The sequence below is a fragment of the Pinus tabuliformis genome, chromosome 5_2, assembly GCF_031772625.1.
Source record: "Pinus tabuliformis cultivar Carrire ecotype Pingquan chromosome 5_2, CPIR1, whole genome shotgun sequence".
NCBI classification, from domain to species: domain Eukaryota; kingdom Viridiplantae; phylum Streptophyta; class Pinopsida; order Pinales; family Pinaceae; genus Pinus; species Pinus tabuliformis.
The window spans coordinates 267,617,263-267,689,351 of NC_142306.1; the positions used below are offsets into that span (position 1 = coordinate 267,617,263).

The window sequence follows — 72,089 nt, forward strand, 5'->3', positions numbered from 1 at the left end:
AGGGTATAGACGAAGGAGTTGACTCCCTAGCAAAGGAAGAGTTTAACAGGGTTCAACAACTCTTCCTATGGTGCTCACAAAAGAAGAATTCTAGAATAAAAAGAAACCATGATAGCTAGGAAAATAAAGGGATGAAGATTATGGAAGAAACACAGGGATAGTCCTCCAAGAACCCGAGTAGGAAAAGAGGAAGGAAAAATAGAAGGAGCTGCTGACAGAATGTGGAAAACTCATAATCAACTCAAGTAAGATGAAAGATCTCATCAATTACTCTGTTAGGTGCCTATAATACTAGTGATTACACCATTTCTATTGTAGTTATATCCCTTATTAATATTGTTGTGCCCCTATTGTCCTGATATTGTTATTACTATGCCCCATAGAATCCCTCTATTATATTTTTGTGCCTTTATATTATTATTGTTAGGTTGACTGGGTTATATTGTGACTCCTTAGACTCCTATATATAGAAAGGAGTTTTTTTCATTTGAATCATCACAGAATCATTCATTTTTGTAATGTAAGGAGGTTTCCCCCTCGAAGAGGCTAAACTATAAGGCTTTGATCTATCTTTTCTATCTTTTAGTGAGCTGGTTTCATGACATTTGGTATCAGAGCTTTGGATTCTAGGGTTTCGCTACTCCAAATAGGTCATCGTTGAATTTTTAGAATAAATTTTTTTCTGCAACGTTTCAGAAGCAAAAAAAAACCCACTTAAGGCAAAATCGCACTGAATCTTAGGTCCAAATTTCAGAGATTTTCGCACTATATTTGTGGAGATATGATCTGAGGAAGTTGGTCTTTTTGCAAACTCTTGAATGACATTCCAAGCAAGTGACCTAGGGAAAATCGTCATAACTTTCTCTCTGAGCATTGGATTGATGTTTCGTAAGAAGGTACATAAAGAGGACAGATTGTAGTTTCTTGTATATATTTTTCAGAGCCAAAGGTCGAAAGAAGGACACGTGGCATTGTTATTGGGAAAAATAGTGCCCATTCAGAGATGCTAGTCCCACTAAGATGGGAAGCTATCTTAGAAACAAAAAAACTAAAGTTACTTGTGTTTTCCTTTATGAGAGATAGATGAGAGAGAAGCAGAGAGTACCAACCTCAATCTTTCACTAGTCCCCTTCCTTGTTTCCTCTCTCCCTTAATAGAGCTTTTGCCACTCCTTTCTCACTTGTCCTACTTCAAAGAACACCTGTAGAGTCAAGGCATCAAAATACCATCAAATCATAGAGATCTATAACCATAAACAATGTAGGGTTAGATGTACATTAAGTATATAAATGCATATACAAATACAAGATTCAGAGATATACAAGCATATGGAGGAAAACTCAAATAGCTTTATTGATAGAAGTAGTAGAAGAGGATTACAACCAAGCTGTTTAATCCAGCATCATCCTGCCAGCATGAAAGCCTCTTCACCTCATACAAAGCAAGATAACCCAATACTACAATCTCTTCAAAGAGAAACCAACAACACTTCCTTACAAATTACAAAATTCCAACCCCTGGATCTATAGGATGAGGGATCCATATATAGATGTTTGTAGGATAGTGAGTCAGCTTCTGGGATTTTGATTAGTGTCATTTCACTGATAGTTCTTGGTTCCACTTGGAGATTTCTTGATCTCTTACTCATCCCTAGGTGGATTCAGAGAGGCAAGTGTCATATGAGTAGTTTCTAGAAGATTCTTTGAGTTTCAACTTAGCAAACTGCTTCTGCCATTTGTCTGCTCTCACTCATCACACCCTATAGAAGGGATTTTCAGTATGCATAACAACCCCCATGTGCAATAGGTGAGATGCATCGCAGGCTCAGCATGGAGCAGTCTGTATGGTCCAGTTTTGAGTAGTTATCAGTAGTTTTTTAGGGAGAACTTCTTGGAAATGATGTAATCAGCTGACCTTGTTCCTTTAGGGTATGAAACAAAACTTTTAGGGATTTATAAGCCCTTGGTTTATGGACATATGTGATTGTGGTTGCAGTGCCCAAATTTGTCTATAACAGTTGCCCCCTAAAGCATGAGGTCGTAAATCTTCTGATGTGGGGTGAAATGATTTATAATGAGTATTCGAGGTTTTTCAAATATGAAGGTGACCTATAATAAGATAAAATACAATACATTATCTTCATAATCTTTTCATGATATAGCTAAGGCAGGCATTCCCATGCTCAGCTTTATAAATTCATCTTCATGTACATAGGACAAACAATCGTCTGTGTGGCAGACTGAGGATTCTGGTAGAGCCATCATTCCTTAGTTTGGATGATTATATGTGCAGCAACGATGTACAATTGATGTCTTTATTTTCATGAATATATCATAGCCCGGATGGGTGAAACTAGATCTGGGATCTTCAAACTCGTTCAATCTTCACCCTAAATACATGTCGATCCATGTGAAAGCATGTTCTGATGTCGAACATGGAATGACATCGCCTGATTACTAGCCAATGATGTAAGTTGTTAACAAGTGTGAGAGAAATCACTGATAATGATGATGACCCTCAAGGTACTGCAGTACAATTCGCATGGTGTGAATACATGAGTTGATGTCCAACACCACACAAAATATTTTGGTCGAATTCCATTGTTGTAAACCTGTCACCGGAACTGAGAAACTTGCCATTGAGGCATGCAAGCTTGAAAGTACTAAAAGGGTTGTTCCTAAGTCAACTTCTTTGAAAATGAGCTGATGTCGACAAGAAGTGACATGTCGTAGGAGGGCCTTAATGAATCCCACATGTACGACACAGAACGAAGCAAATGATTTTGTGGAGGTGAAAATGATATGATGATACAAGGTTCAGGGTGGCAGTCATGTAAAATGGAGAGTTAAGGTATTGTAGTGGATGAAGCGTTAGCTGGGTTTGTGAATTCTCTGAGTGACTTCTCTTGAACATATCAGCGACACTGTAATGGATTAATAGCGTTAACCCCAAAATGGATGGTACAATGGACCAATGGCTGTATGATCAGTGAACAGAATAACCCAACCCAACTCAATCATGGTGATGGAGTGAAAGTGTCATGTTCAAGAGTGACCTGCTACCAATGAAGTTATTCAAGTTTTCTTCCCTTTTTCCCTAGCCATTGCTACCCAGTACCTCTTTATTTTTGTCAAGCTTGAGGAGGATAACATATGCTTGTTCTATAATTTCCCCTTCAGGTAAACCTATCGCTATGTTTTAACGAGCCTAGTGACAGTGAAACTCGCTCTTGTCTCCATGGACAAGTTTGTCACTATTGTCTTAATGAGTTTAACAACAAAGATAACTCAGTCCTTTTCAATTTTAGATAGTCTAAAAAGGGACGTAAAGGCAACTCCAGTAGTCCTTTTTCGTAATATAATCCCTTAAGTCCAAAAAAGTATAAAATAATATGAAAGGGATGACTTTTTGACAATTTTAAGGAGCTGAACAAGACAAGCGCTCGATCTTTTTGTTTAATGATCCCTCAGGTCCAAAAAGATTAAAATCTAGAGGAGGGATGGCACTTCCGATCACTTTAACGAGTTGGAGAGGCCAATTACTTGGCAATATTCTCATATTTTATGAGTCAGATGAAAAGAGCTTAAAGGAGACTCATTTTTTGAGGAACGAGTGATGTTTTTGGATAGCAAGTAGTTCCAGGTAAGGTTTGGAACTTTTCGATCATGGCAGTGTAAAGAAGGTGGCTAATAGAATCACTCGTCGTAGCTGCTCCTCAAAAGGGTAAAAAATCAAATGGAGGCATATGATTGGCTAGAAAAGAGTGGAGGTGATGGTAAGAACATGACCAAGGCTCAAAAGCTAATAATTATGCAATCACAACGATTATTTATCAAAGGTGGGTTCATTTTCTAATGAGCTCAAACTCTGGGGGAACATTTTCTCATTGCTAGGTTTATTTTTTAACGAGCTTGAACTTCATGTAAAACTGCTCGCGCCAGTCATATAATAAGGATGTCTCATCGATAGGTTCATTTTTTAGGGAGCTTGCCCCATTGAAAACTTTGCTCCGGAGCCTTTCGTATGCAAGCTAGGAACTACCAACCTACAAGTTTAAAGGGTTGAGAGCCTACAAACTAAGAAAATAAAAGGTCATTTTTCACTTGCATGCAAAAAAGTTTGCATTCCCCCAGGTATAACGAAGTAGACTTTCCAGGTTACCATACGGAAGTTCTTGCATTAGCAATGTTGTTCCATCTGCGTGGTAGACAAAAACACTTCCTTGGCATTGTCCATCGAAATGGACAAAGGTGGTTGTTGTCAGTGCCAATCACATAACCTTTGACAAAGAAAAGATATTTCCATATTGATCAATTTTCTTCAACAGACATGATAGTCAGAATAGTCATATATCCTACGTGGAAGCCTACCTTATAACTTAGGTTTTCCTACCGAAGAAAACCAAGGTACATGCCTCATGGGTTTCAGTCACAAGCACCGAATCACTCGTTCTCATCAGGTGGACAGACTAGAGATTGATGAGACATTCCTTGTGCAAAAATACTAGTTAGGGATGGCATTTGACTAATAGATGTGTTTGAACTAGGGAATGAAAGTTGGTCAACTAGGTGGACCACTCTGCCTTCATGCGGAAAATACATCACTCAAAAGAGTGAGGAAACAATAGCTCCCATGCTATAAATGTAGTCACGCCCAAGGAGTAGATTGTAATCTAGAGGCCCTTGGACTACCATCACGTTCATATGAACAATTTTCCTTCTCAAATTTATATGCAAATTTGTAAGGATCCCCAATGGTCGACTGGTTCCTTTGTTGAATCTTGTCATATTTCGAATCTCAGGAAGAAGCAATGGCGAACCAAGCGCTTTCCAAGCAGTTGAGGAAAGGATACTCATAGAAGCCCCTTCATCTATGACAGTACCAACCATGACCATTCTGTAAGCTTGTTCTATGATTCGGAATGGTACATTAGATGGTAGGTGGGGTCTCCCTAGTAGATTCCAATCGAAAGAAATGATTAGATTGCTTGGAGGAGGGACCAAATAAACAACTGGATAAATATCTGACAAACTTCCCTCCTACAGGAAAGGAATGGGTAGATTTCCCCCCTGTTCATTGGATTCTGTGTTAACGAAAAGAATTTGAATGTTGTCGTTCTCATTCTCTTTAGTGACAATATCATCTAAAGGTGGACCTTCTGAAGACATGATTGGGTCGATTGCTGTCTCGACCTATTGACTTTGGTCTGATGTGGACTCAAAGGATTTATCTTCAATGATAGGTGCTTTGACCGACAACAAAGGTGTGTCAGTCGGATTTTCAATTAGCGATGGACTTGGCAAGAGTTTCTTGTATCCAGGAGGAAGTTGATGTGGTGAAGCAGGACGATTATCCAAGACTCTTTTAGCTTCGTCTAGGAAATGAAAATGGTGGAGGGCATGATTGCCTTCACACAACCTACAAGGAAATTTAGATCTTCCATTCTTTACATTGGCTTCATTTTCACTAGTTAATGGTGTGCTCTCAACATGATCGTTAGAGGTTGAAGACATCGGATTATGCAAGTGGAGAGACCAGTCCCTCAAGATCTGTGGGATGTAGGGACAATCTTGATGATAGTGGTCTCCTTTGAAAATGACACATGGAGATTTAGGTTTGGAAGGTGCAGTGTGTGGATTTTTGCCAGATGATGCATGGTTGCCCCCTTTCGTCGTTGGATTCTTCTTCTTCTCCTCCTTCCATTTCTTCTTCTTCTCAGTTACTTGGTTTTTAGCATTACTAGCTTCACCAAGTGAAGAGGAAGAAGGAGAGGGAGAAAAAAAAATGAAGTAGAAGGTGGGGGAGAAACTTCAGTATCATCTGGTTGCTGATTTGATTCCTAAGGAATTGCGGTGTTTTGAATGACAGAGGTCGAGAAAAGCCATCCTAGCAGGCCAATTGTGAGTCCTAGAAGGGACAATGTAGCCATGTGTGGGGCACGAACATCTCCCCAAGAGGAGAAGGGACTAGGATTTCCCCCCAGGGGAAATCCTTGATTGGTAGACTCCATTTTCTCAACCTAAGGCCAACGAGGGAACATGGATGTTATTCCAATTAAAATATATTTTATCATGCTTTGAAACAACTTTCTTTTTCAATTTTTAAGAGTCGAGAAAAAGCTAAAGATGACTCTAGTCGCCTTCGATTTTTAATGAGCCTGAAGTGTCATGTGCTCAGATGGACCTTTTCTTTTAAGGAGTCTGAAAAGGAATGAAAGTGACTACTCTCAAATCTAGACAAAGGAATTATCAAACCAATCGCAAAACTGCAGAATACATTTTACGGTATGGCAGTCAATCTTCTGAATGCTGTGTTCAGTGCATTGAAATCGATAGGGCTGCAGACACAGCTTCCTAAGGATAAAGGATGTAGGCTATTGTGGTCTTCCAATATATACTCGACAGTATGTGGGAGCACAAGTCCGTACTGGCACTTGTCGTCTCAAAGAGGAGGAATCACCCAACCTACGATGAAAGTGATAGTTACCAGGCTTTACGACACTAGAATATGTCTCTAGCCTAGACTTCTAAATGTTGTGCATTAGGTTCCAAAGCATTTTTATGTTCATTGAGGTTTATTTTACAGTTGATCTTTCTTAAGAAGTTTTCCTTTAAGTTTCAACACGTGATGTAGATATACAATTCCTAAATATGCAATCTAAGATGGTAAACATTCATTTACTTTCTTTTTGAAATGAAAATCCTAGCTACTAAGGAAAGAGAAATGAAATTATTTCAACATAGAGCAGAGAGCACAAACTAGATGCACTTTTCCTAAATCAATTTCAGCATGCAATCTAAATGTAAATGCACATGCATGCCTTGTTTTTCAGTTTCCTTAATGTGAGAATGACAAAAGAAAACTAAGTATAGATCTGAACTATCTTCTTTCAAAGCGACAATACTAACATTTTTCTCTTCAAGAAACGAAAGGAAGGCTAAGACGACACTTTGTGATTTCGAATTCAAAAAATGAAAAGAAGACTAAGACGACACTTTGTGATTTCGAATTCAAAAAATGAAAGGAAGACTAAGACGACACTTTGTGATTTCGAATTTAAATTTCTTTTGACACTTGAAATACTATTAATTCAAATCAAATACAATGGCAAAAGTGTAATTGACTATCTAAAAGAGGAATGTTTTATGACACTCTTTTTCTTGACTAAAAACGACACTTGTGACAATTTCAAATCAAAAGATGACAGTTTGATTAAGCTACTCTTTACAAAGGAGAATTGTAAATGATGAAAAATACATAAAAAACATTCACAATTCCTTATCATTGGAGGCTAAATAATACAAAGGAAGATGGTTTCGACAGTGATATATTTATCATAGACAGCAAAACTACTCAATAAAGCTAAAGACAATGAAGAAAAGACCAAAACCTGGAGGCAAAAACAGTCTTACTCAATCATCGCACCTATAACACAAGGAAATAGGGATGCATCTCACCTGCAGCACACGAGAGGTGTGATGCATCAAGGTTCCCAATGAGAGATAGTGCGATGGTCTAGGGATGAGACTGAGGTTGGTTTTCACTCACAGTTTGCAGTTAAGCTCAGGGATTTAGGCTGAGCTAATGATAGTTAGTAAACACAAAGTATAGGGGCTGATCTAATGAGGTTATTTGAGCTACCACCAGGGCACTTAGGATGTTTGCAAGTCATATTTTCAGTTCATAAACCAACCCGGAGATTGATTGAAGCAAAGTTGATATACTTTGCAGTTGCATAGCAAAATCAGTTCGAAGGCTAGCTGGCTTAACTTCAGGCCCTATCTGTGGCTTATAAAGCAAACAATAGTAACAAAACAAAAAAACTATTCATTCCCTAGTGGGGTCGCCATTTTGTTATCGGGAAAACTAGTGTCCATTTAGAGCTGCTAGTCCCACTAAGATGGGTAGCTATCTTAGAAACAAACAAACTAAAGTTACTTTTGTTTTCCTTTATGAGAGATAGATGAGAGAGAAACAGAGAGTACCAACCTTAGTCTTCCACTAATATCCTTGCTTGTTTCCTCTCTCCCTTGATAGAGCTTTCGCCACTCCTTTCTCACTTGTCCCGCTTCGAAGAACACCTGTAGAGTCAAGGCAGAAAAATACCATAAAATCATAGAGATCTATAACCATAAAAAATGTAGGATCAGATCTACATTAACCATATAAATGCATATACAAATACAAGATTCAGAGATATACAAGAATATGGAGGAAAACTCAAAAAGATTTATTGATAGAATTAGTAGAAGAGAGGATTACAACCGATATGTCTAATCTAGCATCATACTCCCAGCATGAAAGCCCTCTTCACCTCATACAAAGCAATATCACCCAACAATACAATGTCTTCAAAGAGAAACCAACAACACTTCCTTACAAATTACAAAATTCTAGCCCCTGGATCTCTAGGCTGAGGTATCCATATATAGATGTTTGCAGGAGAGTGATTCAGCTTCTAAGATTTTGATTAGTGTCATTTCATTGATATTTCTTGGTTCCACATGGATATTTCATGATCTCTTACTCATCCCTGGGTGAATTCAGAGAGGCAAGTGTCATATGAGCAGTTTTTGGAAAATTCTTTGAGTTTCCAGTTAGAAAACTGCTTCTACCATTTGTCTGCTCTCACTCATTACAGAAGAGCTTTTCAGTATGCATCACACCCCCCATTTCTAATAGGTGAGATGCATCGCACCCTCAGCATGGAGCAGTTTGTATGGTCCAGTTTTGACTAGTTCTGAGTAGTTTTTCAGGGAGAACTTCTGGGAAATGATGTAATCAACTGACCTTGTTCCTTTAGGCTATGAAAAAACACTTTTAGGGGTTTAGAAGCCCTTGGTTTATGGACATATGTGATTGGGGTTGTAGTGCCCAAATATGTCTATAACAGGCATGTCATACATGATCGTTCTACTGAACTAGTGTATAATCAGGCCACTGTGAGAGATTTGGCATAACTCTTCCTTGGAGAATCCAATTTCTATCAGAATGGTGGCACTGGAAGGAGGACACAGAGGCTAATACAGGTCACAATTTCAGAACTGGATGATCTGAAATTATAGAGATACATCAGAGGCAATATCCAGCTCCTACAAAGTGAAAAAATGTGTGTAGATTTTTTTAAATTTTTTCTTAATCTTGGTTTGAAAAGTTATTTTGAAAGAATTCAAAGGGCATAGTAGAACATTATTATCAGTATCTGATGGCCCCAAGAAAGAAAATGCAAACACCTAGTAAGCAACCTGAAAGCTCTAACATGACTCATGAAGAAGAGGAAGAAATGCTACATGATATATCAAAATTACAAGACCAAGTGCAACAAATGTCACTCTCACAAAAGCTAACATAAGCTAAGATAAATGGTGTGGAATCTAAGATAAAGGGCATGGAAGCTAAGATTAATAGTGTGGAAGATAATATGGATGATTTGAAGATAGATTTGAAGACAAACATGGCAGATTTGAAGACAGATTTGACAAATTTTCTACAAGAAATACTTACAAATGGTGAAAGGGTAGTAAAGGAAACTCATGATGCAAACAAAAAAAATGTTATTCATGGTTTCATAGACTCTAATGTTGGATCAAAGACCCACAATATTCCAAAAATCGATATGAGGAAGTTAGATGACAAGGATCCCGCATCATGGATATTACAGATGGAGCAATTTTTCGATCTCAATAATGTGAAAAACACAAAAAAGATACGTATTGCAACTTTATATTTGGAACCAAATCAGTTTGTATGGTATCAATGGCTTTGCTCTCGTAAACAAATTATCACTTGGGAAATTTTCATAGAAGAATTGATAGCACATTATGAGGATACAAAAAGCAACACTTTTTTTAGGCAATTGATAAGTCTCAAACAAAAGGGTTCAATAATGGAGCACATTGGAGAGCTCCAAAAATTGAACATAAGGGTAAAAAATATTCCAGAGGAGCATAGGATTGATGTGTTCATAGGGACTTTAAAGGATAATATCCAAAATGATGTTTGCCTTTGGGAACCTGATTCATTAGAGAAGGCATTCAGGTTAGCAAGAAAAATGGAAAGCAAAATTATGGCAACCAGGAAGCATACCACTCACAACTATAAATATAGAAGTGTTATTGCCCCTAGTCTTCCACAACCTATAAGATTGATGCCACAAAAATTGGAAGAGAAAAGAGCAAAAGGGCTTTGTTACAATTGTGATAGCAAATACACTAAAGGTCATAAGTGTGCTAAGAAGACATTATTCTACATAGATTATGAAGAGGAAGAAGAAAAGGAGCAAGAAAGGTCAAAAGAAGAGGATATATTCCAGGAATAAATCCTAGATAAAGAGGAAATGAATCTGACCATATATTGTAATGCATTGGCGAGAATTACCACTCAAACCATCAAGATAGAAGGACAAATGAAGAAGAAAAAGGTAATAGTGTTGACTGATTCAGGAAGTACCCACAATTTTATTCATTGTAATGTAGAAAAATAATTGAATTGCTTCCTATATCTAGCACCAGAGTGTCAAGTGATGGTTGCAAATGGAGGAACAATAAATTTCTCTGAAAAGTGCCATAATATCAAGCTATCCATGGGATAATATGTATTGACTAGCCCAATGATTTCCATTCCAATGGGAGGTGCTGATGTTGTACTAGGAGTTCAATGGCTACAATCCTCGGGTACAATAGCTTTTAACTTTCAAGAACTTTTCATGAAATTTTCTGCGGAATGAAAGGAAGTTGAATTAAGGGGTATTTTAGGGAAATTGGGAAAGATAATCAGCTCTAACGGTATGACAAAGCTTCTAAAAAAGGAACAAAGAGGTGTAATTGCATAATTCTGTTCACTAGATTTTTCCACATCGAAATCATCTATTTCTCCAAATCTCCAAAAAGTCTTGGACAATCATTCCAAGGTATTTGAAACTCCCAAAGGTATCCCACCTATTTGTGATCATGATCATGCTATTCATCTGATTCCATGAATTGTTCCTCCAAACATGAGGCCGTATAGATATCCCTATGCCCAAAAGAGTGAAATTGAATGTATGGTTGTAGAAATGCTAGAGGCTGGTATAATTCAACCTAGTCAAAGTTCTTTCTTTACTCCAGTAGTATTGGTTCACAAGAAGGATGGAACATGGTGCATGTGTCTGAATTATAGGGAGCTCAACAAGCTCACTATTAAAGATAAGTTTCCCATTCCTGTCATTGATGAATTACTCTATGAATTGCATGGATCAATTTACTTCACCAAGTTGGATGTTCGATCAAGATATCATCAAATCAGAATGAAGAATAAAGACATTCCAAAAATAGAATTTAGAGCTCATGAGGGTCATTATGAAATTTTGGTCATGCCTTTTGGCCTTACTAATGCACCTTCTACATTTCAAGGTTTGACTAATTCCATTTTCAAACCCTTCCTTAGAAAATTTATGTTAGTATTTTTTGATGATATACTAATCTACAACAAGTCTTGGAAGGACCATGTTGAACAAGTTGATAGGGTGCTACAACTATTGGAGGAGAAACAATTATATGCAAAAAGATCTAAATGCATCTTCAGAGTACAAGAGGTGGAATATCTAGGTCATATTATATCTCATGAAGGAGTTAAGGTAGACCCTAGCAAAATTAAAGCCATTAAGGAATGGAAAATCCCCACATCCATAAAGTATTTGCGAGGATTTCTCTGGTGGGTATTATCACAATTTTGTTAAAAATTATGGGAGAATAACAACACCTCTAACAACATTATTGAAGAAAGATGAATTTTCATGGACTCCAGAAGCAACAAAGGCCTTTGAACATCTTAAAAAGGCAATGTGCCAAGCACCGGTCTTAGCTACATCGGACTTCACAAAAACCTTTATTGTGGAATGTGATGCTTCAGGAAATGGATTTGGTGTTGTTTTAATGCAAGATAAAAGAACCATTGCTTTTGAAAGTCATCCAATCAAGGGAAAGTTTTTACACAAAGCCATTTCTGAGAAGAAAATGTTGGCAATACTACATGGACTTAAGAAATGATGACCCTACATAATGGGAAGACACTTCAAGGGAAAAATAGATCATGATAGCCTTAAATACTTTTTGGGACAAATATTATCCTCTGAAGAGAAACAAAAGTGGGTCACAAAGATGTTCTGTTACGACTTTGAAATCATCTACTAAAAAGAGAAGAAAAATGTGGTGGCAGATGCACTCTCAAGAAAGGATGAGGATGTGGAAACATTGCTGTGTGCCATTTCTATTATCCAACTAGATTGGATAAACAAAGAAAGGGAGGAATGGAAGAATGATGAAGAGGTGTGGGCACTTCTTTGAAAGTTACAACAAGATTCCAGTACATCTAATACATTTAGCTGGAAAAATGATTCGTTATGGTACAAAGATCACATATACCTCTGTAAGAATTTCCAACTCAAACAAAAGATTCTTATGGAATTGCACACTTCTCCCTTAGGAGGGCACTTAGGATTTTTAAAAACTTACCACATGGTTAAGAAGGAATTTTTTTCGGATGGCCTTAAATCGGATATTCAAAAGTTTGTGGTAGAATGTTTGGTTTGCCAACAAAATAAAGTTGAAACAATTAAGACCCCAGGTTTATTACAACTTTTATCCATTCCAAGCCAATGTTGGGAGGAGGTTTCAATGGATTTTATCACAGGTTTACCCAAGTTTGAGGGAAAGAGTGTCATCATGGTGGTAGTTGACAGACTTACCAAGTATGCACACTTTTGTGCATTATCACATCAATTTAAAGCCAGTATAGTTTCTACTGCATTTATGGAAACAATTCAAAAGATACATGGAAACTCAAAGATTATTATAAGTGACAGAGATCCCATTTTCACTAGAAATTTTTGCATAGAATTATTTTCTTGTCGCGGTACTCAATTAGCTCATAGCTCATCTTATCATCCTCAATCTGATGGGCAAGCCAAGATAGTAAACAAATGTTTGGAAGGATATATTCGTTGCTTTGTATCTGATAAATAGACACAATGGGTCAAATGGTTGCCTCTGGTTGAATGGTGGTATAACACTTCCTTCCATATAGCAACAAAAATGACCCCATTTATGGCACTTTATGGATATTAACCACCATCCATCACATCATATTTAAGAGAAAATTCTAAAGTTCAAGTAGTGGAACATCACTTCGAGCATCAACAACAAGTCCTCCAACTCTTAAGGGATAACCTCGTGTTGGCACAGAATAGAATGAAACAATAGGAAAATTAATATCGCAGTGAAAGAAGTTTTGATGTAGGTGATTGGGTATTCCTACGGCTACAACCATATAAAAAAATATCCCTCAAGCAAGCTAGGAAGGATAATAAATTATCACCAAAGTATTATGATCTGTACAAGGTGTTGCAAAAGATTGGTACTATGGCATACAAATTAGAGCTTCCTCCAACTTCTCGAGTGCACCCAATTTTGCATGTTTCATGTTTAAAGAAGGTTATAGGTAGCAAGCTCCCAGTTCAAATAATATTGCCAAAACTTGACGAGGAAGGAAAAATTATATTGGAACCAGAAGCAGTCACAAAAGCAAGAACCCGACAGCTACGAAATCAATCAATTTCAGAGTATCTCATCAAGTGGAAGAACTTATCCGCTGAAGATTCCACATGGGAGGATGAGAATTTTATACAGAAGCATCCAGAACTACTCAAGTGTTGAGGACAACACTTTTTTGAAGGATAGGGGCATGTTAGGTCCTTGTAATACTATTGATTACCCCATTACTATTGTAGTTATATCCTTATTAATATTGTTGTGCCCCTATTGTCCCCATATTGTTATTATTGTGCCCCATAGAATCCCTCTATTGTTATTTTTGTGCCTTTATATTATTATTGTTAGGTTGGTTGGGTTATATTGTGACTCCTTAGACTCCTATATATAGAAAGGAGGTTTTGTCATTTGAATCATCAAAGAATCATTCATTTGTGTGATTTAAAGGAGGTTTCCACCTCAAAGAGGCTGAATTCTAAGGCGTTGATCTATATTTTCTATCTTTTTGTGAGCTGGTTTCATAACATACTCTTTTACAAACCTATCTTAATGATGTTTACAACATGGAATATAAGGGGTCTAGGAAGTAAAAGGAAGCAAAGAAATATTAGCAGTAGAATAAAAGAAGAAAAACTAGACATGGTGTTCATTCAGGAAACCAAGTGCTCGATGGAAAAAATCAAAGGTGTCCATAGTAATTCGTTAAGTAGGTTTGAATATCTAGAAGTTAAAGCAAAGAACTCGGTGGGCGGGATTCTAACGCTTTGGAACCCCCAAAAACTTAGCATCGTGGATGCAGAAGCATCCAGGAACTATCTTTCAATGGTTATCTAGCCAATGGGTTATAAGGAACATTACATGATGACAAATGTCTACAAACCTCAAATACCAGAAGACAAACTCAGGTTTCTCACCTCCCTGGAGGAGCTAAGAGGAAGACATCCCGATCTACCCTGGATTTTGGCAGGTGATCTCAATATGATCAAATCTCTTACAGAGAAGAAAGGTGGAACTAGAACACTAGGAAGAGACTCTACAACCTTCAAAACTTCATAGATAACATGAGATTAGTGGATGTTGAAACAATAAATGGAAACTTCACCTGGAACAACAAGAGACGGGGAGCTTCTCAAGTTGCCTCCAAACTGGATAGATTCTTAATCTTAGAAGACCTTTTTCTCACAGGCCCTGACATGTCAACTATTATATTTCCATATGGAGGATCAGACCACTGGTCGGTCCAGCTTGAAGCCATATTTATTGGCTCGCCAAGGAATAGACCTTTCAGATTTGAAAATGTTTAGCTCTCTCACCCTGAATTCACTAGCCACATTGAGAAATGGTGGAGGGAAAATTTTCCTTGTCAAGGCACTAAAATGTACATGCTACAACAAAGAATCAAATAGATCAAATTCAAACTCAAAGAGTGGAATAAAAATAAGTTTGGTAACATTTTCAAGGTAGAAAAAGAACTTGAACGACAAATCCAAGGGATCAGTCAGATTATGATCACAGGTGGCTTCACAGAGGAGAGGAATTCACAATCTACTGTTCTTCAGAAGGAATGGGATGATAGATGCAGGCAAGAGGATATTTTCTGGAGACAAAAATCAAGAGTTCAATGGATCAAAGAAGGGGAAAGAAACACAAAATTATTTCACAAATCAACTCTAAGTCACAGGTCACATAACCAAATTTTGAAACTCAAAGATTCACAAGGAAAAGAACTGCTTACTCACAAAGAAATGGAGTCTACACTAGTGCAACACTTCCTTAGCATAGCTACAGATCCAATCTTAGACAGGTCACAGTTTATTAAAAAAATTACAAAGTACATTGCCAAGCTTGTAATGAGGGAAGACAATCACAATGTCAATCGACTAATATTAGAAGATGAGGTTAGGGAAGCTATCAATGAGATGCAAAATGGGAAAGCCCCTGGCCCAGATGGATTTAATGCATATTTTTTTTAAACTTGTTGGGAAATAGTCAAACAATACATCATGGATGTAGTCAAAGACTCAAGCAGATCAAAATTCGTCTTGAAGGCTATCAATGCCTCCTTCATTGCTTTAATTCCAAAGCAAGAAAAGGCCACCACACCAGACAAATTCAGACCCATAGCTCTATGTAATGTGGTGTACAAGATCATTTCCAAATTGATCGCTAATAGACTCAAGCTACTCCTCCCAGCTCTCATTTCTAAGGAGAAAACTGGTTACGTGGAAGGAAGAAAAATTCTCAACAATATCATGCAAGCACATAACATGGTCCACTCCTTGAAAAGCAACAAGCAAGCTAGAATGATCATACAACTTGACTTAGGAAAAGCTTATGATAAGCTAAGTTGGTCTTATATCAAAGAAATGCTGAAAGCCTATGGCTTTGACCACAATTGGATCAGATGGGTCATGGCCCTAGTATCATCAGCTAGTTTCTCAATATTTCTTAACGGTTCGTCCTCAAGTACTTTCATACCTTCCAGGAGACTAACACAAGGTGATCCTCTCTCCCCCTTCCTCTTTGTGCTCATGATGGAAGGACTAGGAAGAGGGATAAAAATGGAAAATGGTGAGGGAAGAATCTAGGGTTTAAAATTCACCACTAATGGCGAGGTGTCAACTCACCAATAGTTTGTGGATGACACTATGCTACATGGCCTTCCCATAGTCAAGGAAGCCAAATCTTTTAAACAAATCCTGAATGACTTTGCCATGGCTGTTGGTACAGAGGTAAGCCTGGACAAATCTAAAGTTTTATTTTTAACACTGACATTGCTATTCAAAGAAACCTCACTAGAATTCTAGGGTTTCAAAGGGATCAGTTACCCTCTAAATATCTTGGTATCCCCCACACTGACAAACCCCTGAGCGGGGAAGTGTCGGAGCCAGTTGTTAACAAACTTTAGGATATAATGTGGAAGTTGACATGCAGATCTCTGAATTTAGTAGGGCGCCTTCTACTTACAAAATGTGTCCTACAGGCCATACCTATCTCCATGATGTCAGTGATGCCTGCCCCAAAAGGAGTTATGAAGAAGATCAGGAACATATAAAGAGATTTTCTTTAGGAAAAAGGGGAGGAGAAAATGAAGTGGGCATTGGTAGCTTGTGATAAGATTTGTAAACCCAAAACCCATGGTGGTTTTGGGGTTCATGACCGTGAAAGGCTTAGCAAAGTCTCAGGTGAAAAACTTTGGTGGAGATGGCTAAAGGAATCGACATCCCCTTGGGAAAAGGTTTGGAAACAAAAATATAAAAAAAATTGGCTAGATAAAGATGATATTCGAATGTCTGGGGTTGTCAAGGGCTCCCACATCTGGAATCATGCTTGGGAAAATAGAAGCATTATCCAGAAGCATAGTTTCTGGGAGATCTGAGATGGCAGCTTGGCAAGATTCTGGGAGGATAACTAGTAGCAAGAACCAAACCTATTTATGGAAGAGCTAATCAGTCTCAAGAATGACACTGACAAAAAAGGTTTATATTTGGTCAATGATTTCTGGGATCAGGAAAGGAGCAATGAAAAATGGAGAACCTGGAAGGATCTAGGCTATGAAGAAGAGATTCCTTTGAAATATCAAGCAAAATCTTTGGCTATGGAGTTGGAAATAAGGAGGATTTTGGTGTCCAATTTGCTTGATCAACTTAGATGGGGAAGGAACACATAAGGTAACTTTAACCTCAAAGAATCCAAGCAGATAGACACAGGGTGTTCTTATCAGCACCTGAATGAGACCTAGAGGAACCTTTGGCAAAACCCGCATTGGATGAAAATTAAGATATTCATATGGCTGGTTCAACAAAAGAAAATTCTCACATGGGACCATATTTAAAAGAAAGGTTTTGTCGGTCCATCGAAATGCTATTTGTATGGTACACAGGAGGAGACTTTGGAACACCTACTCAACCTTTTCCCTTTCACCTCTACATTGTGGGACTGGATGGCCTCAGTTTTCAGACAAACTCACAGGCATGGCCTCAACATTGCAAACACTCTGAGTGGGTGGAGAAGAAACTTCTCTAGCAATGAGCTCATAAATAGTGCCTGGACTCTGGCTCCAGGTTTCCTAATCTGGAATGTCTGGAAAGAACGAAATAGTAGGATTTTCAAAAGCAAATATGAATCAACCCAAAACATTATTGCACAGATTTTAAGACAAATCAAAGAAACTGTTGGGGCCATTTTAGGGGGACCTACTAAGTGGCAAACTCGGGCCCATGAGCATAGTATAATGTTGCATTTCGGTCTCCAGTCACTTGTTCCCAAGAGCACACACAAGGATGTTAGACAAATAAATGTTAGTAAGGTTTGTTGGCAACCTCCACCTCAGGGTTTCTTGAAAATCAACATAGATGGAGCCTCTAAAGGTAACCCAGGGATGGCTAGTTTTGGCGGGGCTATCAGAGATGAGAAAGGGTGTATAAAGGACATATTTCATAGTCATTTGGGCATAGCCACAAACAACATGGCGGAGCTTATGGCCTTAGAATAGTGCCTGGAAATACTGATAAAGGAAAATTCTCATAATGCCACTGTTGAAGCTGACTCAGATTTGGTCATTAAAGTGGCCAAACAGCTCTGTAATGGAAAAGCACCTGAAAAAGTTTCCACACAGTGGTGGCTTTTGTAGGTTTTTCAGCAAATACATGCCCACCTACAAACCCTGAGACCAGCCAAACTCATTCATGTGCGCAGAAAAGAAAATAAGCTCGTTGATCATCTGGTGAATGAATGAGTGGTATGCAAAGATAGTTACAAAAGATATAAGCGAGATTCAATAACCTTGGGAAAATTGCGGGAAGATTGTCGAAGACAGGGGGATAAAGACATGGAAGAACTCCACACCACGAGGCCTGAACATGAAGGAAGACTAGAGGAAACTGGAGAAAGTGGAAGAATAAGCCTTTGGTAGGCGGAGAAAGAAGAATTTGGCACGAAAACGAGCTCATTATAGGAGAAAAGCTATGGTTAAACAGCGGGCACCTTAATCGCACGTTGACCAATTATTTGGATTCTGGGTGGAAAATAAATATAGAATAACTACCTTTTTGGACCCGAAACTTTATAGACTGATGGGCCCTATTCCTTTTTGGGTCCATTTTGAAATTAAAGAAATGTCCATATTTTTGCTCTGAAATGAAGGAGAAGCATCAGATCTTAAGGGGCTAGATTGGACGGGTTTTGGGTGCACTAGATAAATAGCAGGAACCTTCGTCGGGAGTTTACTGTGGATCACCTTTGCCTACACAATCACATGGATTTCGGGTGGGAAAGTAAGCAGAGGATAATCACCATTTCGGACCCGAAACTTTATAGACTGCTGGGCTTTTCTCTTTTTTGGGTCTGATTGGATTTTTAAAGGACGTGCAACTTTCCGCTCCGAAACGTTGGAGATGTGTCAGATATTTAGGGGTCGGATCAGACGAGTTTTGAGTGCACTGACTAAACTAAAGGCACCTTAGCTAGGTGCTAACTGTGGATCTCAATGGCCTGCACTTTCGTTTGGTTTTCGGGTGGAAAAGGAAGCGGAGGATAACTGCCTTTTCGGACCTGAAATTTTTGTTTGATGGTCTTTTTTCTTCTTTGGGTCCATTTAGAAACCTAAAGGACTTGCATCTGTTTGCCCTATTTTGTTGGTGGTGCATCAGTTCTTAAAGGGTTGGTTTTTGCAAAAGTGCTATAAACTTTAGTGTAATCTCTCTGATAGTTTATGAACATTGGATTTCATTATTTTTTGATGGGTTTTTGTAAGCCTCCTGTTGAGTGCTTTGAGTCATCTTCGTTTGCTTTAGCTGGTTAACTCCTTAAAATTGTGTTAGACTATTCTGGTCCTTACCGTGTAAGGCCTTGTATATTATGTAATCTATCTTGCGGTTAATAGAAGGTTCCACTCTTATTTGACCAGAAAAAGAGATTATTCGTTGATGAACTTTCTTTGTATCATGAATGGAATTGATTTTATACATTTTTACTTAAATTCCATGATTTGACTCTTGAAACCATTACATGGTGGTGTAATAGGGAGGTTGGTATTGTAAAGGAGGGAAACACCCTTCCTATTGATTATATCTTCTATAGTGAGTTTTCTTTTGTTGAGTTAACAAGTATTACTCTGTATGTGTTAATTCATTGTGAAATAAATCTTATGAGAATGATGTTTCTTTGTAAAATCCCTAGAGAGATGAAGCACACCAAACAAGTAAAAAACTCAAGCTGTTATTTTTAATAAGAGGAGAAAGATAAACTTCAAGGATGGAAATGATGGCGTTGAGGGTGGAATTAGGTAATGTGTGACCAATGAAAGCCATTTTGTATATAGGTAATCATATATCATACTTACATGTTTGGTCATGAGATTTCATTTGTATAGTAGATCCATTTTCTATATAGGCTACCATATTCCACACTTCCATGTTTGGCCATGACATGCCATTTTGTATATTGGACATTCTATGGCATTTTAATGAAAATATAAGTTCTTGAGACAATTTGAGTGTGTGTGTGTGGCACGTATTCTATGAATTGAAGTGATTGTTTGTTTGATCTTGAAGTGCTACACGCTAGGTTTAATTTACGTAAATGTGGTGATGGTGCAATATGGTGTATGGTGAAGTGAGCACTCTGACATGTTGCATGGTTAAAGATGCTTGGCTTGAGTTTTCAAGACATCTCAGTTAGGTATAGTCTTGGTGATACATGTAGTTTATGTTCATTCAAAACTAGCAAGATCACACTAGTGTTGCACTATGACCAGGCTTCTTTAGTAGTATGAGACTATTAAGTGAAATGAAATGTATAACCTTGTGGAAATTCCTTTCCAATCTCATTATGATCCAAAAAAATGAGTATTTCATTTAACTTGGGATATTTATTCTCAATGGAATATGAATTAAATTTTTGTAGCATTCATCATATAAATCAATTTTTCTATCATTAATAGAATATTATTGTGAATCATTAATGCAATGAGCCTAAAATCCTTTACAAAACCAGCTATACAAACTCCATAGAATGAAAAACTACTTTTATGCTATCACTAACCGAATTTAAAGACTAACAAAAACAATGAGGAATTGAGAGTTATATGAAACAAGACAAGATATAATAACATTTTCTCCATTTTTTATTCATATTCACGTCAATTTATTCTTACAATCTATGTACATTCCTACTATGCACTATGAATATACATACATATTGTTTGGTCACCACCAAATAAATCAGTTTTTTTGTCTTCTCTTTGTTCCTCTATTCCTTTCTAGCTTCACAATCTCCTCTATCCTTTGATTCTCCTCCTCCATTTTTTTTTTCTATTGATCCTCTATCCATCCTCACTCTTAAATGTTAGTTTGGAAGTTGGAAAATTGTAGTGGTTAAACTTCATAATTTGTTTCCAAATCCCATTATTATTTCCTCAGATAGGTGGCCCACCGATTTTCCACAAAGTTATGTAAGACACATGGAATCATATAAAGATATGATCCATAGTGTTTTAGCCATGTTACTACACTATACTAGCAATGTAAAAGCTGAAAAATTATAATAGTGATGACAATGTCACAACATGTAACAAAAATGATGGAGTCATAACATTATAACAACAAGGAAGAGTCATATAAACATTGCAATGGAAATGGAAAATTCATAGCATTGTAACAACAATGATAGATTCAAAACACTATAAAAATAATGACATAGTCACGACAATGGTGGACTTGCAACAATGTAGCAGCAATGGCAAAGTGGCAACATTGTAACAACAATGGTGGAGTTGTAGCAATATAAAATTAATGACAAAGTTGCAACACTATATTAGCAAGACAAAGTCATGAAACTATAACAAAACTCTTATTTCATCCTCTATATTAACTAAAATATGTCAATGTAGATAGATTTAGGCCAAATATGATCCTAAATCAATCATTATCACTAATTTTTACAGCTAAGAATATGGATTTTAAAAAAATGAGGTAAAAAGAAAGTGTATAAAATAAGACTAAATCATAATCATAAATTACTATTTAAAAGTGACATATATGTTTTATCATAGAAATTCTAAAACATACATTACCACAACTCTTTGTTGATCGAGTAATAATAATTTGTTAAATATTTTCATGTATATTTGATCATTAATTGTTTCCACACTTGAAATTAAAAATAAGGGTCTACATTTCATGGTATAAAAAAAAATCTACATTAAACATATGATGAAAGCACTATATCTACTAATGATCTATAAAAGTCAACTATGTGCTTCATAAAGTGTTGGGTCATTTATTCTATAAATGCATTTTCTTTCATAGGAAAATTGAACTCTTTACAAATTGGAATACTATAAAGCGGTAGATTTAAATCTTGGCATGCCATCTTCATACATTTTAGTGACATTACCTCCTTTCAATGGAATTCTTCCACACTTTATAATACAAAACCTCATGAAAAGATAACTTAAATAATTTATGTAAATAACAATGATTGACTATTTTGTTACATCTTTATTACTCTTTATGCAATGTTAATAATGTTTACTTAGCCATATATTCTATATACACATTAACTAATAAATTGGAAATGTGACATTTCAAATTATAGCTACAAAAACAAGTATATTGAAGAGATTAATCTATTCATTTAGTAACATATTTTTTCCCCAATGGGGGTACTTTCACACAAATTAGTTCTCAATAGGAGGTATAACCAAAAGATCGACTTCCACCAGGTGGTTTAATGGGAATGAGGTTTTTTGGCGCAATTTTTTGGTTGAAATTATAATTGACATGCGAACATCATGTATGGTTTATAAGAAGGTGGCCCTGAATGTTAGAGACTTTCCCTACACCTCTCGTTGCATGCCCCTCACATGGTGATCTCATGGGGTCCAAACCATGCCAGACCTTCCTAGGTCTGATTGACTAAAATCTAAGAAGGTGGGAGGATGTAGTTTTGTGTACGAAGGTTTTATTCAGAATGAAATTTATTTTTTTATTATTTTAGATGGTTTTCTACTCTCATGGTGGATTGGTTACAGATGGAGAAATCCTTGACAGTTGGGTAACTCCATTTATGAGCTTATCATGCTTAAGTGTTTGGGAAGAAAGAGTAGTAGTTTGCACTATACACTTGGCTCACCATGATGAGCGTTGTTGCTTCTCAACTTAATCAACAAGCTTGACCTCTCACATCCTCAATATGTTATGTCTGCATGGGTCTCGACCCAGGGTGACAAAAAATATTGTGTTTTGGTTGTTGCTAGTATATATCAACAATCATTAATTTCTTTATGGTAGATAAGAGAGGTTTATACTAGGCTATGTGAAGGTTTGCTTTCATTGTATTCTCCTCATGATGTCATTATATGGTTTATTTTTAGCCTCCCATAGATTTGATCTTTACTTGGTCGTATTGTCTCTAATTATAAGATAGTCACCTCTTCTCCATTTTGTTGGTTCTTTCTCCATAGGTGGCAATTATTTTTGTGCTCTTTATACACAATTCAAAGTCTAGTATGTCATTCGAATTGGTGGTAGTATGACCCTCAGCGACACGTTAGAACTTTGACCTTGTCGGTACTTCGTTTAGTTGCCTTGTGTTAGCTTGTAGAGTGTGGTACCTAGGTACTTTATCCATTTACTTTTGAAAGGGAATAAAGCTTAATTAGAATCCCAGTCTTTCAAGTATTTCTAACTCTTTCATTTCTTGGTGCTAAAAAATATTTGGTTTATGGGAAACTTGGGCAGGTTTCAGTATTGAAGAGTCATGGGCTTCTAATTGTTTTCTTTCATCCACATACTTTTCTCTCTTGTTTCACTTCTTGGTTTAGGTTTTGTATTATTCTAGGCTCCTACCCTCCCCTTGTCTTGTTCGTCTATGTCGTTCATTTTTCTAATGTCTCTCCTTTCTCTGTTTACAGGACATTTGCATATATGGCTCCTCGGGAAAAGCTTTCTAGTCACAGAGGTGGCACACCTAGGTCATCCTCTTTGTAATGTCGGTGTTTGCTTGGATGGGAATCAGTGACCAATTTTTCGATGCATCTCCTCTAGAGACCCGAAAGGGAATTCTTTAATTGGAGGCCAAGGCGTTTGGTGATCGTGTTTACTTTTCCGATTCAAAGATTGGAGGCAGTAGTCTAAAGTGGGTTCCAGATCCACGGAAGTTTCATAAGAGAAGGCTTAATTTGTTTTATTCTATTAGTTTACATCATTAATTGAAAACTCTACTAAGCATGGTAATTCGAGATAAGAAAGTAGAAACTATAAGGTATTTGCAGGCTAGGAGGAGATCAAGAGAATATTGAGGTATATTAGGTATAACTTGGATGCCATTGTCGTCATATTGACTGGAGTGGAGTGTTATGTGGTATTTTATTTTGAAACTGAATCCAATGAGAAACCATAGGTTCCTGTGGTCATCAATGCTCTAGCTCATAACTCTTCTTACACTATCTCTTCTTCCATTTCACCAGTTATGATTTTGGACAAATAAGTCCACCATGCACTCTATTTTAATGTCCGTTGTGGGGTAAAACTAGTTTTTTGTAAGAAATATTATCATGTTTTGTCATTTTTTCCATTGGGTTGATATATGCATTAATGTAGTTCACTTTGGGTACTTTGCATGGCTCAGTACTAGAGCCTTAGTGAAACTGGATGATTGAAATTGTCTATGTTATAGTTTCAAGTTCTTAGGCATTAGAGTAGGGTACTCTCCTCTTTCTAATTTTGTATATTATTGGTCAAGTTGTGTCTGTAGTTATCCCTGGTGGTCCATACAATCTCCAAAGACACCCTTTTGGATATATGTTGAACAAATTTCATTGTAAAATCTTTTCATATTAATAGAAATCTATCGAAGAAATTTACAAAAAAAGCTAACATAGTTTTTTTGTTATTATTACTATTAATAAAGTGTTATAATTAAATTTATTATAATACTTATATTTTATAAATATTGATCAACTATTTAATTGATATAATCACATAAAACTATTAAAAAACTATAAATAAATTCAAAATACTTAGTTTCTATATAAATGTTCATCAACCATTAACTGATATGATGCTATAAAACTATCAAATTTCCAATTTGTTGATCACTATATCTATCTATCTATATATATATATATATATATATATATATAGATATATATATATATATATATATATATATATCTATATATATATATATATATATATATATATATATATATATATATATATATATATATATATATATATATATATATATAGTTTGTAGTGTTGTTCACCTTATCAAGAGGAATTACCTATTTTAAACCATCACTTCTTTCCACCTAATAAGATGGTTGACACTTTAAAGTCTTATTAGCCTAAGGATTGTAACCTAGCCACACCTTGTTTCCCTGTGTAAATTAATGATTCCAAAATTCGATTCCATTTTACGGCTTCCATCATTTCTCTATAAAACTATTCAATTTATAAAAGGAATGACACTTTTTTCTATTTCAACGTTGTGAGGACTCATTTTCCAATTTTATTGAATTAAACCTTGAATGGTATTGAAATGTTTGAACATTATATAAATTAGTATTGAAAACATGTTAATTATATAAAAGTTGTAAATAAATATTGATATATTTACACTAAAGGTGTTCCTATGATGGATTTGGCTTAGAAGCTTCAACCAATAGAAGAGGCTCAATTTCTTCCTCCTCCATCCAACAATTTTTCACCACGTGGTAAAGCATTCACTAAGCACGATTATGTTTTTTTTATGCTTTGATAGGCATGGTGAATATGTAGCAAGGTTTCTGTGTTTTTTCATTTGACTTTGCAGTCATTTTGTGAAAGGGGGCAAAACCAAGGAAAGAGGTGCGATCAAACATGAAATAAAAACCCTTGACCCTTCAGTAAGCATAGCTCTACATTCAGTTCACATCATATCACAAGTCTGGGCATTCATGGGATGCTTGAATTTCTTACTTCCAGTATTTTGATTTCATCCAACAAACGAAGAGTTGGTCTGCTATTATCTCAGAAGGAAGCTTTCTAACTCGAAATCAAAGTTGAAGTCGGAGTCAAAACATGTTTAATTGAATGCAATTATAGATATTGATCTTTACAAGTATGATCCATCTGATTTAGCAGTGAGGGCATGCTTCCAGGGTAGGGATCAACACTCGTTTTTCTTTATAGAGGGTAATAGGAGGAAATACCCTAATGGATCGTAGAAGAACCGGGATACCGAAGGTGAGTACTGGAAAGCCACCGGTAAAGACCACTAGGATCTGTCGAGAGGGGTGATTGGTAGGATGAAGAAGACTTTGTTGTTCCACAGAGGCTACTCACCTGCTGCAAATTGTGTCGACTGTGAGTAGCAATGATGTGATGGTCTTCTTGTCGGACTAGTTCGAGATACCCTGTTTGACCCTTAGAAGCACAATTTCAAATATGAAGGGGAAGGAAGAGTACAAAGAAGGTAGGGATGAAACTGCCAAATTTGTAGGGACAATGGAGGAGTTGGCCCGATAAGTTGGAGTATTAACTATGAATGAATATATCATATATTTAGAGGGTGCAATACTGGTTAGAGTTAGATCCAAGGATAAGAAACCCAAATGTGGGTTATATATATCCTTTCATGTTGACACTCTTATGTCATGCTTTGTATGTGTAACACCCCTAACTTGTGTGCTAAATTATTGTAAACCTAAGTTGAGTTAAAGCTAGGTGTGATATCCTCCCTTGTGTGTTAAATTATTGTAAACCTAAGATGAGGAAAGCTAGGTGTGATACCCTCCTTTGTGGGTTAAACTATTCGAAACCTAAGCTGAGGAAAACTAGGTGATATGTAATATGAAAAGAAATTGTGCTATTAAATAAATTAATAAAATAAATCACTTGGAGGGTGGAGCACCAAGGGAGAAGAGATTGTTGCCAAATCCTATTAAGGAATGGGATAGAGATGAATATTTCATGATAAATATTCTTGATGTGATTCTAGATAAGCTTGTATGGATTGGTGATCCATCAGATAGATGGGAGATAAAGATCCATCAGACATAAAAACTTTGCAGGAGATAAAGGCAAGCGTTTATGAGGAAAAGCCTTATGGGAGATAAAGACGAGATTTTCTGACAAAGGCCTAGGAAAATGGAAAAATCCATAAAATAAAGATGCCTCTAATGGAAACTAAATCATGAAATAGGGTATTAAATACCCAGTGCATCGATCAATTGAGGACAGTTTATCCTTGGCAAGATCTTCGGCTTGGGGGTAATCATAGGTGATTCATGGTTGGGTGGTGGTGCTCCTCCATCCAAGTGAGGTTTTTGTTGGCTTAAGATGTGTGGAATGCTTTGTATGATTCTCTCTCTCTCTCTCTCTCTCTCTCTCTCTCTCTCTCTCTCTCTCTCTCTCTCTCTGTGTGTTATAGTTCTTATTTGTTTATGAGAAGAGTTTTTAAGTTTCTTCACCATGAGAATGTTTGTGTTATGAAACCAGCTCAAGAAAAGATAGAAAAGATAGATCAATGCCTTAGAATTCAGCCTCTTCGAGGGGGAAACCTCCTTTACATTACATAAATGAACAATTCTTTGATGATTCAAATGAAAAAACCTCCTTTCTATATATAGGAGTCTAAGGAGTCACAATATAATCCATCCGACCTAACAATAATAATATAAAGCCACAAAAATAACAATAGAGGGATTCTATGGGGCACAATAATAACAATATGGGGGAAATAGGGGCACAACAATATTAATAAGGGGTATAACTACAATAGTAATGGGGTAATCACTAGTATTATAGGGACCCAACATGCCCCTCTCCTTGAAAAAAGTGTTGTGCTCAATGCTTGAGTAGTTATGGATACTTCTGCATAAAATTCTCATCCTCCCATGTGGAATCTTCAGCGGATAAGTTCTTCCACTTGATAAGATACTCTGAAATTGATTGATTTCGTAGCTGTCGAGTTCTTGTTTCTGTGACTGCTTCTGGTTCCAATATAATTTTTCCTTCCTCGTCAAGTTCTGGCAATATTGTTTGAACTGGGAGCTTGTCGCCTATAACCTTCTTTAAACATGAAACATGGAAAACTGGGTGCAATCGAGAAGCTGCAGGAAGCTCCAATTTGTATGCCATAGTACCAACCTTTTGCAACACCTTGTATGGACCATAATACTTTGGTGATAATTTATTATCCTTCTTAGCTTGCTTGAGCGACATTTGCTTATATGGTTGTAGCCGTAGGAATACCCAATCACCTACATCAAAACTTCTTTCACTACGATGTTGATCTGCCTATTGTTTCATTCTATTATGTGCCAACACGAGGTTATCCTTTAAGAGTTGGAGGACTTGTTGTTGATGTTTGATGTGATGTTCCACTGCCTAAACCTTAGAATTTTCTCTTAAATATGATGTGATGGATGGTGGTTGATACCCATAAAGTGCCATAAATGGGGTCATTTTTGTTGCTGTATGGAAGGAAGTGTTATACCACCATTCAACTAGAGGTAACCATTTGACCCATTGTGTCTGTTTATCAGATACAAAGCAACGAAGATATCCTTCCAAACATTTGTTTACTATCTCAGTTTGCCCATCAGATTGAGGATGATAAGATGAGCTATGAGCTAACTGAGTACCAAGACAAGAAAATAATTCTGTCCAAAAATTTCCAATGAAAATGGGATCTCTATCACTTACAATAATCTTTGGGTTTCCATAAATGCAGTAGAAACTGTACTGGATTTAAATGGATGTGATAATGCACAAAAGTGTGCATACTTGGTAAGTCTGTCAACTACCACCATGATGACACTGTTTCCCTCAGACTTGGGTAAACCTATGATAAAATCCATCGAAACCTCCTCCCAACGTTGGCTTGGAATGGATAAATGTTGTAATAGACCCGGTGTCTTAATTGTTTCAACTTTATTTTGTTGGCAAACCAAACATTCCGCCACAAACTTTTGAATATCTGATTTAAGGCCCTCCCAAAAATATTCCTTCTTAACCCTGTGGTAAGTTTTTAAAAATCCTGAGTGTCCTCCTAAGGGGGAAGTGTGCAATTCCATAAGAATCTTTTGTTTTAGCTGGGAATTCTTATAGAGGTATAAGCGATCTTTGTACCATAACGAATCATTTTGCCAGCTAAATGTATCAGACGTACTGGAATATTTTTGTAGCTTTCGAATAAGTGCCCACACTTCTTTGTCATTCTTCCATTCCTCCCTTGCTTCGTTTATCCAATCTGGTTGGATAATAGAAATGGCACACAACAATGCTTCCACATCCTCATCCTTTCTTGAGAGTGCATCTGCCACCACATTTTGCTTCCCTTTTTTGTAGATGATTTCAAAGTCATAACCCAACATCTTTGTGACCCACTTTTGTTGCTCTTTAGAGGATAATCTTTGTTCTAAAAAGTATTTAAGGCTATCATGATTCGTTTTTACCTTGAAGTGTCTTCTCATTAGGTAGGGTCGCCATTTCTTAAGTGCATGGAGTATTGCCAACATTTCCTTCTCATAAATAGCTTTGCTTAAAAACTTTCCCTTGATTGGACGACTTTCAAAAGAAATGGGTCTTTCATCTTGCATTAGAACAACACCAATTCCATTTCCTGAAGCATCACATTCCACAATAAAGGTTTTTGTGAAGTCCGGTGTAGCTAAGACCGGTGCTTGGCACATTTCATCTTTAAGATGTTCAAAGGCCTTTGTTGCTTATGGAGTCCATGAAAATGCATCTTTCTTCAATAATGTTGTTAGAGGTGCTGCTATTCTCCCATAATTCTTAACAAACTTGCGATAATACCCTATCAACCCGAGAAATCCTTGCAGATGCCTTATGGATGTGGGGATTTTCCATTCCTTAATGGCTTTAATTTTGCTAGGGTCTACCTTAACTCCTTCATGAGATACAATATGACCTAGATATTCCACCTCCTGAACTCCAAAGAAACATTTGGATCTTTTTGCATATAATTGTTTCTCTGCCAATAGTTGTAGCACCCTGTCAACATGTTTAACATGATCCTTCCAAGACTTGTTGTAGATTAGTATATCATCAAAAAATACTAACACAAATTTTCTAAGGAATGGTTTGAAAATTGAATTCATCAAACCTTGAAATGTTGAAGGTGCATTGGTAAGGCCAAAAGGCATGACCAAAAATTCATAATGACCCTCATGAGTTCTAGATGTTGTTTTCAGAATGTCTTTAGTCTTCATTCTGATTTGATGATATCCTGAACGAAGATCCAACTTGGTGAAGTAAATTGATCCATGCATTCATCCAGTAATTCATCAATGACAGGAATGGGGAACTTATCTTTAATAGTGAGCTTGTTGAGCTCCCTATATTCTGGACACATGCGCCATGACCCATCCTTCTTGTGCACCAATACTATTGGAGCAGAGAAAGAACTTTGACATGGTTGAATTATACTAGCCTCTAGCATTTATGCAACCATACGTTCAATTTCACTCTTTTGGACATAGGGATATCTGTACGGCCTGATGTTTGGAGGAACACTTCCTGGAATCAGATGAATAGCATGATCATGATCACGCATAGGTGGGAGACCTTTGGGAGTCTCAAATACCTTGGAATGATTGTCCAGGACTTTTTGGAGATCTGAAGAAATAGATGATTCCGATGTGGAAACATCTAGTGAACATAATTGTGCAATTACACCTCTTTGATCCTTTTTTAGAAGCTTTGTCATACCATTAGAGCTGATTATATTTCCTGGTTTCCCTGCAATACCCCTTAATTCAACTTCCTTTCCTTCCATAGAAAATTTGATGAAATGTTCTTGAAAATTAAAAGCTATTGTACCCAAGGATTGTAGCCATTGGACTCCTAGTACAACATCAGCACCTCCCATTGGAATGGAAAGCATTGGGCTAGTCAATACATATTCTCCCATGGATAACTTGATATTATGGCACTTTCCAGAGACATTTATTGTTGCTCCATTTGCAATCATCACTTGACACTCTGGTGCTGGATATAGGAAGCAATTCAATTCTTTTGGTACCTTCCAATGAATAAAATTTTGGGTGCTTCCTGAATCAATCAACACTATTACCTTTTTCTTCTTCATTTGTCCTTGTATTTTGATGGTTTGACGAGTGGTAATTCCTGCCAATGCATTAGAAGATATGGTTGGATTTATTTGTTCTTCATCTAGGCTTTTTTCCTGGAGTATATCCTCTTCTTTTGACCTTTCTTGCTCCTTTTCTTCTTCCTCTTCACAATCTATGTAGAATAATTTCTTCTCAGCACACTTATGACCTTTAGTGTACTTGCTATCACAATTGTAACAAAGCCCTTTTTCTCTTTTTTCTTCCAATTGTTGTGGTGTCAACCTTATAGGTTGTGGAATACTAGGGCAACAACACTTCCGTCTTTATAATTGTGAGTGGTATGCTTTCTGGTTGTCATAATTTTGCTTTCCATTTTTCTTGCTAACCTGAATGCCTTCTCTAATGAATCAGGTTCCCAAAGGCGAACATCATGTTGGATATTAACCTTTAAATACCCTATGAACACATCAATCCTATGCTCCTCTGGAATATCTCTTACCCTTATGTTCAATTTTTGGAACTCCTCAATGTGCTCCATTATTGAACCCTTTTGTTTGAGACTTATCAGTTGGCTAAAAAAAGTGTTGCTTTTTGTATCCTCATAATGTGCTATCAATTCTTCTGTAAAAATTGCCCAAGTGATAAATTGTTTACGAGAGAAAAGCCATTGATACCATACAAACTGATTTGGTTCCCAATATAAAGTTGCCATACGTACCTTTTGTGTGTTTTGCACATTGTTGAGATCGAAGAATTGCTCCATCTGTAATATCCATGTGGTGGGATCCTTGCCATCAAACTTCCTCATATCAATTTTTGGAACATGGTGAGTCTTTGATCCAACATTAGAGCCTATGGAATCATGATTAACATTTCTTTTGTTCTCATCATGAGTTTCCTTTAGTACCCTTTCACCCTTAGTGACCATTTCTTGTAGGAACTTATTCATATTTATCTTCAATTGTTCCATCTTATCATCCATGCCATCAATTTTAGCGTCCATGCCATTCACCTTAGCTTCCATGCCATCCATCTTAGCTTCTACACCTTTCTTTAAATCATCCATCTTAGCTTCTACATCTTTCCTTAAACCATCCATTTTAGATTCCGTTGCTTTTTGTGCAAGTGACACTCGTTGCACTTGTTCTTGTAATTTTGATATATCATATAGCATTTCTTCTTCTTCTTCATGGTCATGCTAGAGCTTTCAGGTTCCTTACTAGGTGTTTGCATTTTCTTTCCTCAGGGCATCAGTTACCGATAATAATGCTCTATTATGCCCTTTGAATTCCTTCAAAATAAATTTTCAAACCAAGCTCAAGCAAAAATTTAAGAAAATCTACACACCTTTTTCCACTTTGTAAGAGCTTGATATTGCCTCTGATGTATCTTTGTACTTTTCAATCATCTAGATTTGAATTTGTGACCTATATTAGACCTATGTGTCCTCTTTCGAATGCCACAAGTCTGATCCAAATTGGATTCTCCAAGGAAGAGTTATGCGAAATATCCCACAATGACTTGATTATAGACTATTTCAGTAGAGCAAACTTGTACAACATGCCACGAGTCACTGTTTCAACCTTTGGATATAAATAATGCATACAAGAAACTAAAGGCTGTCCTCTTGTTTTACCTTCTTACGAAATTTCAATCCGATCTCTAGAGAGAAAGTTATGATGATTTTCCCCAGGTCACATGTTTTGAATGTAATTCAGGAGTCTGCAAAAAGACCCACTTCCTCAAATCATATCTCCGTAAATATTTCGCAAACGGTTCTGAAATTTGGACCAAAGGTTCAGCGTTATTTCTTCTCAAATGGGTTTTTTTTGCGACTTCGGAAACATCACAGAAAAAAAGTTATAGCAAAAATTCCACGATGACTTGTTTGGAGCAGCGAAACCCTAGAATCCAAAGCTCTAATACCAAATGTTATGAAACCATCTCAAGAAAAGATAGAAAAGATAGATCGATGCCTTAGAATTTAGCCTCTTCAAGGGGGAAACCTTCTTTACATTACATAAATGAACAATTCTTGGATGATTCAAATGACAAAACCTCCTTTCTATATATAGGAGTCTAAGGAGTCACAATATAATCCAGCCGACCTAACAATAATAATATAAGGCCACAAAAATAACAATAGAGGGATTCTATGGGGTACAGTAATAACAATATGGGGGCAATAGGGGCACAACAATATTAATAAGGGGTATAACTACAATAGTAATGGGGTAATCACTAGTATTATAGGGACCCAACAGTTTGAGTGAATTACATATGCTTATGTATTAATAGATTTAATGGCATTTCCCTCCAATATGATGAGATTCACTTGCTTGGAATGTGTTTTATGTTAATCCTTACTTGTTATGAGGTTAAATCATTTAGCTCAGATATACTGATGGTTGAATTTATCTCTATTATGGGAATGTCAGATATTCTTATGCCTGTTGCAATCTAGTGTGAAGTTAACTGTAGAAGCACATTTAGTGCGTAACAACTCTACTACCCATTCATGGTAGAATTTACATGTGATAGTTATTCATAAATAGATTATCTATGTTAATGCTTTTCTTATGAGAAGGATTGTAGTTTTATACATGTGGCCCATTTTTCATTGAAGAGCAGAGTTAATAGTGAAAGCATAATATGTACTTGTAAATACTAACTTTGTTTATGAGGAGATCATATATAAATATACCTTATTATCTCGCATTTAATAATGGATTATAGTATGCTTAATTTTCTAAATTGGTAATTGCTTATGCAAGCAGAACAATTGCAAAAATAATGCTTCTCATGGTATGACCAATGCTTCAATTATCTATGTTTCCATGTTTAATCAAACTGCCTCCACTTAGGCTAATTCTATCTAGTTATGCATGGGAATGAAAGGTTGGTTGATAACATATTGTCTATGTGTAAAAAAATGTGATCATGATGTACGACAATGATAGCTACAATAAACTTAAATTAATATCCATTAATGCTTGCAAAAGTTATTTCATAGTTTTGTTGGTTTCATATCAGGATTTGTTCCCTTTCTCCAAGTTTAGATTAAGCTTAAGGACTAATCTAAGAGTGTGAAATATGGTTCATTATCTTACTGGTATTCAATAGCTAAGATTTTGAGTACAGTTTCCTAGATGATTAATCTGCATGTAATGATTTGGTTAAATCCACCTATGAGTCCATTGAAATTTAACTATAAATAAAAGAAAAATTTAATTAATGGAGCCTAGTAGCTATTTTTCCAAGGTAGTCCCAAAGGGGTATGTTACAAATGGTATCATAGCATTAAGTTCAAAATTTTTGGTCTATGTGCCAATCTACCTCTGCAGGATATGACAAAGTAGGAGAACCAAATAAAAAAAAATCGCCCAAAATTTATAAAGGGAAAAGCTAAATTTTGAAACATAGAACATATTTATATTACATTTATTTCTTGGAGGATATGATTGCTTGATGAGGAATCCCAATATTTATATGATTATGGAAGTAGAATGTATATGTTACTCCATTGTATATAACTTTTCCAGGCAGTTAAAAGTGACGAGGGTTTTATGCATTCGAGGAGAAATGCAGACCTTGTAAATGAGTTAACTTTGTGGCATCATGGGAAAATATTAAGAAACTTTTGGCTTCTTTCCCATCTTGGGTGAAGTTTAAACTTAGAATATGTTCCTTAGCATTAAAGGAAATTAGGATTCTTTTAGAATGAATCGAAATACTAATATGGTTATTGAGTAGTCAATAATAAAAATTTCACTTTTATATAATACGACCCTTATAAAATAAGAATTTAATGATCTAGGAGGATCTCATCAGATTAGTTGCACAGGTTCATCATCAATTTTCAGTGTCGTCATCAGCATTCAATTCAGTGTCGTCAACTTCGACAATGTTGTTTATGGTTTAAGTTGATAAGGTAATGTCAATGGTTTTCATGGTGATATGGTTTGTACCTGGCTGTCGACATGTGCTTGTCAGTTAGTTCCACTAGAATTTGGTCGTTGACATGTGTTTGTTTTCTACCTCATAGGATTTGGTTTTCGACATGTAGTTGCCTTCTGCCTTCGTAGGATTTGGGTGTCGACAAAGGTTTGTCATCACAAATGTAGCTTGTGTCGATGATATGTATGTGGGTGAATGTCACTTTGTGACATTTAATTGTAAAGGGGTTTTTCTGATTTGATGTAAAGTCCTAATGACTAAAACCCTAAACCTAAGACATTATGTTAACAAAACCTAATCCTAAACCTATGTTACATTACATACCATACACCTATTGTAACAGACATTATATTCTAATACATTAAAAAGAACCTAACCCTAGTGCTATACCTATCGGACCTCTTTATAATACAAACCATGTGTTAAACAATACACATAAAACCTAATGCATAAAATCCATGTAACAACTCTCAGCTTTTACAACATTGTAAAACAATATAAATACATACCCACATTCCTAACTACGGAGGAGACTGCAGCGGAACTACGGCTCATGTGAGAGGAGTCAGAGTTAACCGTTGCATCAACCTTAATGATGCAGGAGCATGAGGCTTGAAGGCAAAAGGCTTTGAACTTATTCCAAAAATCCAAAAAAAGTTTATAAGCAAAGGAGTGCAGTCCTTTAGCTATCAATTTACAAAGCTTTCTAGTAAGGATTTGAAATAGAATCTAGGATTTGGATTATCATGTAATAAGTTCAAGTAGTTAGTTGTAGTGGAGATTGTCGAAGAGAATATCATGTAGATTAGATAGGATTATATAGTTTGATCCTTTGATTTAGGGTCTGGTTGTTAATGAACTAGTACTTATGTAAGTTCAGAATCATCAGAAGGGGATTTTGACTGATTCGACTTGTTTTGCCTATATATGATTAAGTTGTAAAAAACATAACTCTGTGTGCTTTTTGTGTGAAATTGGTCAATCCCGGAGGTGTCATGTTCCTCCATAGTGTTTCTGTGTATCTTTGAATTTCCAGTTGCCTTAAACCTCAGGGTTCTATTGTTCTATGTGATTGCATTTAATTTGATTTTGTCGAGTATTAGCAATTGTGGGGTTGGAAGTGTATGTATTCTCGATCTGGGATTGAAGTCCTGCACTCGTTATTAACCATTGATTTCATTTTCAACGCATTGTGGCATAGTCAACAGTGGGGATTGGCCCTATTGTTAATCCTTATGTTAATCGAAGTTCCATGAGCCATAGATTCTGAAAGCCTCTGTCATCGGGCATTAATCTCAAGTCCAGACCTGAACTATTATAAATTGGGTTTTATAAGTATATTGGTTCCGTGAGGTGGTATCTTCGCATAGCTTTCCATGTGACATCACAGTGATTGTCAGATCAATGTTGATGTTGATAGTTGGACCATTGGTTAATATCGCATCGCAAGGTTCAAGAGTAAACGACCCTGGCCGTGTGGTTGCAAAATGCAACATGTAAAATGAAGCGTGCTGATAAATATCGCATCACATTGTTAATAAGTAACAGAACCTGCCCGGTGAGCTTGAAATTGCGATATGTGATGTTTAGAGGGTTTGTAGTGCATTTAGTGATTGCGGCTAAATTAGCGGTTCTGCTAATTTAGTACAGTATCTTACTCTAGTGTTAAATGAGGCAAATCCAAGAATAATTTCTGCTGAAATTATAGGAAATTGTTTCTGGAATTGAACGTTTGTCTCTTATTTCTGCACCCCGGCCACCATTTGGGGTATCAAAGTAGCCTTCTGACATTGGACATGATCTCAAGGACCAGAGAAAGAAATCCACCATGGCTTTCAGAGTTGGAAGAGGATGTGGTAGAAGAGGAAGACCTGTTGCAAATGCTGAAGTGATGAAGGCTATGCAACAAATTCAAGCTAGATTAGAAGCAATGGAAATAGGGAGAGATGCAGATGCTAGAGATGTCAGTGAACCTGAAGCTGAAGCTACAGAGGAGGAGGAACCTGTAGAAGTTACTCTTGAGATGAGGTTCTTCAAATCAGTGTTGAAATCCACGTGTAGACCCAAAAATGAGGTTTCAGTTTATGCAGGAGGATTAAATCTTGAGGAGCTGATAGACTAGATTAATGACCTGGAGAAATTATTCGATTATGAAGAAATAGAGGATGAAAAGAAGGTGAAGTTTGTTGTTACAAAGTTGAAAGTGCATGCAGTACTTTGGTGGCATGGAGTGCATGTAGAAATAAGAAGACTTAGCAAACAACCAATTAAGAATTGGAACAGGATGGTGGCAAAACTGAAAGGTAAGTTTCTACCAAGTGATTACCAGAAAACATTATTTAGACAGATGTAGAATCTTAGACGAAGGTCTATGACAGTAAAGGAGTATACACAGGAATTGTACAAGATGAGCTAAGAGCTAGACAAATCCAAGATACAAATGAGAAGGTTTCTAGATATGCGAATGGTCTTAGAATGGACATTCAAGATGAGATAAGTGCACTGTCTCCTAAAATAGTAGATGAAGCTTATCAGATCATACTAAAGGCTGATGAAAAACTCATGACAAAGTAGTCTACCAAAAATAGAGGTACTTTGCGAGGAAGGGGAAGACAAGGTGGTAGAGGAATATCTACAACACCTGGAGATGGAGTTAGCAGCAACTCAAGTCAGCATGCACCCACAGGAGGTGATGCAAGTGGTAGAGGGAGTTTTTCCAGAGAAATAGGAGGCATAAGTAGAGGAAGAGAAGTTAGATGTTACAGATGTAACAAGCTGGGAAACAAAGCCTATGAGTGCCCAAAAAATGCAGGAACACCTCAAAGAAATGCAATTGTTACTTAGATTGAAGAGGAAGAAACAATGATGACATAAGAAGAAAATGTACCAGAGAGAGGAGAATCTCTGGTAGTTAACAAAGTATTGCTAAAGCCAGCAAAGGAAGTTGTTGAACCAGTACAAAGGAATGCCTTGTTCAGGAGTGTGTGCAAGGTTGAAGTAGAATGCTATCAGAGGATAATTGATAGTGGCAACACTGATAATTTGGTCTGTACAGAAGTGGTGGAGAAGTTGAAATTGAAGACAAAGAAACATCCAACACCTTACAAGGTTTCATGGATACAAAAGGGACATCAGTTGATAGTGAATGAACAATGTGAAGTGGATTTTTTGTTGGGCACGTATAAAGATAAAATTTTGTGTGATGTGATGCCGATGGATGTATGTCACATATTTCTTGGAAGACCTTGGAAATATGACAGAAGAGCTATGCAGGATGGGAAAAGAAACACATACAAATTTGGTAAAGATGGTGTCAGTCATACATTACTGCCTACGGAAGAAGAGGATGCATCAAGAAATTCTGGTGTGAAATCTATATTGCTAAGTGGAAAAGAATACTTGCAATGGATTGAAGAGAATGAGGTAAATTTAGCATTGATTTGAAAGCCCAAGGTAATAATTACTTCCACTAAAGTTTCTGATTTACCAATTGAAATACAAGAGATGCTGGATAGTTAGTGTGATATCATTGTAGATGACTTACTAAATGAGTTACCACCCATTAGAAAAATCAGTCATCACATAGATTTGATTCTAGGAGCAAATCTACCTAATAAAGTAGCGTATAGGATGACTCCCACAGAGAATGAAGAGATCAGGAAACAGGTTTAGGAACTGTTAGATAAGGGACTGATTAGAGAGAGCTTGAGTCTTTGCGTAGTGCCAACAGTGTTGAGCCCAAAGAAGGATGGAGGCTGGAGAATGTGCACTGACTCACAAACAATCAATAAGATAACAATCAGGTACAGGTTTCCTTTACCTAGAATTGAAGATGTGATGGATTGTTTGAGTGGAGCTAGATATTTTAAAAAGTTAGATTTAAAAAGTGGTTATCATCAAATAAGGATTAGAGAAGGGGATGAATGGAAAGCGGATTTTGAAACAAATGAAGGTTTGTATGAATAGTTGGTAATGCCTTTTGGGTTGTCAAATGAACCTAGTATGTTCATGAGGTTTATGAAGGAAGTTTTGAAGGAATTTATTGGTAAATTTGTAATAATATATCTAGATGATATATTAGTTTACAAGAGATCTAAGGAGGAACACATGAGACATCTGAATTATGTCTTACAAAGGTTGCAGCAAAAGAAATTACTGCTAAATTTAAAGAAGTGTTCATTCATGAAGGAAGAATTGGTGTATTTGGGTTTTGTTGTTTCTTACGATGCATTAAAGATGGATCCAGAGAAGATCAAGGCAATAATAGAGTGGCATTCGCCAAACAGTGTTTTTCAGGTAAGAAGTTTTCATGGTATTTCTTGTTTTTATAGAAAATTCATAAGGAACTTTAGTAACATCAATGCTTCTATTATCGAAACTATAAAGAAATATAAACAACCATTTAAATGGACTACTGAAGCAGAAAGGAACTTTCAACTGCTAAAAAGGAAGCTCACTGAAAAACATATTTTGATTTTTCCTGATTTTCATAAACCTTTCCAAGTGAAATGTGATGCCAATGGAGAAACCATTGGAGGTGTTTTATGTGAGGAGGACAGGCCTGTAGCTTATTTCAGTGAGAAACTGAATGAATCAATGAAGAAATATTCCTCTTATGATAAGAAATTTTATGCAATTGTGGAGTCATTGAAAAAGTGGAGACATCACTTGATGTCTAAAGAGTTTATACTTTATTAAGACAACCATGCATTGCAGTACATTATGCAACAGCCAAAGCCTAATCAGAAAAATGCCAAATGGGTAGAGTATCTTCAAGGTTTTAATTTTTTCTTGAAGCATATAAATGGCCAATCAAATAAAGTAGCAGATTCCTTAAGTAGAAAAAACATACTACTTCAAGAAATTCAAATTCAAGTGTTGGGTTTTGGTTTTCTTCAGGAATTGTATGAAAAATACTTAGATTTTAAAGAGGCATTTGAAGCTTGTAAAAATCTTGTTTTGTTAGACAGAAGTAAGTGGCTTGATTATTTCTTGCAAGATGGGTTGTTATTTAAAAGAAATCAGTTGTGCATACCAAATTGTTCTATGAGGGAAAATTTAATCAAGGAGAAACATAGTGGTGGACTTGCATGATATTTTGGTGCAAACAAGACTTATGTGTAGTTGAATAGGTTTTATTTCTGGCTAAAGATGAGGACTAAAGTGGAGAAGTATGTGAAAAATTGTAAAGTTTGTCAGTATGAAAAAGGAAGAAGCCAAAACATAGGGTTGTATGTTCCATTACCTATTCAAGATAGACCTTGGGATATGGTAAGCATGGATTTTGTTTTGGGCTTACCAAAGACTCAAAGAGGAAATGATTCAATTTATGTTGTGGTTGAAAGATTTTCAAAAATGGCACATTTTATTCCATGTTATAAAATCAGTGATGCTACTCACATTGCTAATTTGTTTTTCAAAGATATTGAAAGATTGCATGGGTTACCTAAGAGTATTGTTTGAGATAGAGACTCCAAATTTGTTGGGCATTTTTGGAGGACATTATGGAAGAATCTTGGAACTAAACTAAGTTTCATTTCTTCTTATCATCTTCAGACAGATGGACAGGCTAAAGTTGTAAATAGAAGCTTGGGTAATCTTCTAAGAAGTCTTACAAGTGAACATCCAAAATAGTGGGATCAAGTATTGGCCCAGGCTGAATATGCATATAATGACTCTCCTAATAGGAGTATAGGGCAGAGTCCATTCCATATAGTTTATGGAATGCACCCAAGAGGAGTGTCTGAATTAAGAAATCTAGGAAAAGCTGAGATGAGAAGTGCTGAAGGGGAAGATTTTGCTTTAGAGATGCAAGCAATACATGAACAGTTAAAACAACAGTTACAGGATAACAACATAAAGTACAAGAGCAGAGCAAATTTGAGAAGGAGAGAAATTAACTTTGAAGTTGGAGATTTGGTTTTAGCACACCTGAGTAAGCAAAGATTTCCAAAAAAAGAGTATAACAAGTTAAAGTTCAAGAAAATTGGACCATGCAGAGTATTGAGGAAATTTTCTACAAATGCATATGAAATCAGATTACCCCCTAATATTGGAATATCTCCAATTTTTAATGTTGCTGATTTGTACAGGAATGAAGGTGAAAATGCAGATGACATAGCAAAAGACCAAGAGAAACAAGAAATTGATTGGGTAAAATAGTTACCTACAACAAAGGAATTGCGGTCAAATATAATTCTCGACAAGAAATTATTGAAGAGGACAAGGGGATAGGTGCATTTTCAGTATTTGGTCAAATGGAAAGATCAACCAATTGCTGATGCTACCTGGATAACAAATGACATGCTACAGAAATTGGGCAGTTCTATAGAAGAGCTCATGGATAGGAGTCCATGAAGAATTTTGTCCTCAGGAGTCTGATGTAGGAGCATGAGGCTTGAAGGCAGAAGGCTTTGAACTTATTCCAAAAATCCAAAAGAGGTTTACAAGCAAAGGAGTGGGGTCCTTTAGTTGTCAATTTACAAAGCTTTCTAGTTAGGATTTGAACTAGAATCTAGGATTTGGATTATCATGTAATAAAGTCAAGTAGTTAGTTGTAGTGGAGATTCTTGAGGAGAATATCATGTAGATTAGATAAGATTAGATAGTTCGATCATTTTATTTAGGATCTAGTTTTTAGTGAACTAGTACTTATGTATGTTCCGAATCATTGGAAGGTGATTTTAACTGATTCGACTTGTTTTGGCTATATATGATTAAGTTGCAGAAAACATAACTCTATGTATTTTTTATGTGAAAATGGTCAATCTCGAAGGTGTCGCATTCCTCCACAGTGTTTCTATGTATCTTTGAATTTCCAGTTGGCTTAAACGTCAGGGTTCTATTGTTCTCTGTGATCATATTTAATTTGATTTTTCCGAGTATTAGCGACTGCGGGGTTAGAAGTGTATGAATTCTCGATTTGGGATTGAAGTCCCACACTAATTATTATCTGTTGATTTCATTTTCAACGCATTGTGGCATATTCAACAATGGGGGTTGGCCAAGTTGCTAAACCTTGTGTTAATCAAAGTCCCATGAGTCGTAGATTCTAAAAACCTCTATCATCAAGCATTAATCTCAAGTCTAGACCTAAACTGTTATAAATTGGGTTTTATAAGTATATCAACTCTGTGAGGTGTTATCGTCATATAGCTTTCCATGCGACATCACAGTGACCATTAGATCACTGTTGATGTTGACCGTTGGATCATTGGTTAATATCGCACCGCAAGGTTCAAGAGTAAACGACCCTGGCCAGTGGGGTTGCGAAATGCGACATGAGAAATGAAGTGCGCTGATAAATATCGCATTGCATCATTAATAAGTAAAGGATCCTACCTGGTGAGCTTGCAATTGCAATATGTGATGTTTAGAGGGTCTATAATGCATTTAGCGATTGTGGCTAAATTAGCAATTCTACTAATTTAGCAAAGTATCTAACTCTGGTGGTAAATGGTCGAGACACCGAGGGAAATCCAAGAAGAAATTTCACTAGAATTAGAGGAAATTGCTCTTGGAATTGAATGTTTGTCTCTTATGCCTGCACCCCGGCCACCACTTAACCAAAGACCTAAACCACCAGCCTAAACTGCAGCGGAGTCTGACTGTGGTCTACAATGTGAACAAAGGAAGGTCAGACGTCAGGACATCAAAACCGCAGGGTTCACCACAGTGGGACCGTAACAATGGGCATGTGAACGATAAGCCGTCAAGGCTATGTCAACCGTTAATCTGACTACGCAGAGAATCCATTGTAACCATCGGAGGCGGCTATCACATGCAACATCGGCAAGCGGTTCCAAAACCATAGGGTAAAACTAAAAGTTTATGGTTTACTTGAAAACCTGCTCACATGGGCAGTTAACAATTTTTCACCATCAACTTGACCGCCAATGACTATTTGCTATTATAAAGTCTATTTTGGGTTTTTGTAATTAAAGTTTTGGTTATTTTAATACAAGGAACTTGTAACGAATGACTAAGGTGTCAACTAAGCATAAGACCGAGTATCTACCTATCCAAATCAAACCCATTCATGCCTATCTTAGCCATGGGAGTTTTGAATATACTTGGAAGGTTCAAAAGGATGCTTTTCTCATTGAAGTGGACATTAGTGGTTTTTGGATTTTGTATGCAGGCTTTGGAGGTCATAGTCATTTTTGTTTTCAGTGTAACAAGAGCATCAGGGGTCGGAATTGGGAACCGTGACAGGCATTGGAAAGCTAGTTCAGAGAGTTATCCTTTGACAGTGACCGGAAGTGCCTACATACACATTCAGTTCGGTAATTTTTTTTTGTAATTGACCTCCTTGATTTCAATCCTAATAAAGCGGTCGCCCATCTTGAAAGTAGACCCGGACATGTAGTCCATCAAGGAAGAACTTCATAATGAATTTTGTTGTCTAGTATCATTGTGTTTTTAATGTTTTCACTTCTGTTATGCATCTTACTTTTTTTTATTGGTTGTCATAAAGTATTTATTCTCAAGCATCTCTCTCTGTTTCCACACTTTTAATTAACATTCTATTCGTTAACGGCTAATCAATTCTACATCAGTTTTAACTTATGATCATTTCAAATCATTTAAATTGATTAAATTATGACATAATGGTGCAGGATGAGAAATAGGTTTGAGTTAAAATTAAGGAAACATAGAAGCACTAATATTCATTTATGCTAAGACCAATTCATATAAAATATTATGATGATATTAAATAACATAAATACTAGTGGGTTCTATGTGTAAAGCGATCCTTATCTAGGGAGGGTTTTGAGACCTAGGGTAGTTACCCTCAGCCAATGATAAGAAGACGAGCGAAATTCTAATCCATTACGTTGAAACCCCTTCTAGTGCATGCATCATCTTAGCTGTTAGCAAGTTGGTAACGAGCCATAACACAGTTAGTGTAAAATATAATTCGAGTGCGCATAGTAAAATATGTGTATTGGATATATGCTGCAGACAGATGATCAACAAGGTGAAAGAAGGCTATAAATAATGCCATGAAATCTTAGCCATGGATGAAATGAAGCCATTAAAACATTAGTTGACACAGTTTGACACAGAAATTGCTTCTGCCTTCTAGTTAAACAAGGTCGTGATTGCATGGAAAACAAATACAATGTTGAAATTGGTATTGTAAGGGTTGAACGAAGGAAGTCATAAGATTCCGCGCAAACTTTCTGGACATTTGTTGTTAGATTATTTTACAATTGGGATAATTATACAACTACAAGAAAATAGTCTCCTCATGGTTGATATTACCCATGTGTAACACCCCTATTTAATTAAAGTTTTGTTTAGTCTCAAAATAATGGATGCACGCCGATGGGTAAGGCAACAACACCTTCTCAAATTGAGTGGAGAAAATCACGTGGGTAATTGATGTTCTATCTCTACCTTCCAGGTTGTTTTACCACAGATGCAGAGGTAATCAAGCATTGATTAAGTAAGGCACAAATGCACAGGTGGATGATGATTATCCTCAGAAGTATCTTCCCTCATAGATTGATGGAGTTATCTGATAACATTGTCATAAAAATATAAAAGCACAAAATTTCGTGTGGACTGAGCAGTTCCTCCCAACGCCACTCTCTTTGACCATTTTTACAACTGGAGGTATCCTAAAAGTGCTCAAAGAATAATTACTTGCATACCAGAGAAAGCAATTAGTGGTAAATTAAGGGGATTGTTTCTAAAATTAGCTCTAATTGTTAGTGCCATGTAAACCTTGATGTCATGAGGGGGATGAAATTTTATGAAAAGCCACAGATTTCTAGTCATATCAATCTATTAAATTAACAAAAGGCTACCATAAAAGCAACATTGTTTTTGAAAGTTGCACACCCTTAAAAATCTCGTTTCTTAGAAGCACTCGGTATTACGCATTGCCTTGCATCATCACATCAGGAAAAGCCATAGATAGTTGCTTCAGAATTTTTCATCAATTGTTTCCCTTCGAAGAAACCACTATAATTAAGAAGTCATTGTCTATGTATCATTATATGTATGCATGCAACAAAGGAGACGCACCAATGTTTCTCTCCCTAATTCTGCACTCTAGATTTCATGTATACTGATAAGGTTTCTGTGGAGAGAATTGAGCATAGTATGAAATACATTCTGACCTTGGGGCCTTGTCGCCTCAGGAAAATTTTTTGGCTCTCAAATTGTTGAAGCCATGTAAAATACCTCTACACCCCTTCTACTTGTAATCTTTCCATCGACATTTCGAGCTTGAGATCTCTCACAATAGATTGACATCATTGGAATCTCTACAATAGTTTTCCACAACTTAATGAACTCCGCGAAAATTGGAAAATTCATCTGGATCAGTGCGAGTAAATAAAATCTTCTAGTGGGGAAGTGGTATCCAATTCAAATGTACACAAGGAAAAAAAATAGAAAAAATAAAAATAAAGAATCGTGGTCAAATCTTTCAGCCAAGAAAATGTCAATTGTTAGATATTCTCTCTCACTTAGACCAAGAAAACTATGGAAGTAGCAACGTTGTGATAATAAACAAAGAAAATGCTCGTCAATAGCGATTGAACAATAGTAGGGAGCTGAATCGTGGTCAAACCTTTCGTCCAAGAAAATGTCAATTGCTAGATATTCTCTTGCACTCAGACCAAGAAAACTGTGGAAGTGGCAGTGTTGTGATAATCAACAAACAAAAGGCTTCTTAATAACGATTGAACAAAAGTAGGGAGATAAGTATGATGGCCATCAAGAAAGAGAGAATGCCAGTTACAGTAATGGAGGTATTACCAGTGTCAAATGGTGAGGCATTGATAACAAAACTACAATTTTTTCTCTATGCTGTGTTCACAATGATACTCTCCGAGAATATGTTATTACTTAGGAGGCAGTCGTGCTTCTTTGTTTTTCAGAATTGCATGTGTAATTTACAAATTTTTGCTCATTCGAAAAATCAAAATTTGATTAGACTATTTCAGTGCAGCAGAGAGCATCGATCTTTGTACGATATGAATCATGCCACATATTTGTGTTTGCGATGATACATTCATAGGAATTACAAAAGAATTCTCTGATCTTCACGAGACGATAGTGCCTCTCTACGATGTTTCATGCGAACAACCTTACAACGATGCAATTAATATACATGAGTTTCCATTGCCATTCTGAAGAGATTTCTGGTTGTAGCATATTATTTGCTGCAACATTCTGCAATATGAGGATGTGTGGAAGGGTGAGGAAGGCAATCATTCCTATGACAAGAAATTTTGTGAACATATCATTAGTTTAAAGCATGAGATCAAGTTGAGATAAAGAAAAACAAAAATTTATTAAGTATAGTTTGATAAGTAAGCGAGTGCAATCTGAAAGGGAAGGCCTCAGTGTTAAAGCATTAACCAAGGTATGGTCAAGCATGTAAAACATGAAGAATTTGTTTCTAAAAATGTTTTCTTTGTGAGTAGGGGAAAATTATGCATAAAGCATGATGAATGGATTCATTAATTGTTTAATTGTATATCACCAATTAGAATTGTTGAGGTACGTGCAACATAGATGTGAAAACTCTTTTGGCAATACTTCGAAATCCTACATGGAAAAAGTAGTTTGCATGATCTTAAGAAAATAACTGCTCATTTGGAATTGTGTAGAAGAGTTAAATCCTTATGTATAATGATTTATGTTTACATGAGTAGAGGTAATTTTCTACTTGAAACTCTAGGTTATTTTGTTGGGTTGATTTTTCATGTAATTCTCCAAACTAACCATGCTTGAGCATGTGGAGATTGTGGTTTCGAAAGTGAAGGTAAAATACATATATATTCAAGATAGCAACTAGATGCACATAAAACAAAACTTGGGAAAAATTGGTATTATGTTTTTAAATGGATGGTATAGTAGCTATATGGGTAAATAATATGTCACCTAATACCTAAAAGGAGGATTATATAATGGAGGAAGTCCATGGTTGTATCATTTTTTTATTGTTGTGTAGTGATAGATTTACCCATGTATTGTCACGGATTGTTTTGTATAGTCCGGTTAAGTAGTAATTAAAATAAACATGTTGAAAGAGAATCATGCCTAATATTCGTGCATAGTAATGAGTCATATGAATATTCCCTGTAAGCACTTCCTGATGAATTCTAGTATTGATTCTGGATTTGTTAGTCCACCTTATGGTCTCTTACATGTTGAAAGAAATTAAAAGTCATTGCTCAACAATCATAAATATGTTGGTTACCCCAATTCCTATTAAGGGGGAGTATGTTCAGTAGAAGAAAAGAGCGTGATTGGCCCGGTGATTATATTGGTAAAGTAGTGTGGAGTTGTTGTTGTGTTATGATAGATTGTATGTTTTGTTTCTTATATGTTGGGCCTAGTTGTGTTGAGAAAGTATTGATGGTTTTTGACTTGTAGAACCAATATCATGTTGCTAGCAATGCTTACAAATATACATAGCAGGTAGAAATTTGGATTTTTCCTCCATGTAGGAGTTTTGAGTTGCTTGAACTATATTGAAGTTATATTTTGTTAGCATACATGCATGGGTTGTTATGTGCCAATAATAAATAGGAAAAGTATGCACGAATAACTTATGACTATGTTTAAAAGTTAGGCTGGACAAGGAAACTGAAGGTTATTAGTCTTTACTATCTAGAAGAATATTATAACTAATTTGTTATAGCATGCAATGTTCCTTAGTGAGAAAATGCCTTAAAAGTAATGTTGTTATATTTTGTTTAATATTAATAACAAGTAATGTATATGGAAGGAAGATATGATTACATGAGTGGCACACTTACACATGTTACCTTCATGTGTAAAAGAATCACATTTTTTCCATAAAATTGGACTATGATAACACGAGAAAATAAATTTACCATGCTTATTTGAGAATATGTTGTAATTGGCTCAATTCAAGGATTAGACTATGATTAGCATGTTATAAAAACAAATTATAAATCGTATAGTTTTTATGAAGGTATTATACCATGGTAAAGGTTTTCAATAAATAGTGTTATGACGATGAGAACATGTTATAGTACAAGACTATATAACTATACAAATTGTCGTTCAAATTAATCCTTTGATTAATGCATTTGTTTACAATGTGATTTTTCTTCATTTGGGAGAAAGTATGATTAAGGGAAAACTTAAATTTAACAAATTTCCAGGACATATGCATCTTTTGATGGATATGCATAATTGAACATATAAGTACCTTTGAGTACAAACCATAGTAATTGATGAAGTAGCACAAATGGTATCGACTACTGGGTCAATTAGATGGTATCTAACAATCTATTTAAATAGATTGATATCATATAAATTGAAATGTCTAATTTGTATCAAGCAATTTTGAGGGGTCCCCTTATTGGATTGCATTGATAATGTGTCTAGACAACATAAGAAATGTTGCGTAATTCAAACAGGGATTCATAAAATAGATAACTCATCTTTCGGTTAAGGGTGATTTAATGTTAAAGATGAGCTAACATGTAAGTACCCTGAGAACATAAACACTTACAACTAAAAGGGGTGTAGGATTGAAAGTAGTAAAACATTTCATGTATGACTACACTGAATTATGCATGGCCAGCAAGTTATTGAGGCATAAAAAGGGAAATAGTAAATCATACGAGATGAATTAAGAATGAAGTACGATTTGATGAATATTAAACTTCAAACACTATGAGTTAATAATCTTCTTTAGAACATTAAGCAGAGGGTATGAATAAGACTAAAAGAGGCATGAATACCATACTATGCTACTGATATTGATCTGCACTTGACATAAAACATTCTTGGATTACAGAAATGAACCATGCTCATATAAATTCTTTGTCAACTAAGCACAATTGTTTTAATGGCTAGAAAGAGATAAAGGAATGTTTGGCATGATAGTAACATGGTAGAAAATATGTGGAAAAAGTTTTTGTCATGCAGGTGATACCATGGGAATGGTATGATGGGTTGTAGCACAAATAATACTATGTACAGTAGTACATACTATACCCATATGATTATGTGTGTTAGATGATTGAAATATGATATTTATATACCATGTGTGCAGGTATACAGGGACACAAACCTGGAGGTTACACAAAAAAGGGAAAGTAATATTGGTATAAGTAACCAGGGTTAATTTCAGTTTGGCATACATACGCTTATGATGAATATATATGATTAATATATATTGTTATGTGAACTAATCTGTTACGACCTTGTAGGAATATTAATGTGAAAAATATGCTAATTGATTTATTATATAGAGAGAGACTGCAAGAATCAAGTGTTTGACAAGAACATAAAATCTTGGAAGAATGCAAGCAGAGAACATGCATTCTTTAGATAAAATAAATGATAAGCAATAGTTGCTTTAGTAATATTAAGTAACAAATTATGATAATTATCATAGTTAAAATTTTGCATCTATAAATTCTCACAAATGGTTTGAAAACAATGTTGCAGCTAGCTATGAAAGGAGAGCACTCCTTGAGACCGATGTACATTGGAAAAATTTGCATCATATGGTAGAGCCATGAGAGCTGTTGATTCAAAAACTAGCTACATGTGAACGACGACATGATGCAGTGATAGACCAAGTACAATGTGAAAATTTAAGGGGGGAGGTATGTAACAACCCTCCCTTGTGTGCTAAATTATTGTAAACCTAAGCTAAGTTAAAGCTAGGTGTGATATCCTCCCTTGTGTGTTAAATGATTATAAACCTAAGCTGAGGAAAGCTAGGTGTGATACCCTCCTTTGTGGGTTAAAACTTTCTAAACTTAAGATGAGGAAAGCTAGGTGATATGTAATGTGAAAAGAAAATGTGTTATTAAATAAATTAATAAAATAAATCACTTGGAAGGTGGAGCACCAAGAGAGAGGATATTCTTGCCAAATCCCATTGATGAATGGATAGAGACGAATCTTTCATGATAAAGCTTCTAGATGTGATTCTAGATAAGCTTGGATGGATTGGTGATCCATCGGATGGATGGGAGATAAATATCCATCGGAAATAAAAGATTTGCGGGAGATAAAGGCAATATTTTATGAGGAAAAGCCTCATGGGAGACAAAGATGAGATTTTCCAAAAAAAACCTAGGAAAATGGAAAAATCCATAAACGTGTGATGCCACTAATGGAAACTAAATCATGAAAGAGGTTATTCAATACCCAATGCATTGGTCAATTGAGGACTGTTGATCCTTGGCAAGATCTTCAACTCGGGGGGTATTAGAGGTGATTCATGGTTGGGTGGTGGTGATCCTCCCTCCAAGCGAGGTTTTAGTTGGTGTCAGATGCATGGAAAGTTTTGTATTATGATTCTTACTCTTTCTCTCTCTCTATTATAGTTCCAGTTTGTTTATGAGAAGAGTTCTTAAGTTTATTCGCCATGAGAATGTTTGAGTGAACTACATATGATTATGTATTAATAGATTTAATGGTGTTTACCTCTAATATGATGAGATTCACTTCCATGGAATGTGTTTAATGTTAATCCTTACTTGTTATGAGGTTAAATCATTTATCTCAGATATACTGATGGTTGAATTTATCTCTATTATGGAAATGACAAATTTTCTTATGCATGTTGCAATCTAGTGTGAAGTTAATTGTAGAAACATATTTAGTGGGTAACATTTCAAGTACACATTCATGGTACAGTTTTCATGTGACAATTATTCATAAATAGATTAACTGTGTTAATGATTTTCTTATGAGAAGGATTACATTTTTATACATGTGACCCCTTTTTAATAGCGAAAGCATAACATGAAGTTGTAAATACTAACTTTGTTTATGAGGAGATAATATATAAATATACCTGATCATCTCACATTTAATAATGGATTATAGTATGCTTATAATTTCCTAAATTGGTAATTTCTTATGCAAGCAGAATAGTTGTGGAAATAATCCTTCTCATGGTATGACCAATGGTTCAATTATTTGTGTTTGCATGTCAATAAGACTACCTCCACTTAGGCTAATTCTAGCTAGTTATGCATCAGAATGGAAGGTTGGACGATAACATATTGACTATGTGTACAAAACTATGATCATGATATATGACCATGATAGCTGTAGTAAACTTAAATTAATATCCATTAATGCTTGTAAGAGTTATTTTAGAGTTTTGTTGGTTGCATGTTAGGATTCGTTCACTTTCTCCAAGTTGAGATTAAGCTTAAGGACTAATATAAGAGTGTGAAATATGGTTCATTATCTTAATGTTATTCAGTAGCTAAGATTTTGAGTATAGTTTCCTGGATGATCACTGTGCATGTAATGATTTGGTTAACTCCACCTACGAGCCCATTGAAATTTAGCTATAAATAAAAGAAAATTTTAATTAATAGAGACTAGTATCTATTTCTCCAGGGTAGGCCCAAAGGGGTACGATACATTATGCTACTTCATGCGAGGTTAGTTGGAAAGAATGGTGGAACTTTTTTAGTTGTGACATTGCATGCATTGTTTTTTTTACTCTTTGGTGCCCTATCATTAGTTTTTGGTGGTTGTTTCTCTTTGATCTCAAGGTGATATTTAGAGCAATATGTTTATTTTCAAAATCAAGAGATTTGGTCTATTATCTTTACTTAAGATGCTAAGTTTGATTTCAGGGGATAAAATGAGTTAAATCAGCGGCCAATCTATGGAGTTGTTGATATTTCGAGACATGTGTTTATTTTCACAATCAAGAGATTTGGTCTATTATATGTATTCAAGATGCTCCATTTGATTTGGGGGCATACAATGAGTTAAGTCAGTGGCCAAGCTATGGATTTATAATTTGGTGTTGGGCAGTTAACGACCTTTACATTCAATTTACTTTTACAGTAAGGGTGTTTATTTTGCTTGAATTTTTTAATTTTATGATTTACCATACAAGTAGTGGTTTAGGGTTTTGAGTTTTCCTTGGATAGTTCAAGGCAGACCCTATGTATAGAACATGCATGTGCATATTTTCTGAAGGGGACTTTGTGAAAGAAATTTAGGGTGAATGGGTAATCAAGTTTTAATGTCAATTGTTTTGCTAACAATCATTTTCCCAACACTCATAGCATGTTTACACTAGATGTGTAAAGTCTCTTTTTTTAGAATGAATAATTTTTTAATATTCAGCTTTTATATATGCTTATATATATTTTATAAGGTCTATGCCTTTCTATGTTGGGTTGTGCATGAGTACATTCTTGTTGATGATGAGGCTGGGGAGTCTTCTTTGTTGGAAAAGTATTGTTTTGTTCTCTATCAAGTATTCCTGAAAAGTGGCTCTGGTGCAAAAACTTGGGAACAACATGGAGTTTTACTTTCAAGAGAAGATTCAATATCAATAGATAATTAGTCTACAATTTTGACATAATTAAAAATTATAATGATGTTATACTCCCATCTTCAGGGGAAGGTGAGCTAGAAGAGACATATTCGCCATTGAATCCCTTACTACCACTTCAGAGGAAAACACCATTCCCTAGGATGAAGATCATCTTTCCAAGCTCTTGTTGGAATGTCTTAATGAGCCAGAATGAAGAATCTCCTTCTGATTAAGTAAAAATTCCAGTTGTGAATGATGTATGGTCTGGTTTAATTAATTATCCTTTGCTGAAGTGAAGGGCTTCAACACTCTTGCTAATGAAGCAGACATTTTGATAAGAAATGATACACAAGAAAAAAGATAATCTAATCAGAAATTATATACATAAAGGAACGTTCACGCGGTTGATTATATGGATGGAACAAACATTACCGAGAAATGAAATTTTGAGACATTATTTTCTCTAGCTTATTTAGGTGGAAACTTTTTCGAGTTGAGTGATCTAATTTCACCACTTGAGTCAAATTCCCTTCTCTAGTTCAATATATATGATATACAAGGCTACCACATTAGTAGCCTAAATATGGTTGGAAGTGATAAGTATGCTTGGTTACTATTGACAAAATTGATGTTGTGATTTTTTTGTGAATATTAGCCTCATTCCTGAAGTGGTGTCAATGAGACTAGTGGAATTTTGTAGGAGAACTCAGTGTGTTTCCTAGGGAATGGGTCATTAGCTTTGGACAAAGATTGCTATTGATCTTCGTATAATATTTATTTTATTAGAAATAAGAGTTTTTATGTTTAGTGATACAATTTTTCAAAATAATCAAGTTCCAAATTTTTTATTCTTTTGGTGTACCTTTTCACCTTCAGGGGTAATTACTAGTTTTAGATTTTGGTATAAATTGAAAATGAAAGGAATTGACATTGATATAAAATATTTTTATCCCATAGTTATATTATTTTATTTTTTTTAAGAAATTATTATTTATATAATTTATATTCTAAATTATAAAGTAATTTTATTAAATCAAATTAGATTAAATAATTTCAATTAATTATACAAATATTTTGGTTAATATAGTTATTATTGTTTTTCTTTATTTAAATAATATTTTTTAGAATGACTTTCTTTTAAAGTTTTTGCAAGAGTTTTTAAAAGTTTTTTAGGTTTTAGTATAAGTATGACTATTAATATTAAGTAAATTCAATAAAACATTTTATCATATTTTTGTATATGACAATAATAACTTGGACGAAGTGTCTATATACATATATTTTGGAGCCGTTATTCATCATGAGCTCAATTGAAATCATAATATTAAAAACATGACAAATAGAGGGAGGAAAACTTATTATAGGCTTGAAAACAAATATAAATTATTATTCCTTTTATTTTATGTGGATGCAATGTTTCGGGATCTAGTATCTCTAAATATTCCTATATAGTAGATCTAAAATACTTTTATAATATATAATCTAAAAATTAAAGGATATATCCTTGTTATAGAAGCAAGCCTTTTTCTCATTGAGAGCAAAATCATGAACAAGTTATATAAGAGGGAATACAAAAGTCTTATTAAAATATCCTTAAATTCCATCAAAAATGACCTTCATTTCAAGGGGGGCTTGGAGAAAAAATATAATTCATAAGTGTTGGTGAAATTTTCATTGATGGCAAAGAGTATTGAAGGAATGCTTATTAAAGGTTTCCCATGACGATCTAAGCCACAATTGAATAATGTATATGTTGAGTATGTGTTGATTGTTAGAGTTGCCTATGAGAAAACATAGAGATAAGGTTTGAAGTCCAAGGTTTTCCCTAGATGCAAAACAAAGATATGGCCTAGATGTATTGCTAGTCAAAGATAGACATAATATTGGTTTATAGTGTTTGTCTACACAAATATTTTGTGATGTAAGAGGATGCAAAATTGGGTGAAGAATTTTTATTTTTCCTTAGTTCAAGGGATAGAGATAGATTAGAGTATGGCTACTAGCATCTGCAACCCTGATTGATAGTGGATTATTAGTGTCTGTAGCCTAGATTTGAAATGGATAACATAGTTCATGTTTTGTAGCATGGATAAAGAAAATATCATGTTATCCCTATTGAAGCATTTTCTATCTCCTGTCACACAAGTGCTTCAGAAGATATAAAGGCGTCCTAGAGATAACCTCTGGGTTGATAGGAGACTAGTGCCTAGGGCATCTGAGAGGAGTGGTGTTGAAGATTATGTAAGGGATTTTTGTTGCACTCCATATCTCACGTAATTGGAAGAGGGATGATTGAGGACTTGGTTCAATAGCCCTTCACCAAGGTAAACTCAAGCAAACAAACAATGGCAGGTATGGATAATCTCAAATAGAAATGTCTTGGTTCTGGTGGCTAACAAAAAATAGTATGCAACTTAATATTGGTGCTGTAGTATAGGCGAACAGGAGCGAAACTAATCCAGACGGATAGACATAGCACATAATCCTAAGCAACAATCTCCAACATAATAATGGAAGAGTGAGGAGGTGAAAAAGAAGAAAAAGTGGAACATGAGGTAACGTCTCAAGATTTGTGCCTCATGAATACATATATCACCAATTAGCATAAATAAGTATGTGTTTACATACATGTACTATGACCTATCAAATAAGACAAGTAAATATGTTGTCACATAGGTAATTTTAATAATTAGCGGTAAACATACAACCATGAATGAGAGTGAAACCAACAACTTCATTACATGATTTCAGAGTGGTAAAGATATACATGAAGTGATATACAAAGGGGAAAAACTATTGCACATTCATCCTATTGGAATCATCACAATTGCTTCATTATTATTGGAATATGGAGTCCAAATCACCAGCCCAATACATTTAACAACGGTATCAACCGAAGAACCTCATGAGTAGACAAATTGAACCAAAGTAGAACCCTTTCTCTACAAACAGAGGGCCTCTAGAATGCATAATTTGGGAACCTGTGTTAAGTGTTTCTTCCCTCTATTTATAAGGAGAGGGGGAACTTTGAACAACAATTACAAAATATCTTATCCGAGCTCCCACTGTCTAATCAACTAGCTGTCTCATCATGAGATAGTTATGCTACCCAAAATGATTACAATTGGATTTGATTCCTTCTTTAAAATGCTACAAATTACAAAATATCAAAACGCAGGAAAACAGAATGATGGTTGAGGAAAATATCTCCCTATCATTCCTATGATGGCCATTTATCGAGCCACATATTTGCAATGAAGTTCTTCATCAGCTACTCAGTTGCCCAAATCATTGCAACAAATTTGATTTATCTCTTTAAAGTACACAAAATCACAAAAATATCAAAATATAACAACTGAATGATGGCTAAGGGAATATCTCCATGACATGCCTATGATTTCCTCCGATAAGGAAACGTATTTTCCATGATCCTCTTCTTTAGCTACTCGTCCGATTCCCCCATCGCTTTACTCTTAACCGCTTCAACTTCCCACTTTCTAGAGCTGGGAGTGATAAACTATGGTGGCCTTGGTCATGTTAAGGAATCATAGCTTCTGACTCATCCATCTCCTCCCTCTCTGCGTCACACTATCAAAGCCCACTATGCCTTGTAATATTACCATAGTGCTATATCATAGTGTTTCCTTATCAAAACTTTATTCTTAAAAGACATTACAAAAAAAGTGAGTCTCGATGCCCTTGACCCTTTTCCATTTCTCCTTCAAAAGAGTATCCCATAATATTGAGGGCCATGAGCTGCTGCTTAGCCTTAAGTTGCTAAGCCATCATACTCCTAATGGGGACCCTTCTCCCTTTGTTAACTGCTTTACACCCTTGGTTCATTCAACTCTTACGACCATGTGCCTGCCCTAATATTGGAAACCCCTTATCGAAAATTTTTCAAGTGCCAAATTTTATAAAGTATTGACATCGTCAACCTTTGATATGTGATCTTCGAGATGATGTCATCACCCCACATGGCACCTCATGAGTGGTGACATGTGTCACCAACATTTTTTCCCATAGGCCTCCTCAAATTGCCAAAACTAGCTGCCACGTTTCCTTCTTACCACAACCTCATGCTAATGTCAGATGCTGCCATGAGTCCTGATAGAGGAGAGAGAAAAGGGTCTGCCCATCTTAGGTTTTCTGATGAAATCCTTTGTTAATATTTTATTGGTGTGCCCAACAACATTTAACACTATCGACAGTTCACCCATATCGCAACTTTATAAAAGGTTCAAATGTTCAGAAGTTTCAATTCTTTGATCTCAAACCTCCTGATGTGCCAATGCTCCAACGTTGTAATGCACTAATACATAACCTCCAATATGCGATTGCCAAATGCGTGATGCTTTGATTTTGTGATCTATGTTATGCCTGGTCCTCTAATCTTTGCTCGCTAATCTCCAATATTACTAGACCTCTGATATGCGATATTTGATATATTGAACCTTCGATATTCCTTCCTAAGGTTTCAATCCTTGAACTTCAGCAAACCATATCTTTTGATCCAGGAGTCAATTTTTGGACTTCCACATTTCGTTGGAAAACTTGTTCAAAGAAATTTCCAATGGAGAGCATCTAAAGTAGGCTTTGAGTCCTTCTTCGACTTACAATATGATTGCAAACTTCTATGTTGATTTACTCTTTGGATAATTGTTGACAATGTTAATCCTCTCTGCAGACAGAGATGATCCATCTAGACCAATTAGTGGGTCTAGCAACTAAAGGTACAATCAACTAGACATCATCCTAGATTATGATTGAAAAATACAACAAGAGAGAAGGCCTACCTTGCTCTCATGCTAATCTGATTTCCTTTGTTGAGATCCTTGAACTGCTTGTGTCAAGGCCTTGTTCATACTTCTTCAAGTGGTTATGTAACTATAAAAACAACCAAGATATAACAAAGTATGCCAAAATCAGTAAAAAATCCAATAAGAATCTATTTATCTAATCAAGGAATGCCAAACAAATACATACATGAACATATATATTGGGAAGATGAACCAGCAGTTGTATTATTATTTAAAGAATAAAGGGGAATATTACAACCATAACCTTGATGTTGAAAGGCTCTCCTTGAGTGGTAATCCAAGTCCAAGCCAAGAAACTCTCCAACACTCATTCTCCAAGTCTAATGAATAATCTTTAAGCACAAGCTCAGCATAGGGGCGCAAACTGACATAGATCAACCATTTGGGAATGGCAAAGGGAGAATTTATAGGCTGGGAGAGGGAGTTAGGCCTCCTCCAAAGATAGGACTAGGCCCACATATCAAGGAGGTAGCTCATAAGGATGAAAACAAGAGGTCAAATTAGGAGAATTCGACCTCATCTATGTGAAACCACCTCTAGCTCACTGCTCTGAAAGCTTCTAGATCACAAAGTTTTTCATCCTCTTTTAGAAAAATTCCTTTATGAGACAATCAAAAGTATGTGAGAAAACAAAGAGATGCCATCGCTGGCTTAACAAGGTGCAACAGGCGATCATCACGATTTTGAGCTTCATAAGGGTGATGATTCTCATTTTAAGGTTTCATGAACTATTTCTTCAGGGAATGATCTAGATATTTTCCAGGCAAAGTTAAAGGAGGGATCTGAGCTACATACATTGATGAGTATATTGTATAATGATCATGTTTCAGGCACTTCAGGGAATGTCACAAGGAAGTGCAAGAGGCATGAGAAAACAATGTGTAACAAATGCCCCATAAAGCATGAAGGCAGAACGAGGAGTGATGGTTGAAATGCTTTACGAGCTTTTGGCAAGGATGAGGACACACACTATCAAGAGACTTGCAAATAAAGGACACATATACATATACATATTTGAGATTAAGACATGAAACCACAACATGGACGCAGCCATCCGGATGCTGAAGGCTATATAAAAATATCCATGGTATGGGTGCAACCATCTAGATAATAGGGATCAACGAAAATATTAAGTCTCACGGTGTGGTCACAACCATATGTATAGTAGAAACATGTGTACAATCATGAATAACATAAAACTCCATGCAACCTGAGCCATAATAGATAGGACTGAGGGTCTCGAGCTCCATCCTGACATGATTAATGTATATATCCCAGCATGCGAATAAACGTGTTGAAGTCGAACATGCTAGAACACCACCTCACTATCGACCAATGAGGTGAACTGTTAACAGGTATGAGAGAAACCACCAATAATTACAATGGCCCTCAAGGTACAATAATAAAATCCGTGAATATGATAATGAAGTTCAGGTCGAACACTCATGGAATCACGTGATCAAAAGCCAATAATGAAGACCTATTGTTGAATGTGAAGAACTGGCCATTAAGGTATGCAAGATTTAAGGAACTGAAAGGGAGTTCCTAAGTCGTCTTCCTGGATAGTGAGATGAAGTCGACAGGAAGTGACTCACTGAAGGAGGGCAATGATGAATCCCCTGTCATCGACACAAAACAAGGAAAAAAGTGGAATGATACGCATGATTGTAGTAGTGAATCAAACAATGTATTGGTAAATAATTGTAGATTTGACTTCTCTTGAACATATTGGTGACATGACTCCAGAGGGTGGAAGCATCTCACTCAGCATGGGACTAAAGGTCATGATGATAGTGTGGAATAGTCAAATGAGAGACAATATGGATCACCCAAACATGGGAGGACAAGTGACTAAGTGAGGATATCCCAAACCGGACACGAGAGAAAAAGAGTGTCATGTTCAAGAGTGACATGCTGCCTATACAAAGGATGTCTCATCTTCATTTCCCCCCGCTATTTCTAGTGAGTAGCCCAATTATTTTTAATCATAAGCTTGAAGGGGATAGCATATGCTTGTTATGTAAGTTCAGTATTCGAATGAATCCATCCTAGTAAGTTTTATGAGCCTTACGAAGGATAATCTCGGTCCCATCATGGTGATGAGCCCTTTGTAGTAACATCTTAACGAGCCCTATGTAATAATAACTCAGTATCTTTTTCATGTTTAGAGAGTTTGAAAAAGAAACGAGAAAGAAAACTCCACCATGTCCCTTTTCATAATTTGTCCCTCGAACCTGGAAAGGTAGAGAAAAATATCTGAGGGAACCTCTTGACCATGTCGACCATGGTGTACCTTTTTCGTAAATTTTCAGTCTTAGCTTGAAAAAGGGGTAAACGTATACTGAGGCGATGTTGATTCATTTACATTAACGAGTTCTAAAAGAAAAGTACTCAACAATCTTTTCAATTTTTGAGAGATAGAAAAGAGCTGAAAGATGACTCCACGGGGTTCCTTTTTCATTAATTTAAGTAGTCTGAAAAAGAGATAAAATAAAGCTCCTAGAATCAATCAATAACAATCACTATTCACATTGAAGGCACCTATAACATTTACCAAACTGAGCTCCAAAATTGTTTTTGTGCCCTAATTTCCTTGATTTTCCAGTGGCTGTTGCGGGAGAACGAGGGGACCATTTCATGATATGTCTATGACAGGCAAGAGCCTCATCCCTGCTCTTACATTTCATTACCTTTTTATGCAATTATAACAGTTAATTTTAATATAGAAAACATGGCTTTTAAAATTTGGGTCTTCTGAAACCATCACGGGTATGGTCATAGGACCCGCGATGGTCACACTCGATACCAAAAGGCTCACATGACACCATCACACTATTTTGAAAAATAGACACGATGGCACCAAGATCAACTTTTAGAGATTAAAAAATCATATTAAAGCAAAAGATGGTGATCTTTATCCATGGAAGTGTCACTAAAAAGGGTTTAAATTTTGTTTGCAGAAGAAATGTGGTCATATGGTGGAAGGAAAGAGGCCATGAGGCTGAGGATCACCAAGCATATCAATGTCCGGCATGCATAAATTATTCGAGGGATTTTGGCCTGCTGAAATTCTTCCAGACCACAGGGTTGAGGGCATAGGTGGAGCTGCTACCTTATCTGATCAGCATTTGGGATGTAGATTGGGAGATCTTCATCATCAAAGGGCAGGAACTGGAACTGGAGGAAATGGACATTTACTTCATCACCATATTATCCCGTAAGGAGAATGCATTCAAATCTTTGGATCTGACCAAGGAGGTGAGAGAACTAGGATTATAGTCCATAGATACTTGCCTAGAACCAAGATAACTAACTGAGGTAAGGTGAAGATTGCAACAATGAGTAAGAACCTCGTTCTGAGAATAATATTGTTCACCATGGTGCATGTATCCAACACGCAAGCTCTTCATGAGGCTTCCAAGTCTCAATTTTATTATGACATCACTTGTTTGACCCCCACCATCTTTAACTAGTGTGGAGGTCTTTTGGCGAACATGAAACACCAACTGACCAAAGGTAAGCATGAACACCCAAATATGTTCAGGTTTGGTTCCATAATAGTGATCTTATTCTTGGAGCGAATACCACTCTTCTGGTATTAGTGGGCAGAAGTACCACATCCTGGCCCCCGAGATCCCAGGCTTGTGAGATGGAGCCAACTCATGCCTCGAGGAGGCACAAGCCAACACATTCACTATCCACCATAGTTATTCGCTTGGCTTGAATGCTAGTTGTTGATGGTAGATGACTATTCATATGCCAACACTAATGTTAGAGGGTATCTAGATCTACCTTTGCCACTCGATGAGCAGTGGACTGATGCAAGTAGCTTTTTTTTTTTAATTTTTTTCCAAGTTTTCATGATTTTTATGAGAATGTAATCTAAGAGTCAACTTATGATAAGTGTGCATATGTGGGACTAGAGAAACCACCAAGAATGTCACCAATAGCACGACGAGTTTCCCATTCGATAGTGGCTATAGACTACAAAGATGGGGTTGACCCCTTAGCTAAGATGGAACACAATCTGGAGGCAATCACCCGAGGGGTTCCATATTATGCCACCATCAAGGATGTTCCGCCATGTTGGCAGAGACATACAGTGGGAGTCTTTACGAGACTATGTCGGCTGGTAGGCCGAGTGATCAGAGAAGTCGCATTCTACCATCAGCACCGTGCAGTTTGATAGTACTATTCTTTTACACATTTTGTAGGCTTCGAAAGCCAAGTGTCTCAGAACACTCTATTTTTTGGCATTTTGATGAAAACACTCTAGAAAACGAGATATATATATATATATATAATATATATATATAATATATATATATATATATATATATATAATATATATATATATAATATATATATATATATATATATATATATATATATATATATATATATATATATATATATATATATATATATATATATATATATATATATATATATATATAGAGAGAGAGAGAGAGAGAGAGAGAGAGAGAGAGATATGCATGTTTTATTTCTACTTATGTGTTCATAGCATGATTCTGTTTTACAAGTGACGCAAATGTCTATCAAGAACAAAATTTGCTAATGCATCAGTTCATGTATTTAAATTACGTCGAATATGTTGATATGTAATGTAATCAAAATTTCTTTTCCAGCAATCTAACACGTAGATACACATGCAATATTTGTGGATTTCTTACTCAATAATGATTATTTAATTGTAGCACAACGAGCTGGGAATCCAACTTAACAACTAAATCTCTAATGCTAAGAGAAACTTCTTCTGACAAGAGTTCAATAACTACAATATTCTCGGGGATATTATTGGTTGTTCAGCCAAGGAATATACCTTGTAAGTGAATAAGATTCTCATTAGGGTTGTAGAGTACCCATGCTATGGAAGAGAGGTTCTATGTTCTACAACATGAACCATCAGTGACAAGTAAGAGCATCATCCTTGCTGCTGCCTTTCATTACCTTTTTATGCAATTTTAACGGTGAATTTTATGCTATAAAAGAGGATTTTTAAAATTTAGGTCCCCGACGACCATCGCGGGTATGGTCATCAGACCCTTGATGGTCGCACTCGAGCCCAAAAGACTCACACGACGCCATCTATTGCTTTGAAAAACAGTTGGGATGGCGCTGAGAGTGACTTTTAGAAATAAAAAAACTCATATTAAAGAAAAAAATGGTGCTTTTTATCCATGGAAAAGGCACTAAAGAGGGTTTAAATATTTTTTGCATGATAAAGATGGTCATAGAGTGTATGGAAAGAGGCCATGAGGCCTAGTATCACCAAGAATATCCAGCATGCATAAATGCTTTGAGGGATTTTGGCTTGCTGAAATTCTTCCAAACCACAGGGTTGAGGGCACATCTAGAGCTGCTACCTTATCTGATCAGCCTTTGGGATATAGATTAGGAGATCTTCATCATCAAAGGGTAGGAACTGGAATTGGAGGAAACAAAAATTTATTTCATCATGGGATTATCCCATCAAGGAGAACCCATTCACCAAGGATGTGAGAGCACAAGGAGTCTAGTCCATAGGTATTGTCATGGAACCGATATAACTAACGGAGGTAAGGTGAAGATTGCAACAATCGCTGTTGCACAAAAATATCGTCACCGTGATTATTTTCAGTCAGTATGGGTCTATCGTCACTTGTACTATCCTCCTAACCAATTCTCAGACCTCAGTTCTTCAAATCAAGCTTTGGAAATGAGAGAAAGACATTAAAAATCAATGTAACTCTGGTTCCGCACTTTCTCTCATGGTCACCTGCAGTCCCGCACCTTTTGTGTACAAAAACCGCGGACCTACCCACTCTGTCCCTAACGGTGTAGGTGCGGACCCCTGTGAAAGTCAAAAGGCACAAGTTTTATCTTAAAAAACTCACTTTGGGTTAATTCTAGAGGTTTCTAGAAGGAATTTTGACGTGGATTGTTCACTCTGAGGTGGTTCATGCATCCCAAAAGAGAAGGAGCTAATCCCTTGATGAGAGGAGCTATCCCTTTGAAGGAGGGCTTTATCCCTTTGAAGGAGGACCTAGTAACCTCCCTCCATTGCACTATAAATACAGGCATTGGGCTGGTTGCTAGAGAGGTTAGAAGCTGAACATTTTTGAGGGTAAATGCTGGTGAAATCAAGACTTCCTAGTTGAGCTTAAGAGGAGATATCACACATCTTTTTGGCTTCATTAGGGAGTGAGTGAAACTTGTCAAAGTAGAGGAGACTTCTTGCTGGACCCTGGGAGGAGCTTGTACAACATCAAGGCAAAGGTTGTAAAGTTCTTCTTCTCTTGAATTAATACAATCAAACTCATTTTTCTCAACAAGTATCTCATGTTATTTGTTTCATGGACTCCTTGACTTTCATGTTAAATATGTTTTATGCAATTAGCTTTTCAGGTGCTATTTAATTTGTTTGCCTTGTTTGTGTTTGCATATTTGCGAAAAGGAGCTAATTTGGATTAAAGGAGTGAGGGCATCCACAAGCTTGCGTTGGACCTAAGGTAGGCCCTAAAAATACTTGTTTCCTATTGTTTATCAAAGCATATTTAGAGAAAGATAGTGTCTGGTTGGTTTTCTTCTCATTAGGTCTTCTTTAGATTTTAGGAAGGTCTATCTTGTCCAGAAGATCGACTTATTCCGTGTGAGAAAATGGCGACTCCACTAGGGACTTGATTGTTTTCCTTGTTTTTACTTTGACTTGAGAAACTCTATTTTGTTTATGTTTTTGGCTTGTTGTGTTTAAAATTGGGTAGAGTTTGTAGATCCAGGGTTATTTTTGGTTTTTCATAGCTTTGGGAGAGGACCGCACCCTAGCCGTTTGACACAGTGCATATTTACCCGTAGCTTGGCTTTTAGCATAGAGCGGGACTGCACCTGTGCCAACTGTAGCAATGTGGACCCTGTCAAAATTTTGAAAACCCTAAAATTTCCTCTGTTAGTCAGCTTAGTTTGTCTTTAGAAATTGTTATCCACTGCCCAGACCTGCATATAACTTGTTAGAAGCTTTCCTTGGATTGATTTCGTTAGTGTTAGGGTTTTAGGTGAAATTCCTAGGAGTTTTGCTTGTTGGGTTTGTTTTTCATTTTGGTTGTGTAGTGGCTATGAGCTTAGAAGCTGTAGGGACTTCAGATCACCTTAGTGTCTACCAGCCTTCTTATGAGTCTAACCATTGATGAAATATCCCCTTGTTTGAGGAATCCGCTTTGAGATTTATCTTTACAAAACTTCGAAAAGCTTGTGTTTGAGAGTTTGGATTTTCATTTTCAAAAAGAAAACGAAATTGGTTATTCTTGATTGATTTGTGATTCTGCATAAATTAGTCCTTAGCTTGCATCTAGCTGAGTAAAACATCCTTTAAAAAGACTTTTAATAGGCTTTGATTTCAAATAGGTTTTCATAGTTTATAGATCTCAAAGTTAGTCATTTTCATTAGTTTTGAGCGTTTCATCAAAAAATATAAAAATCTCTTTTGTAAAAGAAGTTTGTTTTTTGTAGTGATTGAGTGCTTTGAAACGAAAAAGGAAATTTTTGTGAAATAACTAGTTGTCTCATTTGAGTGCTTTGGAAAGGAAAAGCTCTTCTTTTAATTTGTTTAATTGAGAAAGATTTGTGTTTACAAAGTATTTGCATTCTCAAATTCTTTCTTAGTTTAGAAGTTCATCAAAGAAAAAAAATTGTTTAGATCATCTTAGGTGCATTTTTAGTGATTTTGAGTCGAGTCTTCATACCACGAGTTTCATCTCCGCAACATTGGACTTAAACAAAAACCACTAAAATTAACACTTAAAGAAAAATTCACCTAGTAACATTTTTATTTCTAGGGCTCTGATACACCAACTTAGCTTAGGTTAGTGTCTTGGAGTAGGAGAGTAATTAACTCTCCAAGACAGTAAAAACAAACAAGTAGCTGTATCTTGTGGTAGGGAAGAAATCCAATTGTTGCATTTATTCTCTGGGAAAGCTCCTCTTAAAGGAGAAGCACGAGATCGTGTCCGAACCAGTGTGGGAATGAATCCTTCCTCATTGGGAAAGACGCCAGATATTCACGTATTAAAAACGGTAAACCTCGGATTAACCATTGTCGAGGAGCCTGGGGTCACTTGTTGGTAAACCTTGGATTATGTCAAGGAGCCTTCAAGGGGATTGAGCTTGCTACTTTGCCCTTGCATGCGTATCGGATCGTAGAATGCTCCCCAATGTGTATTTGTCTCAGTTGGTAACCATAGTGGCCATATTATTTAGGACTCTTCCTAAGGTGACAGTGGTGGGAAGATCCCACTGTACCTGGAGCAGACGTCGGCTAGACTCACTTGGATTTTCTGGGGGGTTCACTTCACTTGAGACGGTTAAGTCGAGGGACTTGTGCTAGTCTATTCATTAAGCAGGTTGCTGGGGTAATTGTTCCAACCGCCATTTCTGTATTGAACTCTGTGACGTTGGATTTCATTACCAACTAGTGTTTTCAGTCCGGAAAGTTACTGTTTGTGTGTGTTTGATCTCCTAGATTCTTTAGGTGTGTGATTCAAATTTGTTTGGTTCTTTAGAGACTTTAGGTGCTTTTCATTGAGATTTTACTTTGTTTACGTGTGAAATAGTTAAAAGTCTTTAACTGTGGCTGAATTACCAAGGCAGTCCCCTAGACTTTGGGGCCAGTCTCCTGAGTTAGTAAATGTGGCTGAGTTACTGAGGAGGTCTCGTAGGCGTCAGGCCAACCTCCTGAGGAAGTACCGAGCTAGCTCGAAGGCTTGAAAGTCCTCGTAACTCCTAGAGACAATAGAGTTGGGTCACCTGAAGAAGGAGAATCTTCTTGGATAGTACATCTTGATTTTCAAACGCCAGTAGCAGAGTATAATCCACAGTCAGTGTCTGTCTCCGAAATTGTTGGTAGCTTTTCATCTACTAGTGATATAGGTGAGGAACCCGAAATATCCGAGCCTCAAAGTGAATTTACTGCTACTCCGACATCGGGGTTTGTTTCTCCAACTTTTAGTGGTCCTAGTTCACCTAGGGTAGAAAGAGTAATCACCGAAGATCTTCCTTCTGGACTTATTTCTATTGAAGAACTTGCTCCAGAAGAAGAAGTAGGCATCCCTATCCATGAAAATCAACCTGTTATCAAACTAAGGGAGCGTGAATCAATTTTTTACAGTCCACCTAGGAGTAGTTCTTGGTATCTTTCTTTGACTAATTATTTAGAAAACTCAGGGTTAAGTTTTTCACCACCTTGTGCTCCTTATCACTCAACACCTAGAGGTTTTTATACTCCCGTCAATATGGCAGGACAGTCATCCATGTTTACTCAATCGCCCAAATATTTTTTGTACGGTGGTCCTTCTGTTCCCTCCAAATATCAGTCACTTTCTGGTACTTTTTCGGGAGCATCTCCTCAACCCATTGAGCAAGGGTTATTAACTGGAAGCAATGGTACTAAGCCATTGAGTGTAGAATACATTCTTATGATGTCAGGTTCTATTCCCAATCCTCAACCTCAAGTTGGCCAGTTACTGCCTGGGGGTCAGCCTCAATTAACGCCTGGGGGGCAACCTCAAGGTACACAATTTGCATCTAGGGGGCAAGCTCAAGGACAATACATACCTATGGGATAGTACGTTCCTCAAGGTCAACCCCAGACTCAATATGTACCCCAAGGTCAACCCCAGTATCAATTTATACCTCAAGGTCAACCCCAGTATCAGTATGTGCCTCAAGGGTATTGACCCCAAGGTCAATACTCGAACCAAGGTTTCCAGCCACCCCAAGGTCAAATGTATGTTCAAGGAACGGGAAACATACCTTTCAATTATCAATCCTACCCTCAATCCGGTTATGTTCCTCAGTATTCTCAACCTATTATGGGTCAGTACCCCGGAATGAATATAGTGTGGGATCCATCGCAAACCCAACAGGTATTGCAGCCAAGTGTAGAGTTGTCATCTCAAACTGGACAAACCTTAGTTTCTGGTTCACCCCAGCAACCAGTCCAGTCTAACATTAAAACTTCTGTACCTTCTGTAGTTTCTCAGTTTGGGCCTAGTACACGTCGTACTCCGCCTCAAACGACTTCTACAACTACTGCAGCATCTGTTCAATCTACCCCACCTACTTCTGGAGTATCGACAACTCTGATTTCTACTGTTCTTTTATCTACTCCTCAGACATCTTTACCACCATCTGGATCTACGATTGAAACTTCGGTTCAGATGCCTCTATGACAACCTGTTTTAAGTAAGGTTGTCACAAGTCAACCGTAATTCACCTATCAACTGTACCAGGGACAGTACCAATTTGGTCCTGCTGTCCAGCAGCCAGTCTATCAGTATCAACCGTATCCTGGGTACACTTATCAACAACCTCAACAACCCTGGTACGGTCCGGTTAATCCTGGTTTTTTGGGAGGATACAATATCCCGAATGCGATTCCTATTCCTAGTTATCCTGGATATCCTCCTCCTGGGGCTGGTCTCATGCCCCAGAGTTTTAGGGATCCTAATTGGTAGTTACCGTTTATCGCAACTTTGGACTTACCTGACTTGTCACACCTAACGAACGATCCCATTAATTATCTTCTGTTTTGGCCACCAATGCCGAATAAGTTGCCCAGTGACATTCCTAAGTTCGAAGGTAAATCAGGTGAGGACCCGTCGAACCATGTGATGACTTACCACCTCTGGTGTGCGTCTAACTCCATCACAAATGATTTAATCCGTCTTAGACTTTTCCAGCGCACTCTAATTGGTCTCGCGGCCAAGTGGTACATTGAGTTACCGCGAGGCACTTTTTATAATTTTAGTCAGTTAGCTACCTCGTTTTTAACTCATTTTCAGTTGCCAGTCCTATATGACAATGGCACAGAATTGTTAACTTCGCTAAAACAATCGACATCCACTTACATTTCAGATCATATTCATGAGTGGAGACGTCGACGACGTTTAGTAAAGGTATTTATTCCAGATCAGATCTTGGCTGAGTGGTTTGTAAAATCTTTGTTGCCAAAGATCACTGAAGATGTTGCTAAAGCTAGAGTTGTTACTGACGAGCAAGTAATTGCTCAAGCACAGTACCTTGACTGGTCTATACTCAGTCGGGTACGTTACACGAAAAAATCCCCAATCTTCCCAAGCAAAATCAAATTGCTGCAGGTCCTTCGGGATCTCATACCGCCGACGGTATGATTGGTACGGTTAACACTAAAAGTAAGAAGAAGTCTTCCAAGAATTCTTCTCCCATTATAACCTTTCCTGATTCCCCAACAGGAGATTCTTCTGCAGAGATTTCCACCGATATTCACGTTGTAGAGTCATCTACAGCCAAATCAAAATCCGGTGGGAAGAAGAAAGGAAAGAAGAAGAATAAAACAGACAAAAGTTCAAAGGAGAAACCTGAAAAGGTGGAATCCAATGACAAACAGTGCAAACCTCGTTATCCTTGTCTCATTTGTGACGATGAACATTTTACACGAGACTGCCCTCATCATGCAGAGGTTGCGAAAATTGTCAAGGGTTCCCAAACTCCTCCTGTTTTGAAGAATCCTTTTCCGGCTCAAGACAGTAAGATGATAGGTTCATCCTCGAGTGCCAATGAAGAACCCATATTGATGATGTCCCATGTTAGGATTGCGAATCGATCGCAAGATTATGGTAAAAGTCTTGTTGATGGTGAAGAAGCAGAATCTTCTCATTCCAATCCATCAACCTCAGCTCCCGGTTCCGATCCACTACAGATCGAGAAACCTAATCCAGACTTGGTAATCAAACCGCCCGCCAAGGGTATACTTCGAAAGTCAGCTTTCAATCCACATGCGAGAGCGGTTCAGAATTATAAAATTGTTGAGGATTTAGCTGTTTCACCCTCAGCAATGTCGGCTTTGGAAGTGCTGCACTCATGCCCAGCACAATGCAAATTACTTTTGTCGGCTATAGGAGCTGTTGATGTTCAGGACCCGAACCTAATAATTTTCGATCTAGAAAATAGTACACCGCGTTTGCCTCATCAAATGGCTTTCCAGATTCCAGTGATAGTCAAAAACAGGCCTATTCATCGGACTGTAATTGATGAGGGAGCCTCAACGTGTATTATGTCGATACAGTGTTGGAGATCACTTGGTTCTCCTTCGCTAAATCAATCCCCGACGATTCTAAAGGCCTTTGATGGCCATGGGTTTCATCCTTTTGGCATTTTATAGGATTTTCCTATAGGGGTCGAAGGAAAAACCGTTAGTCTAGATGTGGAGGTGGTTGATACCCTTCTAGATTACAACCTTCTCTTGGGTCGAAGTTGGTATTACGCTATGACAGTGGTCGTTTCATCGGTCTTTCGAGTACTAAAGTTTTCACACAATGGAAAGATCGTAACAATAGACTAGCTGGCTTACTTTTCATCCGACCCAGCCTCTTCGGAGAGTATTCAGCATGTTGGTAAAAAGACTATCCCATATTGGAGTAGGATTAGTTAAAGATGCCGGTTTACTGGGAACTTTTCCTTTTCCTCCAATCAACGCATCATCTTCATTTGCAAACATTCATATGATTACATCAGACACCATTATTTATGATGATCCTTGGATCGTCCCTCCTGAATCTGAGATAGACTCGTTTGGAAATGCCATGCCTTTGAGTCCATATGAAATTGCCTATGAAGCCGTGCAGTCATTTTCCGACCTGTGTTCAACCAAAAATGACTTAATGAATGTGGTCTGTGAGGAATCACTTTTCACATCAACCTCAGATTTAACTACGTTTTCTGAACTTGTTCACTCTGATGAGCAAATTCGTGAAATCCTATATGTAGATGATTTACCATGGGAAGATATCCATCACAGATCTTCGTTTTTACCTGAAGATGATCGTTTTGAAAATGATTTCTCATCAATTTTTACAACTGAATATGTCAAGGAACCTCAGAATCCAATGAAACATCCTGATTGAGAGTTAAATTTTGGAAACATCTCTCGAACTATTCCTATTGACATTTCGGTTAAGGCCAGAATTGTTGAGAACATTCATATAGGTGCCTCATGTACAGATGATGAAATTCAATTATATAAGGCCCTATTTCAAGAATTTAGCGACGTGTTTGCCTGGTCCTATGAGGAAATTCCAGGAATTGATCCCGCGATTGTTGTTCATGAGATCAAGACTTACCCGGATGCTAAACCCGTCCGACAATGTTTGCATCAGATTCACCCACGAAAAGCTGCTGCAATTAAAGAAGAAGTTGAAAAAATTTTGAAAGTAGGTTTCATTTATCCGATCCCATTAACGGATTGGGTATCGAATATTGTTCCGGTTAACAAAAAGCAGGGAACAATAAGAATATGCATCGACTATAGGGACATTAATCGATCCTGTCAAAAGGACAATTACCCAACCCCCTATATCAATCAAATTATTGATGATTGTGCCGGCAGCGAAATATTTTCCTTTATGGATTGTTTTTCCGGATATAATCAAATCAACATTCTACCTGCCGATCAACCAAAAACGGCTTCATTTGTTCATGGGGGACATTTTCTTATTGAAAATCACCTTTTGGGCTTAAGAATACCAGAGCAACGTTTCAAAGGGTGATGTCTTATGCATTTCATGACATCAAGCACATTGTGCAACCCTATCTCGATGACTTGCTTGCTCATTCATTACATCGAGCTGATCACCTCGTCCATTTATGAGCAATCTTTATGAGGTGTAGGCATTATCGTATTCGGTTGAACCCACACAAATGTGTCTTCTATATAGAAATGGGTCGATTCCTGGGGTTTGTAGTTTCGAAAGCCAGCATTCGTGTTGATCCCTCGAAGGTCGAAGCTATCATCAAATTGCATCCTCCTTCGAGTCTTCGCAACTCCAAATTTTGCAGGGGAAAGCAAAATTTTTACGACAATTCATTCCTAACTACGCCGAGGTTACAAAGGGTTTTACCCGGTTGTTGAAGCAAAACACTCAATTCTATTGGGATGAGATAGCTCAGAAATACTTTGATGCACTCAAACACGTGTTGACCCATGCACCGTTGTTGCATCCTCCCAATTATAACCAGGATTACTTCTTGTATCTCACCGCCTCTCATTCCACCATTGGAATGGTGTTAGTTCAGGAAGATGAATTCAGAACGGAACATGTGATATATTACCTTAGTCACACGTTAAATCCAACTGAGCTAAAATACTCACATGTGGAGAAATTGGCATTGGCAACCGTTTAAGTTGTCCAACGTTTTCGTCACTACATTCTACTACGTAAAACTACAGTAATTTCGGATTGCAACCCTATGATCTACATTTTTACCAAGCAATTGATAGGGGGAAAGTACTCTAAATGGATCATTATCCTGCAGGAGTTCGACTTGGAATTCGAGAAATCCAAGTCTAAGAGATCTTTAGTTTTTGCGGAGTTAATGTGTGACTTCCCGCGTGCTAACACGGAAACTGTGGCAGAAGAGCCCATTGCGGACGAATCCTTGTTTCTAATCAGCACTTTAGATCCGTGGTATGGGGATATCATCGTTTATCTCCAGACCCAATCCTTTTGGCCAGAAATTTCAAGGTTAGAACGTCGAAAAATTCAGTTCCAGTCCCAACAATTCAGGATTATTGGAGATACTCTTTATCGCCATGGGGCGGATTCTGTTTTTCACCGTTGCTTAACTCACGAGGAAGCTGAAAGGGTTTTAAATGACTGTCACTCTGGAGCCTGTGGCGGTCATATGTCTGGGTTTGCCACAACCCAAAATATATTGCGCGCTGGCTACTTCTGGCCGTCTTTATTTAAAGATTGTATTACGGCGGTCCGAAAATGCCACAACTGCCAGATTTTTTATCGTAAGATGCACGCTCCACCTGCTCCTCTCCACCCTATAATTTCTTTTGGTCCTTTTGCCAAATGGGGTATCGATTTTATTACATGCAACCCTCACTCGGCCGGGGGAAATGCACATATCATCCTTGCGGTAGATTATTTTACTAAGTGGGTCGAGGCGATGCCTACATTCGAGGTAGACTGCAAGACAGTTGCAATTTTCGTGTTCAATCATATAATTGCTAGGTTTGGTGTCCCACAAGCGATAATCACTGATCATGGGCGTCATTTTCGAAATGTTATGATGACCGAACTTATAGGCTAGCTTGGTTTATGTCATGATAGTTCAACCCCTTATTATCCACAAGCAAATGGTCTGGTTGAGTCCATCAACAAAGTTTTAGTTATCATGATCCGACGAATCATTGGGATTCATCGGTCAGATTGGCACAACATGCTATTTTCTACGCTTTGGGCATACCGAACTTCAGTAAAAACATCAATAGGGTTCACTCCTTTCCAACTAGTCTATGGTTTGGAAGCCATGTTACCCATTGAATGCAAAATCCCGTTACTGCAAATGGC

General features: G+C 36.7%; 1 pseudogene; it reads left to right on the plus strand.

Annotated features, from left to right (window-relative positions):
- The first annotated feature begins 25,470 nt into the window (after positions 1 to 25,470).
- On the plus strand, positions 25,471 to 52,418 carry LOC149158542 (NAC domain-containing protein 16-like; annotated as a pseudogene).
- Positions 52,419 to 72,089: the final 19,671 nt, after the last annotated feature.